Consider the following 72,089-nt stretch of genomic DNA (forward strand, 5'->3'; position numbering starts at 1 on the left):
CAGGGGAGGTTAGCAGTGTGGTGTGCAGGGGAGGTTAGCAGTGTGGTGTGCAGGGAAGTTAGCAGTGTGGTGTGCAGGGGAGGTTAGCAGTGTGGTGTGCAGGGGAGGTTAGCAGTGTGGTGTGCAGGGGAGTTAGTGGTGTGGTGTGCAGGGGAGGTTAGCAGTGTGGTGTGCAGGAGAGGTTAGCAGTGTGGTGTGCAGGAGAGGTTAGTGGTGTGGTGTGCAGGAGAGGTTAGTGGTGTGGTGTGCAGGGGAGTTAGTGGTGTGGTGTGCAGGGGAGGTTAGTGGTGTGGTGTGCAGGGAAGGTTAGCAGTGTGGTGTGCAGGGGAGGTTAGCAGTGTGGTGTGCAGGAGAGGTTAGTGGTGTGGTGTGTAGGGGAGGTTAGTGGTGTGGTGTGCAGGGGAGTTAGTGGTGTGGTGTAAAGGGGAGGTTAGCAGTATGGTGTGCAGGGGAGGTTAGTGGTGTGGTGTGCATGGGAGTTAGTGATGTGGTGTGCAGGGGAGGTTAGTGGTATGGTGTGAAGGGGAGGTTAGTGGTGTGGTGTGAAGGGGAGTTAATGGTGTGGTGTGAAGGGGAGTTAGTGGTGTGGTGTGCAGGGGAGTTAGTGGTGTGGTGTGAAGGGGAGGTTGGCAGATTGGTGTGCAGGGGAGGTTAGTGGTGTGGTGTGCAGGGGGGGTTAATGGTGTGGTGTGCAGGGGGGGTTAATGGTGTGGTGTGCAGGGGGGGTTAATGGTGTGGTGTGCAGGGGAGGTTAGCAGTGTGGTGTGCAGGGGAGGTTAGTGGTATGGTGTGCAGGGGAGGTTAGTGGTGTGGTGTGATAGGGAGGTTAGTGGTGTGGTGTGATAGGGAGGTTAGTGGTGTGGTGTGATAGGGAGGTTAGTGGTGTGGTGTGATGGGGAGGTTAGTGGTGTGGTGTGGTGGGAAGGTCAGTGGTGTTGTTTGGTGGGAAGGTTAGTAGTGTGTTGTGCTGGGGAGGTTAGTGGTGTAGTGTGGAGGGGAGGTTAGTGATGTGATGTGGTGGGGAGGTTAGTGGCGTGATGTGGTGGGAAGGTTAGTGGTGTGTTGTGGTGGGCAGGTTAGTGGTGTGTTATGGTGGGCAGGTTAGTGGTGTGGTGTGGTGGGAAGATTAGTGGTGTGGTATGGTGGGGAGGTTAGTGGAGTGGTGCGGTGGGGAGGTTAGTGGAGTGGTATGGTGGGGAGGTTAGTGGAGTGGTGCGGTGGGGAGGTTAGTGCTGTGGTGTGGTGGGGAGGTTAGTACTACTGTGTGACAGGGAGTTTAGCGTTGTATCACGTACATTAAGTGTGGGAGCTGAGATAGGGAGAAGAAATTAAATGGATAGGAGGGAAAAAGAGGAGGTTGGAGATTAAAGGGATGTGCTGCTTATCTCTCCCATATGCCGTTCCCTTCCCCATGTATTAAGGACCCATAAACGGTTAATCATGACTGCCCAGGCATAACCGTCGTGTGTCTGGGACTGAAAGCTGGCGTAAATGACTCGAGAGTATCCAACATGGTTCGATATTTTCTCATCAGTCACGACGTTCGTACAATCATGCCTGATGGTGTGTGAGAATGATTGCGCAAACATGGTGCTGTAAAAGGGTCTCATGTGTGAAATTCGACCATTTCTTATGCCAGTCCTTCATCAGCACTCTTCTTTTTCTTTTCTTCTTGGGCTCTATGGTCCCTGGAAGACGGACTTACCAAGGCAAATAGGATGGCCAAGGGGTAACCAAGACTTTTTATGGGGTGGCCCAAGAAAAACTTTTAAAGAAGCTGGGGATACTCTCTCGTGGAATTCTAGAGTGGCCAGGCATATTTCAGGGGCGGCCAGTGCCACCCAAAGAACCCTTCTAGCTACGCCATTGCACTGGGGCAAGAATTACTGCTATACGTACATGCAGCCTCAGTATTCATCTTTGCGAGGTGCGCCACACAAAAGACCTGAAGGCTGTACAATCTTGTCACTATGAACAAAGCCTGTTATTGCAGTCACCATAATTGCGCATTCATGATTGACCGTATGTGGGGCCCTTTACAGTTCATCTGTTCGTTAAAAAATCACTAACAAATCTGTCATCCATAACTGTACTTAATTATAACGAACAGATGTACTGTAAAAGGCCCCATTACAAGTTTTCGGTGAATAATTACCTTCTTAATCACTGTTAATCGCATACGGAACAGTAACAGTGCCTAAAACAATGACAGATTGCGTCATTTTTGTTTGGCGGCCTGTTTCTTCTCGTGTCCTGGTACCTCCATTTTAGTTTATTAATGATCTCCGCACAGAGGTGATCCCATACCAGCTCAGCTAGTCTCCTTAAGGAGGTTATTGACATCTCTCTGATTAGGTTATCGGTTAATATTTAAGTTTTTTGTAGTAAGTAATGATTGAAAGGGAAAGCAGGCCAGAGCGCTGGCGGGCGTACGATACAGAATCTATGTATTACACGGATAATCGAGTCAAAGAGCACTATTCATTTGAGAAACAGGCTCACATAATTGTAAATGAATGGTGCATAGCCATAACGGACTGATAAATGAGAAAATAAAGACAAATAAGCATAATTATTTTACCGTACGACCAACTGCCACTGCCGAGTTGAAGTTCTTAGGGGTGGGCGGACGTGTGTTTAAGTTTTCAGCCTCCTATTTTATTTCACGTTATATATAACCCTGACTACAGTATGTAAAATCAGCCGCAGAGGATTCTTCAGCAAGCTACACTGCCGAAGTGAGTAAAATTACAAAACTTGGGGGCCGAGATATGGTAACTACTACAGTGACATTCCATCTGGCACTGTTACGAGATTGGGTCACACATTGGGAGAGCGAGAGAGTGTATGTGTGAGAGGGAGAAAGGCACTACCAACCCCCCTCTAAGCTAGCATCAAACTGGACATATAAGGCATGTGAATTAATTTGTGTACAGTGAAATTTTAAGCGTCTCCAGCCCAGATAAGGAGAACTAATGAACCCCGTTATTGCGTAATTCTTAACCAGTCACCATATGTGGGTTAATCGAGTTGCCAGTTCGCCGTATTGCAAGTCAGCGATTAATCTCCTTTATTCCATATTGTCACAACTAGTCACGATCTCAGCTAACAAATACAACAGTAGCCAATACTATCTACCATTGCTATAACCCACAGCTGTTGTATTTAAGAATTAATCAAGGTTGTCGAAGCATCTGTAGCCAGTGTTGCCATCCCAGACGACCTCCGTATTCTGTTGCCAGCAGAAGTGTCACCGCCTTTTGTTATCTCCTCATCTACAGCTACAGCCTCCTAACTGGAAAATTTGCATGGCTGCTCCTGTAAACTCTGCGGAGCTAAAATGTCCAACTGAAAACGAATTATATATATATATATATATATATATATATATATATATATATATATATATATATATATATATATATATATATATATATATATATATACAGGTACCTATATCTACCCGGGTATCTATCTGTCTGTCTATATTCGTTGTCATGCAGTGTAATTTAATAATAATAATAATAATAATAATAATAATAATAATAAAAATAACGACAACACGTTTTTAGGCTACTTTTTTAGGCGGTAGCACAAAGCGTAAGCACCGCGAAAGAATTAATGAATCAGTGAAATGAAAGGGAGAGAGGTGTAATGAATGAACGCTGGCGGGATGAAGAATGAGCTGGTCTAATCCCAGTTAATTCTCAGCAAGGGTTCACAGGGGACGGGCGTGGCCAAGAGTGGGATGAGTGAGATCAATGAAAATAAACGATGCAATAAGTTAAACATGTGCACGGATTCACTGTCTGTTGCAATTAATTTTTACTTGAGTAAATAAGACGGTAAACTGTGAAATGAGCGTAATGAAATGTATAGAAATGTATCAATATTAATGTAAAATATATTAGCAATATTATTTTGCACAATTTACTGTGACTAATATATATATATATATATATATATATATATATATATATATATATATATATATATATAGTGTGTGTTGTGTGTGTGTGTGTGTGTGTGTGTGTAAGCGTGTGAACGCGCGCGCGCATTAGAAGTACCTTGAGATGGTTTGGCCATGTGGAAATAATTGAGAGTGAGAGACTGACTAGGAGAACGAATATAAGTGACGAGGAGGGGGAAGGGGAAGAGGATCATGGGGTGGAGGGGTATATGAATGAGGGGGGCGTGTGTGAGTTGAAAAGACAGCAGCCTGATGGCGAGGACACAATGACATGCACGTGATCCGATTGTGGCCACCTTTTACGGGATTAAGGAGTCTGGCTATCTATCTGTATATCTACCTATGTATACTGAGAGAGAGAGAGAGAGAGAGAGAGAGAGAGAGAGAGAGAGAGAGAGAGAGAGAGAGAGAGAGAGAGAAAAGAGATAAAATAGTTGCAGAGACAAGAATAAACACATCATGGGACTGAAGAGTAAAATACATACTGTACAGTTGGATTAATGGAGCTATTTTGATTTCATTGATTTGATCTCAACTGGTTTGATTCGATTAGATGCGTTGTGAGATGTCAGGTGTATGTGCTTGACGTGTGATTACTGTGGTTCTTATGCTTGGAGGAAATTTAAACCTTCATCACGCTAGTCAAGAGTGAGAGCTGTGCAAATGAGTCATGTGGGAGGAGCGTGTGTAGTTAAATGGAAACAAAGACAGACAAATGAAGAAGTAAAGCAGCGTTGTGGTACTGATGTGGATGTGAATGAAAGCGTTAAGAGAACTACTCGAGATGGTTTTGCCAGGTGGAGACGATGGAAAATGAGAGACTGACTAGAAGAATGTATGTGAGGAAGGTGGAGAGGGAGACTATGGATAAGATGGAGAGAAGGTGGGTGTTGGAGGGAGGGTAGCCAAATGGTAAAGGCCAGGGCAACATTGAGATGATTTGTTGGTGGCCACCCCTTGCGAGATAAGGCGTCTGGCTATGCACAGATAGGTAAACTGATAGATGGATAGACAGACAGATAGACAGACCAGGCCCATGTCATACTATCTCTAATACTCATCTTCACTGATGTTTTACCGTCTCCCTTACCCACCATCCACCAGGCCCGTCTCACTCTCCTCTCTATCCATCCCATTCTATTTCAGTCACTCCACCGTCCTGTTTTACCCCACCCCATCCTGTTTCTGCCCCAACTTATTTCTACCCCATACTATTTCAACCGCCATGCTATATCTACCCCATGCAATTTTAACCCCCATACTAGTTTTACCGCCATGCTATCTGTACCCCATGCTGTTTGTGCCCCCGATCCTATTTATACCCTCACCCCATTTATGCCGCCATCCTGTTTCTGCTCCACCTGCCCCCTGACGCACACGTAGTTTTAAGGTAAACTTCGTTGTCATCACCCGCGCCGCTCATCACACAACGCCCATCTTTATTAGGTGTTACCCCACCACCCGTCATCTCAACCCATCCCGCCCATTCCCCTACTCTCAGCCATCCCACCTCAACCCATCCCGTCCATTCCCCTACTCCCACCCATCCCACCTACACTGTGCTCTCCCTCTAGATATTCACAACTAAGGCTTTTTCACTGGGTCTCAGGGTACCCTATACATAAACTGCTACGCTTGACCTGTGTATAAGACAGTGTATATACGACTGTCTCCCCTCACGCACCTTCCAAACATTTCACAAATACTCAGTAGGTAATATTAATGGGCATAATACAACAAAACATTATTCTTCATAATATTTTCTGCTATACGTGGACTTGGTGGTGGCAGAAATTGATTTCAGTTCTCTATTAATACAACCCCAAAGCCTCGACTCGTGCATGATGACATGCCCATCCATTACGGACCATTACTTTGGCCGACATACTGGATATCACGATTTTTAGGTGCGGAAGGCTCTCTAGGATTGGCCTGGTCGGCCAGTCACACTTACGGATTTTCGGAGGCAAAAGTGCTTCACTCTTGCAAAGTCCAGCATGGACCTTCACTTAACTATACCATTTTTACTCTACCTTGGCCTAAATTATCACATCTCCATCTTGTATGAGAGGCTGAAACAACTGATTAACACTAGAATATGATGTTAGTCATAAAGAAGTGCTATGAGAAAGATGCAGAGTCGTGGCAGAGTTCTTTTCTGCCACTGAGCTACGAGAATATGCTGCCAAATGGAGTAAACTCTGGGCCATGTTAATGTGGAAGAACTGTAGTTAAAAATTCACATAGCGAAAACCGTTGTGCAGTCCGGGTAAAAGGCTGGCTTAGTATTCCACTGCATCTGCTTCACACTTATGTCTAAGGGAATGACCATCACTTCCATCCCCGACGCACCATATCTCAGTGAAACATAGCAAAGTAACAAACCAAACCAGCCAAGCAATATTAGCCAGCAGAGGGAAGGGGCAAGTAGAAGAGGTGAAATATCAGACAAGTTTTTATCCCTGATTGTACGGATGAATTATTTTTGAATTGATGTGATGGGCCTGAAGGCACCTTAGTTTGAAAGTGGAATGGCATTAATACCTTGAGTCCCGTGATGTTAGCTTTTGGCTAATACTTGGTACCTCCACGCGATTATATTCAACGCTGGGCAGACCTCCGGTAGTGGAGGGTAGATGGAGGCTGTGTCTAACCTTCCCAGTTTGAAAAGTCACTCCGCATCTGAATGGCGCTGCCTGATAATAGCAAGAATAAGAGGGGAGTGTAAGGGTAAAACGGAATTGCTAACTATATTAAGGTGATTGGTGTGGTCTCCCTAAGTCAAATACCTGCGGCGAGGCTCGAAAATAAACACGTAAGTCCTGCACAGCGCTAGATAGTTTGTCCTTCACCACCACATACCGTCTTATAACTTCTCAGCATTGTTCAACACTCGTGGCACCATAACACGCACCAGTGCAGAGCCACAAGTGCGCTTCTTCAGTTCGATGACGTATTTTTACCCTATAATTCTTGGTATCCACGCGATTTTATTCCCTTAAAGTTAGACCTTTTTCTGTTTCATTCAACCTAGGATAGACTTATGACTGGAGGCGTTTGATGTCTTCATTAATCTCCTCACTGCTGTGCTGCTCTTCTAACCAACATAGTCTGGCTGTAGCAAGAATTTACTATTAAAAAAAAAAAAAAAAAAAAAAAAAACGAAGTCACTTTACTGCAGGGGTCAACAAACCACCATCCACCTATTAGTTCTTCATTCAGTTTAATATACTTTTTAATTTCTTTTTATTGTATAACCATTTTTTTCCTTTTTGTGTTTCCAGGTGTTCTCAATTTTCTTTTTATAATTTCTGCTTCAGATTACAGCTTTGTTATCAGCAAGGTGAATTAGGTATCAGATCAAATAACTGTCATCCTTATTTACTCACTGATATCTGGACTACCCTTAGGAGCTCTGTGTCACATGTATTTACTGTCCTCGCCGTAGACTTCGAAGCGCCTTTTCTCAGTGCATTTCACGCATTTCTTTATCGTCTCTTGTATGTCATCTGTATCTAAGTACGCTAACATCGACATAATTTCCAAGAGGATGTTAAGGTGTAGCAGACAAACTAAATCGCCGTGGAAAAGTTGTAACAAAATTTCCCAAGTCCGTGACAGTACGACGTATGCGGTCTGGTACAATACGAGATTTCGCAGCACCATTGCCTTAGCGATTTATTTTGCACACTACAACCCTTAAAGGTCATTTTTGTCTATAACATCTACAGTCCAGTGATGAGGTTTTCTGTTTTTATTTTTGCTGTCCCCAAACGATTTTATTAGGGCCTCGAGGTAGGCTTCTCTTGGAACTGAGGGGGTTAGATACAGCCTTCACTAACCCGTTATACCTGCTAAAAATCCTTCTTATGTTGATTAAAATCGTCTGGTGGTGGATTAATAATAAAAAAAAAATAATATGAGTAAAGAGGTTAACACTGTCTGAAACAATAGCATGCATAAGAATATTAAGGAGGCAAATGCAAACTAAATGACTGAGGTAGAGGTGTTAGGAAATGTTAATACGTCACTAACAGCCCGGACAGCGTGGCTGGTACTGGAGCCGTGGCTGCCCTTTTTTCCCACGACTTATTCTGTATATTACACCTCAATACCTTCCTGTATGTTATTTGTATCGGTTTGCGTGCCATTAGCAATATATAAGATTAGCTTATATATATATATATATATATATATATATATATATATATATATATATATATATATATATATATATATATATATATATATATATATATACTTTATATATAATCCACTAAGCTTAATTCATATAAAATCAGTAAAATCAAACTTTAAGTTGATTTGCTCACACTCAGGCACACGGGTCGAACTTTGACCTTGTCTCGTGACCTTGATATTTGAATGTTCTCAAAACAGAATCCCTTCAGTTTTGCCTGACCCTTAACCCACCCACCCAGTATGGTTCAAATCAGATGAAAACTGTATAAGTTGATCTCGTCCTGTGACCGTGGCCCATGATTGTTCTCAAATTTGGATCCTTTTATTCTCGCCCTACCTTCAGTCCTTCCGTACAGTTTGGTCTAAATTGGATGTAAACTGGTTAAGTTGACCTTACCCTGGGATCCTGAACTTAAAAAAACAATAGGTTAATTCTAGGCAGACCTTTAACTCTTTCATATCAAATCTGGATGAGCTGTTGTGTAAACGAACACACACGTGACTCGAAATTTGACCTTGCCCTTTCATTCTCAAAATTGAATGAGTTTATTTTTGCTGTCTCCTCATCCTGTAACCCACGTTGAGTCTAAACCGGATTAAAATGGTTTAGGTTTAATTTGCCAAGTCGGTATTTGGTTTTGTTCTTTGACCTACTGCTCTCAAAAGCAAGTTCTCCTCATGGGCTGTTCCTTCACCCTTGCACCAGGTCTGGTTATAATGAGATGAAAACTGTTTATTTTGTTGATAAACACACACACACACACACACACACACACACACACACACACACCGCTCGCTGGTGCAGTGGTAACGTTCTCGCTTGCCAACTGGTGGACGGGAGTTCGCGCCTCGCTCAGGTTGCGAAAAGTTTCACTGACGAAGTGGGTGGTTACTGTCCCCCTGGAGCAAGGGGACGGGTGTGTGCGTGTGAGAAGGTCACAGCCTTGCCCTTAGATCGGACTATATGAGCTCTCAGCTCCCTTCCGGGAGGGTAAAAGCTGACGATCACGACCATCTAGTGATCCTGACCGATCCGGTGAATTACACACACCGCACAAAACGTAACACCCGGTCTTGCTTATGGCGTAGGTGATTAAAAAAGAAAAAGAAAATGGGGATACATGCCCAAGGAACAATTGTGCCAAGTTTGAAGCGAAGTGATGAAGAAATAAAGGAACGACACCAAACTGAAATGTATCTGGAAGGAAGAAAGGTAGAACTAGGGAAATACAGTACGGTAGGTCGCCATTGTATGATATGCAGACCTAAATGTACTCATTCGGGTTTTGTAGGAAGTAGACCGAGGACGAGGCGAAGGTGTTAGGGAAGTGGATGAGGAATATTTGTGTTTGTTGTTACTGAATAAGTATAAATGTAGAGTTATTTTTCCCTGTTGAAAAGTAGTAGTAGTAGTAGTAGTAGTAGTAGTAGTAGCAGTAGTAGTAGTAGTAGTAGTAGTAGCAGTAGTAGTAGTAGTAGTAGCAGTAGTAGTAGCAGTAGTAGTAGTAGTAGTAGTTGTAGTAGCAGTATGATGAGTAAGAGAGGGTAATAGTTTTGTTTAGTTGTAAAAGAAATAAAAATAAACAAATGCTCGTATCCATCTCAAGCACGACATACGCGGCACAACGTAACACGATGACGAGCTGAGAAGTACCGCAAGTGCTCCCATGACCAAACCTCCTTTTCAACGCCCATTTCCCCCTCTCCCGTTCTCGCAGTTTTTGCTTGTCTCTTCTACCGCTGCTCCGCCATGATTTATTGCGATATCGCGTTCACCGGAATACCAGTCGGAGTTACTTTTCCCGGATACTTTTACCAATTTTACCATTTTCACTTTCGCCGAGTCTTCTGTAAAAGTTTTCTCTCTTCCCAATACCTGCATGAAAGAAAACGCTAACAATGATGTGTCAGAAAACCGGCTTTTTGGATGGGCAACTAATATACGAAAACATTTTCCTCCTCGATCATTAGCAAATGTCAGTCAGCAACTTATGCCATGGAGGAATCAAGGTTGGTATTACTGTAGTTTTTCACTAATTCTTTACCAAACACGCGAGGCCTTTTCATATTTTCAACTGAAATGAGTCTTTCACAAGTTACTTAATATTTTTCCTGGATAACCGTAGCTACTGGACATTTTTATAACTTACCTCTGAAAGCTGCATATGAAAATTTAGAATGCATAAATATTCTGTTATTAAACGCTGATAGGTGGTGGCGACCATCATCCATTCACTTGATGCAGTGCTGCCTACCTCTTCCTTCACATTTATATTTGTGTAATTCACCGGGTTGGTCAGGATCACCTGATGGTCGTGATCGTCAGGTTTTACCCTCCCGGAAGGGAGCTGAGAGCTCATATAGTCCAATCTAAGGGCAAGGCTGTGACCTTCACACACGCACACACCCGTCCCCTTGCTCCAGGGGGACAGTAACCACCCACTTCGTCAGTGAAACTTTTCGCAACCTGAGCGAGGGGCGAACTCCCGTCTACCAGATGGCAAGCGAGAACGTTACCACTGCACCAATGTGTGTGTGTGTGTGTGTGTGTGTGTGTGCCCTCCTCTCTTCCTATTTCTCCCATCTTTCCCATCACTTTTTATTACTCTTCATTCCTTTTCAGGTGGCTTTACACTGAGTGAGAAGCCTAATGGTTTCCTGTAAGCCAGGAAAACTTACAACGCTTGGCAGTAATCATATTACCTACACATACGTATACGTGTTCCCTACGTGTCAGCAAGTGGGTTGGCAGAGGGTTAATGCCCCTCACCGTAAAACCACTAACCCAAAGACAAACGGGCACCCCTTACGAGATTATGGCGTCTGGTTATAGACAAACAGACCTGTTATTTTGCTAAAATTAACGGGAAAAATTGTCAACATGTTTATGTCCTTTTTTAGAGTATGTATTGAAAAATTGAAATGGGAAAGTAACTTATTATTGTTCCTCATTACGTGCAGAGGCAGAAGCATAAAAATATCACTACAGCTGTAACAAGTATAATAAAGCTGTACATTTTCCTACATTTTCTTCACCAACCATGCCTCCTTGAGAAGGTCGTTATGCAGCCTGTAAAACAATGGAGATGACAGCCTTGGTATGTGTGAATGACTCAACGATATTCTTTCAACTACAGCTGTCACATATTTTAGTAGTATACTACCAGCATAATCTACTACATTCCTTTCTTTCTCAGCTAACTTCTCTCAAACTACGATACAAACCTCGGTAATTATATCAGGGTTAGAACTAACTAAGAATGCTTACATTATTTGCTTGAATAACCACACAAATGTGTTACCCTTGCGAAATCAGCTTATCATATATAAGACTACTAACAGTCTTCCTTTGCAAATTAGCCTCTCGTTCCCTTTGCAAGCAGGTCATTAACACAGGCCCTTTAATCCTTTTGCAAAGATGCCACTAATCACTCACTATTTCCTTTTCAAGGAAACCATCAGTCACTCAGCGTAATTCCCTTTTTAAACGAACCATTAAGTGATCAGTCAACCATTAAGTGATCAGTCAAATCATTGATTTTCTTTCCAGACCAAATTCAGGTGGTAGGTGGTGGCGACTATCATCCACTCAATTGTGTTATCATCAGCCATTGCAAGTCCACTAGTGCTGCTTATTTCTTTCATCCTCTTTCTAATTCTATCTCTTTGTCTGACTTCCTCTCTTCCTGCTGCTCTTTCCCTCCTGCCATTTTGTATTACTCTTCTTTCCACTTCTGGTGGTTCTGCACTGAGTGACAATATTAATGGTTTCCTGCAGCCCATGAAACCATTTACAACGCTGGGTGGTAACCATGTAACCAAATTACTGGGTGAAGTGGAGCCAGCTATGGTTCCCCTGTTAAATTGGTGGAGACGCAAATGTGGCGTCCATCCAGGAACCAAGCTTCCACACTATTCTCCGCGCCTCGCCACAGCAAGGTGCCGTCAGTCGCTAGGGAATATCAGTTCTTTGTACGGAACGGCCATGCAGGGGCGGTTGCTTGTCTTCATTTGATGGGTCTGCTTGGCCACAGAGTGGGTTGATCAACAACAACAACGACAAACCAACTTCATTCCATTTCTCCCTTTGCAAACAAGCTAAGACTGAGGCAAACCATTCAGTACCTGTTCGAAGATGCCACTGTCATGCTGACCAATGTGGTTTTTCGTAGGTGCACTTCCTGCTGAAAGTGAATGAGGAAATTACCAATGTTCAGAGGAGGAGGAGGAGGAGGAGGAGGAGGAGAAGGAGGAAATTAAATGGAAAGAGAAGAAGATGACGAAGAGGAGAAAGGAGACGAAGAAAAAGGGGAGAATGATGTAGACCAGGGGTTCCCAACCCTTATTTACCCATTACCCCATTTTCCACACCTCTCTTCACTCATTACCCCTCATTGCTTATGTTTCCACAATTGCATTTTAGCTGCTTAACATTTTGATGTCTAGATTTTAGTTTGAATGTAGGACTTAATTAAAGGTTAGGCTAAAGCCAAGAGAGTTATTGCAAGGAGTAATTTATTTTTATTATTAACACTGATACCAAATAAACATGACTTTAAACATTCATCTCTGAATTTTAGTATAGGTCTGAAAGTCTATCATAACTGGTATGATTTTTAGATTTTTTTTTTTGTTACCTCCCCCATTACCCTTCACAAAAGACCAAATTACCCCACTTGGGGTAATTTACCTCAGGTTGGGAACCCCTGATGTAGACGAAGAAGAGCGCTACCTTTCACATCAGTACGTTCTAGATCGTCGCAAAGAAACGCACCGATGGCTATTCACTGCGTTTAATGGAGCAGCGTTACACTAAGGGGCAAAAAATAAGTTTAGCCTGAATGGAAGGCTACTTGTTGCGTATAATGGAACAACTACTGTTACTGATTAAAAAGAAAAAAAAAATATCGAACGCTTGTACGACTTTAATGATACTAGTTTTTTTTTTTTTTTTTTTTTACGTCTTGAAAATATATTTATAAATTAAAATAAAGTCAAACTGGTGACAGATTAATGGTAGACTACGTAGTGGCGTAAATTTCAACAATTTACGCTGACCGAGACTTTTATTTACTTATTTATTCAGTTATTATTATGCTGAACATCAGCTGAGGTACAAGGAGTGGACGAAAGACAAAGTGATGAAAAGAATCCATGTGGTAAATGGTTTCCCTGTCTTTTGCACCATAGGCGGAATAGTTTTTAATATTTAATTGAACCATCCATCTATCTACCTGTACATCTAAATCTATCTGACTACCTGTCTGCTTATATATTTATCCATCCATTTATCTACATCTATATACTTATCTGTGACAGACTAATAGATAATTAGACAGAGACTGGATGACAGCAGGAAACAGAAATATGAGAATAGTAGACGGCAGTGGGGTAGCTAACGAGGGGGTCATGGGGGGTACTGTTTGGAAACTTTCCCCGGGCCCCCAGTGGAGGGGGGCCTTATATAGACCCTTCAGTTTTTGAGTAACAAAAATATATCACAAATTAAATAAACAATATTTATTTACACAAAACAAAGGAAAAAATTTCGAATGTAAATAATATTTTGATTTTTTCAGAGAAGCCCTTTTTGTTCTGGCACAATATAAATGAGGGTTCTGTAAATTTGCATCAACTCTTACTAGATTTTGGAGGGCCTCTCAAGGAACAAAGCCCCCAGGCCCTCAAATGTCTAGCTACGTCCCTGTTGGACAGACATACAGACAGACAGGTAGTTAAACAGACGCAAGAGACAAGCAGTTGTAACTGATTGTTAAAAGCATGATAGTACAAAGTACGGCCAACGTGTTAATTTTTAAGAGATACTTTATGGCGTGACTGATAGATAGATAGATAGATGGAGAGAGAGAGATAGATAGATAGATAGATAGAGAGAGAGAGAGAGAGAGAGAGAGAGAGAGAGAGAGAGAGAGAGAGAGAGAGAGAGAGAGAGAGAGAGAGAAGGAGAGTAAAACAAACAGGTAGGTTATTGTGGATAGATAGCTAAATTAATATACAAAAACGGTCTGACAGAGATCGATCGATCGACAGATAAAGATGGACAGATACAGACTTATAAACAGATTTATAGGCAGACAGACAGAGATACCCAGATCAACGGACATATAGATACACAGATGTAGGTAGACAGAACGATAAACAAATTTAAACAAATGGATAGACAGACAGACAGAAACAGACATATAAAGTGACAGATATAAATTTGTAGGTAAACCTAGGTATACAGTGGAATGGTATTGTTAGACAGAGCCAAACACTGTATAACACACCCGCAATGCTCCTTCCACTCTGTATGACATCCAGTTCATTACCTTCACTTTACATGCATTTATTCATTCTCTGCATGACAGTATCAAACACAGAGGCCTTGTTATGCAGTTGTATTTAGTCTTCATGGCATTCCTTTTCGATTATAAAGGCTCCCACATGCTTCCACGCGTTGGTCTTGGTCAACTAATGAAGGGTCTCCGCGCTCCCCGATGTCTAGCAGCCTCCTTATTCAGTTATCCTTGAGGTCACACTCTATGACCTCATCCCAGGCCTCTTTCCGTCTGCCTCTCGCAACCCTACAATAAACGTTCACATCACTGACTGTCTGCACCCAGCCATCGTCTTTCATTCTCTCCACATGCTAAAGCTATCTCAATCTATCCTATCTCATCACAACACTCATACATTCAAGGCCCATTCTGCCTCTTAACGTTTCATTGCAATCCTAAATCCCCAGGCCATGCATTCAAGGACGAATTACACACCCATCTAATCATCTTCTCTGTACGTTTAGCAGTTACACATCCATCTAATCATTATCTTCTCTGTACGTTTGCCAACGAATATCCTTTTCCTTTACCGTCCAGGTCTCACCACCGTACAACATTTCATTCCTAACACATGCCGCATACTTGGACCCCTTAGCACGAAAGGAAAGCCCTATCATTGTCAGTAAAGGTAATAGGTCCTTGAAATTCCTACAGCCAGTCCTTATCCCGGCCACAAAGTTAGGTCCAGCCCCACCTCCAGCACATAATATGTCCCCGAAATAGCAAACCTCCTTCACATACTCGAGACACTTCAGCAAGGTCAGTCCTCTCTCGCCTCAGCCTCTACATGATTCCTACACACGCACACACGAAATCTGCATAATTTCGCAGCCTACCTCGAATACCACTCCATCTCTTATGCACCCCTTTATCAGAAACACTGCACAAGATGGAGTTACTCCCCACACCCCTGTGGCAAATGCTCATGGCTACAGTCCCTCTACTTTGACAGTACCGCCACCAGCCCCAGAATTCATCACTTTTCTTATATTCGTGTTTACTTAAATCATTGTAACCCATTCGGTCTTTCCTTTTTCTGTCTAAATCTTTCCTCTGCCACCCTCTCATTTTCCACGATCAGCATCATCAGCATACAACATCTTCCCTGGGAGTCCAGTTCTGAAGTCACGTGAGAGCTTCAAGCACTATGAGCAACAATAAATGCCTTAAAACTGACCCTTGATGCACGCCAGTAATCACAGAACACTCATTACTCAAATTACCATTCACTCTTAACTGGATGCGAGCACCCTCCTACCACCATACCACTCTGATCAGCCACTCTCGGTAGAGAGGTGGCCTGCGGTCCTACCGGACCCGGGTTCAAATCCCCGCTGGGGCAGGGAACAGTTTAAGGATTTGAACTACATGTAAAGCAGACTTTACCGATCTACCAGAAGACCCGCCGACATGTCGTAAAAGTACCCCCGCTAATACCAATACGCCAGTCCTGTATGAGACAGCCCTAGCATGTATTCAATATGGACGGTGGGTGTTAGCGCCGAAGTGGTGACATGTAGTGGTGTATGATATGTAGGAGGACTACTGGGCCTTGAGAGCAGGCTGTGATGCCTATGCCCAGAGTCGAGCACATAAAAAAAAAAGAAAAAAAAAAAAGAAGAAGAAAAAAAAAAAACTCTGCATGACACTAATGCACAGCATCTGTGGTTGCTAATGCACCCATTCACATTCTACATGACACTGGCGAACAGCATATTTCCTCTAGTCCTGTCATGCACTCTGCAGGATTCATTCATTCATTCTGATTAATGCCAACAAACAGATATCCACTGTGACCCATACATGCACTCACATTCACTGCATGTCACTAACAGTCTTCCATGTGGCATCGTCATACACACATTCATTCTTGCTGTGCGTGACATAACAGAATTTTCACCCAGGCCTTGTCATGTACTCTCACTTCACATTCATCACAGCATCTTCACCCTCGCCCCGTCATGCAGTCTCATTCCCTCGGCACATCCCTCATGACGCCCTGCACTGTGACGTCCGTTTGATATTCTAAGCCCGTAATAATTCTCTTCAGGTTTTCAGGTTTTCTTCTCGTGGTAACTAGGTATTATGCCTCAAGATTTCTTTTTGGGTTCTGATCAGCTAAGCTCTCTCTCTCTCTCTCTCTCTCTCTCTCTCTCTCTCTCCCCGATGACGTGCTTTAAATCTTATCCAAGTCCTTTCCACACGACTGAATTCAGCTCAGGCGAGACGTGTCCACTTTGAGGCCCTGATATAGCAGCCATTAACCCCTTCACTGCCGGGTGGCTCTCCGAAACGAAATAAAGTGGTCTGATAATACCAAGAAATTAAAAACTCAATAAATAAAGGTAAAAATAAAAATGTCACCGTATTCAAGAGATTAAGTTCATATTTATTTTCTTAGTAACTTTTGTTGGTTTGTTTACACCTGACGGACGTGGGCCATTCCTACCACATTAATACTGAAGTTGTGGCTGTATGATTTTCGAAAAGCCTTAGTTTGGGCAGAACGAGGCTCCTTGGTTACTAGTCAAATCAGTCCTATTACTAGACTACGCCTGGCTAACAATAAAACTGATTGGAGCTAGGAAGGCTCGTCATGTACCAAAATAAAAGTTCTAGGCAATGGGTTCCTATAGTTTTACCCTTTTTATCAGCTAAGCACTTTCTTCTTTTATTCCTTTCACTCCAGTAACACCTGTAGTTCATTATGGCTATTTGTAGACGGCCTGATTTAGTTTAGGGGAGGATTTCTGAACTGGTGGGGTTACAAATATCTTTAATTAACCTCATCACAACCAGCGATCCTTTCTAAATCGGGTAAGTATCGTCTGGTGGTGGCAAGAATTTACATAAAAACAAATGCTAATTATTTCATGTGTCCGGCTCTTGTCTAGATGATATCAGTATACCACCTTGTTACTCGAAGCTGTTATGAATTACATTTCCTATTCTGAGCTTCTGTTTTGCATTCCCATTAAGATTATAGGCCTTATTTTGTTACTGTACTTAATCAAGGCAATCTGATCCTTTAAACATTCGCTCAGTTATTCTAGCTCATCTATTTATTATTTTAAACCCTCTGGAATTTTGTTTCTTACAACCCACCGTATATTTTCTAAGATGACTGATCATTTACTTCTTATTCTAAGCCACCAGGCAATTCTCAGTAATAATAATAATTTTGTCATTTCATACTCCTCGGCAGTTTGATTCCTATACAGCGTCTAAATAATCTTTCCAAAATCCCACGTTATTTACTTGTATTCGAAACTCCTACACGATTCTGCTATCTTAGATCATCCGTTCACTTATATAAATTCCTGAACAAGTAGGCTACAATTTTCTGTGTTCCCAGCTCATCTGTTTAATGCTAAATTTCCTGACATTAGCAATAAAACCCTTTGTACTATATGGGATCAGATATTATTACTCATGTGACTTCATGCTAAGTGAACATTTGTTTCCCCTAGCCATCCACAATAAATAAAAATAAATATACTACTCAGTAACTCACTGAATGACCTAGATCACCTGTATGACGCCAGATGAACCAATTTCAAAGATTGAGATTCCTTGTCCACAGGTAACATTAACCTTTGCTATAACATAGTGTAGCATTTTGCATCGTTGATCACTCCTCTCACTTTTGACTTACATGCCTTTCGTTACAGCTATCCAGAAAAAAAATAATGCGACATCATGTGAGCTATTACTTTTTGTATATTTAGGCGTCAGACACTACTTTTTGTTCGACTTTCACATTTACCACCACCAGCATCAGTTTCTTATGCTAAGCTGCTAAACAACTTCCAATAAGAGCCACAACCACCTGTTTGATATTCAGATGATGTATTATATGCAATACCCATCACCATCAGCTCCGTGTCCTAAACTCCAAGGCAGTGTCAAGTAATAGCGACGACCATCTGATCGTTATTCCACTGTCCGAGGCGACCCCAGAGTGGAATATACCGTATATATATGAAGTTATTTGTGGTAAACTGGAAAGCTGCCATTCCAGTTCACCCCACTCTCCAGCTGGCCACTAGAGGGCAGGCGTGGCGGCGTTGAATGGTAAATAAGAGGCCAATTTCTATTTTCTTATTTTTCCATTGATTTCCTAAGACGTACACTATTATTTCGTGTAATTTAAAGCATGAACCTACTGTAAATAGAACTGAAGTGAAAAGTCTACGCTTAAAAAGAGCGTGAAGTAAAAAAAAAAAAAAATGACAGCAGACCTCGTAAACGTGCGCATCTTGAAGCCCAAATGGCGGAAGTGAGCCGGGATTCTCCATGCGTGGCCCCTCCTGTACTTTCACTCTCATGACGGCATGCAGAGGCGGTGTGCGTGCGAGGAGTGCCAGCCATGCACGCCTACACAGGGTAATAAGTCATGCACGAGTGATTGTGCCCGAAACGATCGCTTACATGCTAGAGAGAGAGAGAGAGAGAGAGAGAGAGAGAGAGAGAGAGAGAGAGAGAGAGAGAGAGAGAGAGAGAGAGAGAGAGAGAGAGAGAGAGGTCTTAGCAGATAATTCCACCAAGAAGACGTAATTTCAGCTTTATACCTGCTGCCATCCGACGGTTTTTTCTTGCTTCCACGACAGGATTTTATTCTTGTTGCCACCAGACGATTTTATTCAACTGAAGGCAGACCTCAGGTGGTGGAGAGGTTAACAAAGGCTGTATTTAAGTTTTCCTGTTGGGAAAAAATCTCTCCAAAGGTGAATAAAACTATGATACCAGCCAGACAATGCTGGACACAACAGACGGCACTCAGGCAATGCAACACCCACGCCCAGCAAATGATATAATGGTCCAATATTTGACTTTGCTCTGTGGCCTTTACCTTCGACCGATTACTCTCAAAATCGAATTGCTTTATCCTTGCTTGATCCGTAACATTGCCATCAAGTTTGCTCCAACTCAGATCAATCGAATGCGTTGACCTCGTCTTGAGGCCTTAACCTCTCATCTTTCCCTGTGACCTTGATCTTTGAATGATATCCCACAAAATATGATCTCGTTATCTTTGCCTTGCCTTGAAGCCTCCACAAAGTTTGGTTTACCTTGATTTGTGACAAAAAAAAAAAAAAAAAAATAAATAAATAAAGTTTACCCATAGTGTGGTCCTCAACCTTTCCACCAGGTTTGGTTCAAATTGGATAAAAACTACCTTGGTTATATAGTTCAGACCGACACATGGGTCGAACTTTGACCCTGCCCTGTGGCCTTGACCTCTGACTGACTGACTTCTCAAACTCGAGCCACTCGTCCTTGCTTTACTCTCAGCCTTTCTTCTATGTCTGGTCTAATTTAGATACAATTATAAGTTAACCATGCTAGGTCAAACGAGACCAGCGACCGTGACCTTTAACCTGTTGTTCTGGGAAAAAAAAGTCAATCCTTGGCCGACTGTCTATTCCTCATTCCAGTTTTGGTCAAAGCTGGATAAAAACTGTTTTGGGTAATTTTATTCACACACACACACACACACACACACACACACACACACACACACACACACACACACACACACACACACACACACACACACACAGGTTTCGCTTTGTAAGCATGGGTGTAAATATGTCCTGGGAGTGAAGGGACAGAAATGCTTGGTACTGATGGGGTGGGATATAGGCATGAGTAACCTCTTCAGGACAAGTGATCTTCCTCAAGCAGAATCAACCTGTCTGAGGTATCAAGGGCAAGTCGGAGTAATAACGTCATCGTAGTGAAGGGATTAACACCTACCACCTTTAACGCTATGGTCAACAATACAGGAGATCGTATTTTGTGGCAGCTTATGGCGATTTATTTTATTCACCTCACTTAAACACTGTAGACAGAGGGTTAATTATATATACAGGTATATATATATATATATATATATATATATATATATATATATATATATATATATATATATATATATTAAATTTGTCAGTAGACGATTACATCCTCATCATCCTATGACAGACTTTTTGTTGTGACTGGGTTAGGGGAGGCCCCGTTAATTTATTTACACATTGGCATGGCCAGGTTTTTACAGATGGGGTGGGGGGGAGGAGGGCAAGGTCACGCCGAGCCCCAGTGTTTTGGGTCCATAATTACACCATGTACACACGCTAAACTGAGCGAAAATGTATGTAAATGGAAGGGCCAGTCTGGGGGAGAAAGCAAAGGTCTGAGTGGAGGGCTCGAGTTCCCCAGGACCCTCATGGCCGGGTTACTGCATTTCACCTCTCCAGTTGGAAGTGTCACCTAAGCTGGGCACAATGGCGTGGTGGCAGCAACAACAAAGACATCAGTGCAGTGAAGGGGCAAACAGCAGGATTACGTTTATTCCGACTCTGACAAGCGGGAGTTCAGGGACTGCGAAAGCCATGTTAGGTCTAAGCTGACTCAGTTAGGTTCAGTCAGGTTCAGTTAGGTTCAGTCAGGTTGTTAGGTTCTGTCGGGTTCAGTTAGTTTCAATCGGGTTGTTAGGTTCATTCGGGTTCTGTTTGATTCTGTCATGGTCTTTACATTCACACAGGTCCAGTCAGAGCAGTTCAGGTTCATTCAAGTCAGCTCTGGTTCTTTCAAGTCAATCTAGGTCCATTCCGGCTCATTTAGATCTATTCAGGCAACTTCGAGTCTATTCAGATAACATCGAGTCCATTCAGACAACTTCGGGTCCTTTCAGACAACCTCGAGTCCTTTCAGACAACCTCGAGTCCTTTCAGACAACCTCGAGTCCTTTCAGACAACCTTGAGTCCTTTCAGACAACTTCGATTCCACATATGTTCATTCAAGTCAGGTTAGATCCATTCAAATCATTCTGCATCACTTTGGCGAAGTTCAGACCCAAGTATATCAGTTCCGGCCTGTTTCACTTAACTTTGGTCCTGTCAGTTCACGTCAGTACATCGGATCAGTTGAGGTCACCAGTGGAGATTTTGCTTCAGCAAGGAAAAACTGAATAATATCGGTTTTAGTACAGGAAATTTATTTGATAATTAAAACTGTGCTAGAGTTGGCTTTTTATGATTTATGTTTACAAAATACCGGTAAGATTTTTAACGCTTTTTCCATAATTTTAAAACTAGATTTTACATATTATGCTCTTTTCGCGACCTTACATGGCAGACGCAATAAGTGTGCACAAACACACTTAATATCATGTTTACCATGAACGATGGCAGTAAATGCTTTCCACACTCTACTTCACTTACCTGAAACGATAGTTGTGTTCGATTAATGACCTGAAGTTGGTGGTGTAAAGGCTTTGCTACAGGATAGTGAGCACTTGTGTTGTTGACGTAAGACTATGGTGGTTGGAAATGCATGGAAAATGATTGCGTAGACGTGATCCGAACCACCGTCTCTGCTGCTGACCCAGTGTTTATATCGCGTTTCGAAACTGATGAGCAGCATGTTGGGATACCACAAGTTCCCACTGACTTTGTGGAAGGCCTTCTGAAATTGTGAGCAAATTTCAGGTGTATTTTATTCATACAGCCAGTACCTTCATACTTCTTTATTAATCGTCAATGATTTTCAGTATAATGTACCGTATCATAAAGGTAGGCCACGCAAAACTCATGAGATGTAGAAGATGCTAGAGAAAGGGCGGATTTTGTTACGCTAATGTGCGAAATCATTAGGCGTTACCTGATTCTGTCTTTTGGCAACACATGGAAAACTATTGGCTGGAACTGCACCATATTTGGCATTAAAATTAAAGACCATCAGAGGAAAAGGTTCTTAACAGTTGGCTAGAAAAGATCATAGGTTAAAGGGCATGGCGAGCTCAAACAGTGTCTATCCTCTTTGACTGAGCTTGGCGGAAGGGCTGAGGGACAGGAAAGGGTGAAGCAAATTAAAGTTTGAGAATCTGTCTGAGGTAAAGGTTGCAGTGCACATCAAAGATTCGACCCTTCAATTAAAACAGGTTTGATTCGGGTTAGATGAAACTTGGTGAATGAGTTTAAGGTCAGCCGAGGATGGATTACTCCATTTTCAGAAGAGTAGGTCAGTGTCACAGGACAAGTTCATCTTAAAGATTTTTCATCCGATCTGAACTAAACTGGGTGGATTAGTTCAGAGTTTGGTAAAGATGAAATAATTCGATTTAGAGAGAAATTAGTCAAAGGCCAAGGGCACAGGGCAGAGTCAAAGGTGCTGTCTTGAGGCTCTTTCATGAGATCAGCGTCCACCTGTCGTGTTTGATAACGCTTCTCGTCAGTTTCGATGTATGGTGACAAATCGCTCTACGGCCTTTAGACCAACTGTATGGTGTGGGGTGTTGCACACTCTGGGTGGTTCTTCTGCTTTGCATATGAATTTGTTTTACTGTTGTGACTGTCATGGTTACTGAGAAAAGAAAATACATTTACAGGTATTCCCAAGAATATAAAGAGACAGAACTTGAGGCTGAATAGCGGTATGTAACAAAAGAAGGCAGATACCTGGGTTTGGCATGGACGAGATCTAAACCCCCATGATTATCCTTATACCATTGATTATCCACTTAATATTTTTATGTATAATTCTCACATACAGGACTTCACATTTCATATCAGCTGATCTAGCAATACCTAGTCTCGACCATCTTTGGTTAAAGGTTAAATATCCAGAAACTAAAATAACCGTTATTTATATGAAAATTGAAGTCGAAGAACTAAAAATATTCTCAGTATGAAAAAAAAAAAAGAAGCAAAAAATAATTCAAAGATGGAGCTTCTCGAAGATGACCAATGCTTACTGTGTTTGGGTCGGAATGTTCGTTTTCTTACAAGGCTGTCCAGTCGTCACATTTTAAAATGGTACAACTGTGTCATCTTATTTGTATGAGCACAATGGCGGCGGGTCCTTGATGATCTGACGCACCTTACACAACGAATACCTTGCCTGCCAGGGGATGGTGTGGGGTACTTCACGATCCAGCACGAGGTCTGAGAGTTTATGATTGCCACAACAAATACGTCAGCTTTTGTGGAATCATAAATCGTGACACTTCTTTGTTATAGGCTATACACGAATGCACGTAGTAATTCATGTTATGGGAGGACTGAAACTGATGCATCATTAATACATCTTTCTCTTTTTAAATGCAGTGCTTCCACTGGACTACCTGTGATGAGTTTTCATCGAATGACAAAAATTTGAAAACCCATACGGAAGTAGACATCCTCCTCATCATCATCCTCAGCCTGTCAGCCCACTACAGACAGGCCTCTCCTATCTTTGTCCACTCTGACGTACCGGCTATTAGCCTGTTTCATCCAGTCCCAGCAAATTTCGGATCCTCATCTCACCGTCTGTAGTAAGCCTACTTACCTCGAAAGGTATGGAAATACCTCTCCTTGAAATAACTTCATTAAGACTACAGTCTATCTATCTATCTAAGGCCCGACGCCCTTATCTCGCAAAGGGTGGCCGCGGACAAAACGCCTCCAAGTCGCTCTCACCCACTATTTGACTGCCGTTCTCCCTATCTCACTCCCTCCTCCCTCATATACCTCTCAACTCCATCCCTCCACCTCATCCTCGGTCTCCCTCCTCTCCCTCCCTGCACTTCACCTACATACTGTACACCCTGTTAGTCAGTCTTTCATTCTACATTCTCTCCACATGTCCAAACCATCTCAGTGTATTTCTCCTAATTTTCCCAGTCACATCCACATCCACCCCACAACGTTCTTTCTTCTTCATTCGTCAACAGGTAAGACTACAGACAACACATAATTTCTATATTCCGTATGTAGAGTATACTTCACCACATTACCAGTATTTTTTAGTGAAATCCTCGGGCATCTAATGGAGTACTTAAGCATAGATATATTTACTAGATCTGGTAAACAGCAGCCGATACAAGTAACAACAGACAATTTTTCTCACAGACTGATGCATAATTCCCACAATCCAGTCCGGCCTGTAAGAACAGTACTTGAGTGTCGTCTGCTGCAGCGGGAACGTGGTTATTACACTCCGTCATTTAGCGGGTAATGACGGGTAGGCGACAAGGATGTTCATTTACTTCGCAAGGGTGACAAGTATAATCAGTATTTGTACACACTGGCAAGTTTGACAGTGATCATAATCTTGAATTATAAAATGCATATTACCATTGTTTTCCGTATGCGATCAGCCGACTGAGAGAACAAATATCGGTCGGTAGGGATTTGGCACCGACAAAAATGCCCAAATCAGCAGTATATTAGGTCACTGAAACGGTTCGATCGCAGAATTACAGATAACAGACCGATTCCAAGGCACTGCCCTCGATGGCGTGTGCTGAATATCATGCCTGTGGGATCAATGCCTCTCGGGGGTTTAGTTTCAGCTCTCTCGCGGCTGTGTAGGATGGCAGCATGGAGTGTGATGGTGGCTGGTGGTGGGATAGGACTGGCCAAATTTTACATATACTGTGAAGATTGACACTGCAGTATGGATGGTATGGACATGGTAAAATTTTTCAAGCTATATTCAGGAACAAAAAGAATTTACGCTCCTCGTCTGTATGCCTGGCGACTGGGGGTCTTCGACGTGGGGAAAATAAAAAATAATGTGATCATGTGTGGGGTGGCGCCATGGTTGTGAATGTTGGGTGTAGACTAACTGACGATTTCTTTTTGCAGGATAATGTTGGAGTGGCAATATGGCGGACACTGGCACCCCGCCCTCTCCATCCTCCACCTCAGATGATGCCGCCCACCCCGCCCACTCCACCCACCCCGACGAGGCAGTGGGTGGGGGTGGAGGAGGGGGAAGGTACCGGGTGGAGGTGGAGTGTGTGGTGAGCAGCTCCACCCTCAGCCATTCCATCATACTCCACCCTGACTCCACTCAGTCGCCAGCACCCCACCCCGCCCAGGCCTGGCTGCCCGACACTTCAGAGTGGGCGGGGGAGGCTCCACACGTCACATCCACATCAACCTTCGATGCACAGATCAACTCCACATCATGTCTGGAGGTGGAGGACGGAGTGGGTGTGGGTGTACTTGAGGCTGAGGGTGTGGGTGTGGGTGTGGGTGAAGGTGAGGGTGTTAGCGTGGGTGTGGGTGAGGGTGTTAGCGGGGGTGTGGGTGTTGGTGACGGTGTGGGTGTAAGTGTCAGTAATGGCATGGGTCTGGATGCGGATGAGGGTGTTAGTATGAGTGTGGGTGAGGGTGTGGGTGAGGGTGTAAGCAATAGCATGGGTGAGGGTGTGGGTGTTGGTGCTTCTTCGTGGGCGGCCTCTTCCCCTCCCCAGCCCTGGCCTCCACCCCCATCCACCTCCATCTCTTCCACTTCTGCCCCCCTCCCCTCCTCTTCCTCCAATTCCTCCCCCGCCCCCTCCCCCCCGCCCACTTGGAGGTCCCGTGGGTGGAGTGGGATCAACCTCACCCGCGTCAGACCCACAACCCCACCACCCCGCCCGCCCACTCCTCCCCGCCCACCCACACCCCCGTCCTCCACCCGCACCCGCGCCCACACCCAGCCCCCGCCCGCCCTTAGACGCTCCCTCTCCCCTCCCGCACCGAGCCCCGCCCTCAGGAGGTCGGTCTCTCCACCCACACGCTACGTCCACTCTACTTCACCCACCCACTGTCAAGCCCACGCTTCCCCGCCCACTCACCGCCACGCCCATGCCTCTCCGCCCACCCATCGCCAAGTCCACGCTTCCCCGCCCTCACCCGGAGCTAGACCACGCCCACGACCAAGGTAATAATGCTTTTTGCATATCTGTGTGTGTGTCTACTTTAAAACTCCTGTAATACACACACACACACACACACACACACACACACACACACACACACACACACACACACACACACACACACACACACACACACACAATTGGTCGGGAAACATTATGACATAACACAGGGTAGGAATCCACCCAAGTATCATAAATTTACTATCGGTATAAGTTCACTTTTTACAAACTCACTATACTCGATTTTTACTTTTTGTGATCCAGTCAGTTTCTAAGGATGTATTTATATATACTGTATCGGTGTATATAGTGCCTGCCATAACAAGGTATCTCATCAATTCGTGTGGGTCTGGAAAGAAGTGATCCGACTCTGGTACAGATGAATTGGAAGTCAGTGGGCCTGGGTCGGGGTCACAGCAGGGGCGTTATCTTATGAACGTCTTATTTAATGTGAAACATAACTGGTGTACACACAACAAAAAAACTATAGTTACACCTTCTGCGCGATATAAAATGACACTATGAATGAAGGTTTTTGATAACAGCCTCCTCCATTGGTATCCCTGCGTGTGTTTGTTGCATATTTATTATAAGCTATATCCATTGCTTCTCCCATGGATATTTCTACCTCGTCCTATTTGGCAACTCACCCACTGTCAGGCTTACCAACCCTAGCGAGACAGCCAGGTTGTTCAGTATGAAACACATCGGACCCCCCTGTAACGATAGTTTTTTTTGCTGTGTGTACATGCACTGTGCGTGATACGGCCTGTGGACCCTCCAAAGAAACGTCGTCTGTGGCACTTTGGAGCTGCGAATTGGGAGGCCCTCAGGCAGAACTTCTTTGATTACTCTGGAATGATTATTGCTTCCGTGGCCGGGAGCTATCTGGGTTTGCCTTGCCCATTACAGAGGTTATTCTCTCGAGCATGGAAACTTACATTCCTTTCTCATATCCTCCGACTAATGCAAGAAAGCCTTGGTTTAATCACGCTTGTTCTAATGCTGTCTGCAACAAGGAGAGGGCCTATAAAAGGTGCCGGAGCCAACCCACCCCTGAATCACATTTTTTATACGTTTCTGCCTGGAATCGTGCTAAATCTGTTCTTCGCTCTGCTAAAAATAATTTCAGCCGCACTAAATGCTCTCAACTCTCCAACTCGAATTCTTCCCGCTCCTTCTGGCACCTTGCCAAAAACCTTTCTAACAACTTTACCTCATCATCCTTCCCTCCTCTTTTCTACTCTGATGGTTCTACTGATAAAGCAGATCTCTTTGCTCGGACTTTCTTCTCCAGTTCCACCTTAGACAATTCCCGTGCTGTTCCTCCATCACTTCCCCCCTCTGACTTCCTCATAGCTGACATTAAAATTTCTTCAGCTGATGTATTTTCTGCCATCACAGGCCTCAGTACTAATAAGGTATGTGGGCCTGATAGGGGCCCTCCTGTTGTCCTCAAGAACTGTGTTTCTGTGCTTACACCCTGCCTAGGCAAACTCTTTCGCCTTTGTCAATCAACTTGAACCTTTCCTTCTTGCTGGAAGTTTGCTCTCATTCAGCCAATCCCAAAGAAGGGTGACCATTCCCAACCCTCTAACTATCGTCCAATTGCTTTAACATCCTGTATCTCAAAAGTTTTCGAGTCAATTCTTAATAGAAAAATTTTAAAGCATCTTTCCTATCACAACCTAATTTCTGATCGTCAGTATGGGTTCCGTCAGGGACGCTCCACTGGAGATCTTCTTACCTACCTTTCAGACTCCAGGGCCCAGATTCTACAAACCGTCATAGCTAAGTCCGTCGTACATATCTAAACAAAATGGCGCATTTTAGACATAACTCCGTCAGAAACTCGTATGGTCGACCATAAACTCCTATGGACGACCATAATAAGACGCGCGATGGTATGTTCGGGTTCACCCTGTCTTAACGCCGCCTATGACCGTCAGAAGTGTGTCAACATGGCCGCACCACAGCAAGCAGATCCCCAGCCGAGGAATGTTTTCCGAAGAAGGGACGTGCTTAACAAGCTCAGTGATGCTGAGCTTATCAAGAGATACCGGCTAGACAGGGACGGTATTTTGTATGTCACCAATCTTGTGAGAGACGCCTTATCGAATGACACCAAGAGGAGAAACCCACTCACCCCGGAGCTTAAGGTCATCATAACACTACGTTATCTTGCTACCGGAAAAATGCAAATGTGCAGAGTTTGGGCTTTACAGTACTTGTAGGGCTAGCCCCAGCAGGTTAGGTTAATTATGGACGTCTAAAAAATATTAAATAATAAATAATTAAATATAATAAAATAATAATAATGGGATAGGTAAAGTTTAGACTGGTCGAAAAAATAATACTTTAGGTTAAGGTTAGTGTAAAAAAATATGAAAATATTAAATAAACCAGAAACAAATTATAGAAATATATAACTCAGCCTAACCCAGATGAACTGGTTATTGTCCCATTGCTGTCCATAGCAATGAACATTTTCTTTAACTTTCTTTGGACTTAAGAAAATATTTGTAATGTAGGTTAAGTATATTATAATAAATAATGATATGAATAAAAAATAAAATATATATATATATATATATATATATATATATATAATAAAATTTAACCTAACCAAGTTTAGCCTAGCCAACAAAAAAATACTGATATGAAATTAGATGAAATTAATAAGGTAGGTTAAGTTTACACTAGTCAGACAGTGTTTTTGGTTACACTTCAACGGGAATACGTTTCAGCGCATTTTCTCACAAACGAATTCCTATTTTACTATGTCTAACTTCCCCAAAAGTCGTAATATGAAGTTAAAACAATTTAAATCCAAGAAAATAATGCCAAGAACCTATTTTATTCCATAAATTTAAAGTTGACAAATTGTGAGCGGTGCGTTCTAGCAGCTGACGGTGTTGTTGGATTAGTGAGGTATGGCCGACGACTTCCGACGGCCATAAGACTGACTGTCATAAATTTGCTTAGCTATGACGGTTAGCTAGGGTCGACCATAAGCACTATGCAGAATACAGGCCCAGGTCATCCTCCTTCCGGGACTTTGGCGAAAGCTTTGCCATTGCACTTGACATCTCAAAGGCTTTCGATCGAGTCTGGCATAAATCTTTAATTTCCAAACAGCCCTCTTACGGTTTCTATCCTTCTATCTGTGCCTACATCTTAGCTTCCTTTCTGGTCGTTCTATAGCCGCTGTTGTAGACGGTCATCGTTCTTCTCCTACATCTATCAACAGTGGTGCTCCCCAGGGCTCTGTCCTATCAACAACTCTTCCTTTTATTCATCAGTGACTTTCTAAGCTGCACATCTAACCCTATCCACTTATACGCTGATGACTCCACCCTTCACCTTTCCATTCGGTTCCCACAACGTCCATCTCAGCAGTTACTTCAACAAACGAGGGATGAGGCTATGGCACACCGAATGTCTGACTTGGCTCGTATTTCTGACTGAGGTAAAAATAATCTTGTTGTTTTTAATGCATCAAAGACTCAGTTTTTACACCTATCAACCCGACAAAATCTTCCACAGGTATATCCACTAATGTTTAATAATATTCAGCTTAATCCTGCATCATCCTTGAACATGCTTGGGGTTTCATTTACTCGGGACTTATCTTGGAAAGATCATAATACATCTCTTGTAAAATCTGCTTCCAAGAGATTAGGTGTGCTAAGCCGACTCCATTCCTTCTTTACCCCTGCACAATTGTTGACTCTATACAGGGGTTTTATCCGCCTCTGTTTAGAGTACAACTCTCATGTGTGGGGAGGCTCCCCACATACAGCTCTTCTCAATAGGGTGGAGTCAAAGGCTTTTCGTCATATTATCTCTCCCCTTCTTACTGACTCCCTTCAACCTCTGTCTCTTCGCCGCAGTGTTGCATCTTTATCTCTTTTCTATCGGTACTTCAGTGGTCACTGCTCCTCTGAACTGTCTGCATGCATTCCTCCACCTCTACGACGGGCGCGTGGCACCCGTCTAGCAACAAACTCTCATCCCTTTTCTGTCCAGCTCTCTAATGCAAGAGTTAACCATTACTCCCAGTCTTTAATTTATGCAACAGGTCAACTCTGGAACTGTCTCCCTCTGTCTGTATATCCTTCTTCCTATGATCTCCAGTCTTTCAAACGCAGTGTGTCCAGGCATCTCGAAATGATCGGATCTTGATTTGGCTCTCTCTTGCATTTTGTTTTTCTCTTGGAAGGAACAATAATTGCGGGCTCGCGGCCTTTGGTTCTTTCTTCCTCGCATAAAAAAAAAAAAAAAAAGGTTTGCCACAAGCCTGCTGGTTCAGTCTTCGTGCCCTGCTAAAATCCGTATAATTTTCTGTCGTGTTTTCTTGAAAACTGTTTATTATATATATATATATATATATATATATATATATATATATATATATATATATATATATATATATATATATATATATATATATACTGTATATATATATATATATATATATATATATATATATATATATATATATATATATATATATATATATATATATATATATATATATATATATATATATATAGTACGATTGAGGCTAAAAGGGAGGAGATTGGGAGAATGTTTGTGAGAAGAAAGTTGGATGTGTTAGCTTTGAGTGAAACGAAGATGAAAGGGAAGGGGAATCTATGTTTGGAAGTGTGAATGGAAGATTGTCAGGTGTTGATAGAGGAAGGGCAAGAGAAGGTGTGGCCTTGTTAGTGAGTCCGGAAGTACAGCAATGTGTGATTGAATGGAAGGAGGTGTCATCGAGACTGATGTGGGTGAAAGCGAAATTTGAACGTGAGTTGTGGGTGTTTGTGAGTGCATATGGGCCTGGTAGTGAAAGAGATGAACAAGAGAGGGAGTCTTTCTGGAATGATGTTGATGAGTGTCTGCAGAGTTTTGGAGCGAATGTGAATGTGGTAATGATGGGAGATCTGAATGCTAGAGTGGGAAATGGAGCAGTTGAAGGCGTAGTTGGTATGCATGGTGTGCCTGGAAGAAATGAAAATGGGGAACGAATGATAGCGATGTGTGTTGAGCGAGAGATGGTGATTGGGAATACGCTGTTTGAAAAGAAAGATATTTATAAGCATACATGGGTGAGACAGGAGGGTGGAAGGGTTGTTGATAGAGCCTTGATGGACTATGTGGTTGTGTCTAGGAATGTAATAGGAAGATTGTTGGATGTGAGAGTTCTGAGAGGGGAGGGTGGAGGTATGTCTGACCACTACCTGGTGGAGGGAAAGTTAAGAGTAGGTAAGAGATGGGTGAGAGCTAGGAGGGTTAGGTGTGGCAGGGAGGTTTTGAAAGTGAGTGAGTTGGATAAAAGAGAGAAAAAGATAGAGTATCAGGAGAAATTGAAAGATGAGTGGAACGCAGTGAAAGATCGGGAAAATGGCAGCGTGGAGGAGGAATGGCAGTTGTTTAAGAGTGCTGTGGTGGGGCATGAAGAAGAGGTGTGTGGTGTGAGACGTGTGGGTGGTGGTGTAAGAAAAGGAAGTGAATGGTGGTGCGAGGAAGTAAGTATGGCTGTGGCTGAAAAGAGACGTGCATATGAAGTGTGGCTGCAGAGGAAGGATGAGATGTCATATGAAAGGTATAAGGAAAAGGGAATAGAGCGAGAAGGGCTGTGCGTGATGCTAAAGTGGCAGCAGATGAGAGGTGGGGTATGCGGCTGACAGAGAATTTTCAACAGAATAATAAAATGTTTTGGAAGGAGGTGAAAAGGGTGCGAAAGGGAGATTCTGGGAAGGAAGAACGAGTAAAAGCAGAGGATGGAAGGATGTTAATTGAGATGGATGCAGTAAGGAAGAGATGGGTAGAGTATTTTGAAAGATTGTTAAATGTAGAGGAGGAAAGGGTGGCTGAGATTGTGGCGAATGGAAGGGTGCAAGGAATAAATGTGTTGGGAGAGTTGAATGATTCTTTGATCACGAAGGAGGAAGTGGAGAAGGCAGTAAAGGAGTTGAAAACAGGGAAAGCTGCAGGTATGGATGGGTGTGCTGTGGAATGCCTGAAGGGTGGTGGAGTGACTATTGTTGACTGGTTAGTAAGATTGTTGAATGTGTGCTTTGAGAAAGGTATGGTGCCAATTGACTGGGCAAGTGCTTGTGTGGTCCCGTTGTATAAAGGCAAGGGTGATAAGTATGAATGTACTAGCTTCAGGGGTATAAGTCTGTTGAGTGTTGTAGGTAAGGTGTATGGTAGAGTGTTAATTATGAGAGTTAGAGAGGGTACAGAGGGAGTGATTAGTGATGAGCAGTGTGGCTTTAGGAGAGGGAGGGGATGCGTTGATCAGGTGTTTGCTGTGAGACAAGTGTGTGAAAAGTATTTAGCGAAAGGCAAGGATGTATTTTGGGCATTTATGGATTTAGAGAAAGCGTATGATAGAATTGATAGGGAGGCTCTGTGGACTGTTTTAAGATTGTATGGACTTGATGGTAGGTTACTAAAAGGGGTGAAAAGTTTTTATGTAAATAGTAGAGCGTGTGTAAGAGTGGGAAAAGCTGTGAGTGATTGGTTTCCCGTGAGAGTGGGGCTGCGACAGGGATGTGTGATGTCGCCTTGTTTGTTTAATATTTACATGGATGGTGTTGTAAGGGAGGTGAATGCAAGAGTTTTAGGTGGAGGTCTGAGTCTGGTAAATGTTGATGGAGGAGAGTGGAATCTGAAGCAGCTGCTGTTTGCAGATGATACTGCACTGGTGACTGATTCAGAGGAGAGATTGAGACAGTTGGTAGAGGAGTTTGGAAGGGTGTGTGAAAGGAGGAAATTGAAAGTAAATGAGAATAAGAGTAAAGTGATGAAGTGTACGAGGTTGATAGATGGTAGGGGGATGAATATAGTTTTGAATGGTGAGTTGCTTGAGGAGGTAGATTGTTTTAAATATCTAGGGTCACATGTTGCTGTGGATGGAAGAATAGATGCAGATGTGAAGTTTAGAATAAATGAAGTAGGAAAGGTGCTGGGAGGAATGAAAAAAGTGTTTAAATGTCATTCGCTTAGAATGGATGTAAAGAGAAGGCTGTATGAGGGTGTTGTGGTACCGACTGCATTGTATGGGGCTGAAACATGGAATATGGGTGTAGCAGAGAGGAAAAGTTTGAATGTAATGGAGATAAGATGTCTGAGGAGTATGTGTGGAGTGACGCGTATGGATCGAGTGCGAAATGATGAAGTGCGAAGGAGAACTGGAGTTGTTCGGGAGATGGCTGGTAGAGCTGAGCAGAGGGTGTTGCAATGGTTTGGGCATATGGAGAGAATGGATAATGAGCGATTGGTGAAAAAGATAACTAGATCTGATGTTAGAGGTGTAAGGCTGAGAGGAAGACCACGAATAGGATGGATGGACAGTGTGAAGAGAGTGCTGGATGCGAGAGGGATGTCTGTTGAGCAAGGATGAGTGGCTGTGCGTGACAGAAATAAATGGAGAGAAATTGTGAATGAATAAGTGATGACGCAGCCCTGAGGGGATATTCTCCCGCATTTGGTCTGATCAGCTAGTCAGGTCAGGTGCGGGTAAGGGGATGGGTCTATTATGATATGGCAGGGGTAAACCAGTTCTGCTGTCGGGCCCTGCTGCGGATGTCACTGATTGCATTGCGCAGTTGACCCTTGTGCGGTGTGGTGCAGTGAGGATCTGTCCGTTCTCCCCTTTGGGGCTAAGATGCGAATGAATGTGTTTGAATGGATGAGTAAATGGAGAGTGAGTCGTCCTGTCTCGGCTACCTCCCTTTCCTTGGGGGAAGCAGCCTAGGTATATATATATATATATATATATATATATATATATATATATATATATAAATAATGAAATTCTGCATCTGGAGAAGTTCCTAAACACCACTGGCTGTGAGCATATTTCGAACCACAAATCTGGGAATATATTTACATGATCATTTCACACTGCACAAAGGTGGTCATAGGCTCATCTTCTGAATTTGTTTTTTGAGTCAGTAAAAGGAGACAGACATAGTGTATGCCAGTGATGGCCGGTGTATACTAGGAAGATTTTTTTTTTTTTTTTTGAGGGGGAAGGGAGATTCGTCAAGATTGAATATATTCACTAGGCGGTATAAACACATGTTTTCCATCTCAAAATACGAGTAATTACGGCGGTTCACGCAAAAGGGATAAGTACGGTAACGCCTAGTGTCATATCGTACTTGTTACATTTTATGTTGCTGTTAGATATGTTGTAATTATAAAGAATACAGCTAAACATACGACGTAAAGCTTAGATAGTGGACTTGGGAGAAGATCAGTTTATTACCTAAACAATTTTCATTGTAATAGTATCCATACTAATGGACAACAGTATACCATCTCTTATTTGCACAATAATGAAAGTCTTACATAATAATCTGAGAACATTGTTTGGCTCCGCCGATCGCATCACTTGGTTTCGAAAGCCATTGTTCACCATCTAGTTATTTATCGTTGTGAGATGGATCGGTATTTATGTCCATGACTGTACAGTGAGTGAATTTAATATCCAGTATTACGGCAGTTTATGTATACTTATCTACAAGGTAACAAGTATTGCTAAGGGTCATTACAAACTTTTCACTCGGATAATAGCCAAATTTATAGCCTTTGCTGAATCACAGTTACTTATCTCTTCATTGTGACAAAATATATTACAAAAGAAACGTATCATCAAGTGTTAATTAATCTGTATGTGTAGCTGACAACTGGTTCAAGTTATTCATTTTGCAATGAGATAAAGGTGTCCGACCCTCGGGTCAGGCATAGCATTTAGTAGCTTTTCCTCACTTTTTGTTTGTTTGTTTAGTGAGGGGAGGGGAGTGCTGGAACATCCTGTTCTTCTCCCCACCTCAGTGGACATAATGTATATATTTTGACAGATGTCCCTCATGCTGAAAAATTCGGAAGACTCTCAGCAATCACACAAATGGTTCTTTATTCACGCACCTCCCCCCACCTCCCTCTCCACATTCCGGACAGATAATGTTTACATCATGGAACGCCCCCCCCCCTTTCCTGGATACGCCCTTGCTACCAGCGAGGTCCCACACGTCTCACCTTTACTAGCAGACAGCCTTACTAGGTAAAGTTGTCCGTGGATACTAAGAAGAAAGTAAAAAAAAAAAAAAAAATCGCATTCATCGGCTGGGTGACGTGCGTCACTCCAAGGTGCCGTCAAAAGATGTTGAAGACTTAGGTGTGGTGAGCAAAGGAATGGATGGAATGGGATGGGACAGAAGCATGATGGATGATGGAGCTGGGATACAATACCCAGAAATGAATGTTGTAGGATTAGTAGTGTGCGGGAAAGTTTCTTTCAAAATATCCCTGAAGAATGACAGTGTCTGAGGGTAAAGAAATGGGCGTAGGGGACAAAGACATGGGTGAGATGAACTGGAATTGGAGATGGGGGAGGGGCATGAAAACTATATGCCCCGGGAAAATGGGTGCTGTGGAATACTGGTTTGAAAGCAATGAAGGTTAACTTCAATGTCTTCTCTAATTAGAATAAGATATATTCGTGGTGTTCTTCAATACTCGACGTCTTGCGTTGCAGGTATAAAAGACTTCATATTACTTAATCCACTGCATAAATGTATTCCACGGTGGATTTGGCATACCGCCCTCCAACTAGGGGGCTCATAGTCGCGAAGGTCATAGGTCAGGTGCCCTTCAGCGCAAGGACGTCAGTTTAATTGTTTTTGTTGCATGCTTCTGACGAATTTATGAAGCTTAGCATAGACTTTTCGAAATGGTGTGGTTAAATACAGCTTTTACTAACTTCTGCGCAACGAGAACCCCTTTTTACATGCATAAAATAGCCTTTTCACAGAAAAAAAAAAGTAAGACGTCCGCGGACTGTAGGGGTATGATAATTTCTCTTATCCTCTGTCTTAAGGAAACACAGTATATCACTACTTACCTCTGAACCATTCTCACTCACAAAACAACATATAAAGTTTTATATAACCGTTTATCAATCTCTTCCGGCCCTGTCGTCCCGAAGTACAGAGTAGACAACTTATCTGCAATGGGATGCGAATATGCGTGACGGATAATCCCCACTGGTGTGATGGGTATACAGCTGTATCCTCAGCTGCCGTCAACACCACCACCACCATCACAGCTGCCACCACCACGGCTACCACCACCACCACCATCTTCATAGCTACCACCGCCAGCACCACCACCACCACGGTTACCACCATTTCCTGTTGAATAAAATCGTTTTTTCGTAGCATCAATGAAGTAATAGACATCGGAGTCAGAGGTACACCCTCACAACCCCCCCCCCCTCTCTCTGCAAAGACGCACGAAACACGACGGAAACGCCTCACCGCCTCGTTCACGAGTGCGTATTGTAATACTAATGGGGACAATTATTAGGGGACAAAACGCCTCTTCTGAAATGCTAATCGACATGAAATAGAAACTGGCCCATCTGGGACCCAGTTTCAACCATCCTGCCGTTTCATCAACCTTTTCCCAGTTTTGGCTGCGCTATACACACACACACACACACACACACACACACACACACACACACACACACACACACACACACACACACACACACATGATTATAGTATTTCAATTTATTTACAAGGCTTACTGTGCAGCACATTTTGTAGGGTCTCCAGCGCTGCAGTCTTTTTGGCACTGTGGTGAGCTGGAACAAGTGCAATAGTATTAGACAGATGCGGAAGCTTTAGGTGTTCTGTAAATGGATTTCGCTGATGTCGCTAGTCTATGAACGTGAAGTGAGAACTTCAGCACACTAGGATTGGATTTTGTTAACCCACTGGTGCCCGTGGTCCTTTAAAAATGACGGAATTAGGCATGTAAAGAATTTAATAAATGGGGGAACCACATGGTTCGGGTCCATGAGCTTTGCGACAATGAGCCAATAGGCGGAGGGCAGCATGCTAAGTACCCTTCCTGCAAACCCCCCACACAGAAACCCTGGGCTCTAATGGTTCAAGTCGCTAATGTCTACGGGAGATGCGCTTTGTGTCCGAAAACGTGAGTGACAGGTGGTCAGGGCTGCTCCTAGGGATGCTGCCGCAAAAAAGAAAAAAAAAAAAAATCAAGGGTTTAAGACGGCCTCCTAATCCCACAGTGTACTCGACCCGTACTGAACATTGCTCTGCTGACTGTCACCCTGTCTCATGTGGCTGCTCCCGTCTTGCAATAAACGTAACATGGCCGAGTGAACCATGACAGTGAGTGGCGAGATAACGTACGGCTGTGACGCAACGCTGATCGGTGCGGGGGGTTACACTGAAAATGGCTCATATCTTTGTTGGAATGAAGAATATTAGGAACAGCAGCACGTTGAGTTTTTGATGTTTCATGTATGCCCTGTTGTGTTCCTTCAGCCAGGCAGTGCGATGCCTCTCTTAACGACACAGCACACACCTATATTTAGCTTGGCAGAAAAATGTCGTCAGGAAGGGAGTTAGAAAGTTAGAAGCAGTGTCCAGTAGCGACTCCCTAACCAATGCCTTTCCTGACTCATCATCACGCACTATGGACTGTAAGACGTGTGTGTAGCATTCCCTAACCCGCCAACACTCTCTCTCCCCTTACAGGTGTCTTGGAAGGTTAGATTTGTGTAGCCTACGTAACTCTCTCTCTCTCTCTCTCTCTCTCTCTCTCTCTCTCTTTCCACAGGTATGGTCTGGTGTGTGGGTCGTCGTAAGGTGTGTTTGGTCTGTTCATGTAACTCGCCCAAGCAAAATATGAACCTTATGATCTGTGTGCTCTATGTAACTCGGTCTCTCCCCACAGGTCCGCCCGCACGCCCAGTCCTCGTCCACCCCGCCCACCCACCTCCTCCCCGGACCCTGCTCCCGCTCCCGCCCACCAGCATAGCCCACGCCCACACTACACCAAGATGAGGGGGCGGTGAAGGAGAGAGAGAGAGAGAGAAAGAAAGAGAGAGAGAGAGAGAGAGAGAGAGAGAGAGAGAGAGAGAGAGAGAGAGAGAGAGAGAGAGAGAGAGAGAGAGAGAGAGATTCACGCTTAAATATTAAGTGGTGAAAAGTATGTATGTATGTATGTATGTATGTATGTACTGTATGTATGTATGTAACTACAGATGACTCTCCCTGCATACACAGCCCTGAGTCAATGAAAAAACTCTGACTCACTGTTCTTCACGGATGAGTCAGGATGAATACCCGTGACTCGTGAAGAAGAGCAGCTAACTCAAGATGAGTCACCGTGAGTCAGTGAAAGTGAATCGACGTAAGTGAAATCAAAGTTAGATATTAGAGATGATAATTCAGAGGTAGGATTCGGTGAAAAAAAAAAAAAAAAAACTCAATCACTATTACCACAACGCCGCACAAACTAAAAGAAAAGTGAATCAAGAAATTATCGAAAAATCAGGGAAAAGTTACAACAATACGAAATACGAAAAAATACAAACACTCGAAAATAAGAAAGTGACTTCATAAAGCAAGAATACCAGTAACTTAGAATTAACATGTAAAATGACGATTGAATACAAAATAAAGTGGAAACATTGGAAAACCAGCTAAAAAACTAAAAATAAGAAATTAGACTTCAAAATAACAACACAGTTTTGATCAAGTTGTCTCTGCCATAGTCTTTTGTTATTGTCACGTGACCATCATGGCCGCCAGCCTGGGAGAAGTGGCGCCAAGTGTTGTACCTTTTTATATTTTTTCTTACCTTTTCCTGTCTCTGTGTGTCATGGTCAGTGTATCGTATATTTGTTTTAGTCCTCTTAACCAGATGACTATTTTTTTTTTTCTTCCTACCACCAAGCGATTTTGTTCAGCTTAGGAGAGGCTTTCTAACTGGAGAGGTGACGTATAACACAAACCCATCTAGTACATGAACTCTATCCTAAACTGAAGAAAATCGTCTGGAATAAAGTGAACGCAGACGTCATCGCTGTGAGGGGGTTGACGTGCTTGCGCCTTGGCAGATCACTGATTTTGACTGTACTTCTTGTTTCTATTCCATTTCCTGTAGGCTTTATATTCAGCGTTTCTTGTTTACCGTCTGATTTCGCATCCTCAAAATTGTTGTCTTTGGCATCCTGATCCTCTTTCTTGCATTATTCATTATCTTTGTGGTCTGTGCATTGTCATTCTGTTTTTTCTCTTAGTCTATTTCCCTCCATCCTCTTCCTTCTTCCTCTTCTTCACCCTTGCATGCACCAACACAACCGTTAACTCCCTTTTCTCTCCTCCCTGTCTTCTCTCCTTCAACACTCCCTCCCCCGTTATTTCCCCTCCTCCCCCTTTTTCCTTCCTCATTCTTACATCCATTCCACTCCTATCCTTCACCCCCTCTTCTTTCCTTTTTCACGTATCCTTCCTTTCTCTTCCCTCTCGTTCATCTCTCTTTCCTTACTCTCTCTCTCTGCCTTCCTCTTCTCACTTCCCCCTCTCTCCCCTTCCTGTTCCGCTCTCTCCCTCCAACCTCTCTCTCTCTCTCTCTCTCTCTCCACGCGCCTCGTCCTCCCTCCCGCTCTTACGACACCCCACATTCATTTCTCTCTCCCCCTGCCCTTTTGCAATCCTTTCCACTCTCCTCCGTTCCTTCCTTCCTTGCCACACCACGCACAGCTTTTTTACACCTACTGCCTTCTCGCTTTCTCTTCCTATTTATACTTCCTTCCTTCCGTCCTTCTCCCTGCTCTTCTTCCTCTTCCTCCCTCCTTTTCTTATTATTTTTTGTTTACCTAAGATTCCCTTTTCCATCATTCCTTCTATCTCTCTCTCTCTCTCTCTCTCTCTCTCTCTCTCTCTCTCTCTCTCTCTCTCTCTCTCTCTCTCTCTCTCAAATAGCACAATTATAATTCATAAAAAATATAGCAATATTCCTGTTATAAACAGATAAATAGATATCATCAACTATAAATTTCCCTGTACTGTATATGTATACCAGTATATATATATATATCCAAATTATTTTTATACGTGAAAATTATAGTATTATATGCATGAATAAAATATACTGTTACATTAATGGAGCACTGAGTATACTGCTTATGCTTTAGGATATACATTAGCCTGGGTATATGACTGAAGGTAGGAGGTATAAGGTGGGTTTATATACATGTGTTGGGTTTACTTAAATGTGGGAAGGCAACTTGGAGTATAATATTGGTATGTATGTGTAGTACACTGCGCATGCTATAGTATTTATCTGCCAGGTTATATGAATATGTATAGTACGGTATATGGAGGGTTTATATAGGTATGTGGATTTATATACATTATCGGGAAAGCAGCTTGGAGTATAATAAATATATATATATACTTGGCTGTATTTCAGTATTATAGTACCTATGCATACCTCACACGCTTCTAACCCCTTCAGCCCACTGACGCCATTATTATCGTATTCTTGCAGCCACCAAGTGACTGTGTTCAGCTAAGGAAGGATGTTTAGGACTGAGGGGGGGGGGGGCTGACGAAGCCTACAGCCAACCCCTTCACCTTGAAAGCCCATCTTAAGCTTAAAAACATCGCCTGGTGATAGCAAGAATACAGTATAAAGACTACTTCGTGCTGACTGGGGTTCACTACCTCTCTAAGATATGTTTTTTACTTTGTTCTTGTCTTCTTCATACAACCAATAAAGTGCGCTCTGTGAGCACGTGACAAGCGAACGTGCGCCTTGTTATTACAATTTCCCACTGCTATACGCAGAAATCGATCAAGAAGTTTGGTTATGTCGTGTTCATAGTAACATCGATGAGGTCTGAGTATTCAATGGCGCATGTACTTGCAACCAAGGAGACTCACATGTGTTGTTTTTAACTCTGCTCCTTCATAACAGAAGCGTCGCCTCGTACGAACCATAAGGAATATTCTCAGTGGCAAAGTAGTTTCAACGAACTACAGCAAAATGTCTGCCATCAATCATAGAGTGAAAGTAAGAAGCAGGGCGTTTCCCCTGGATGATTTCTCCCTGCATGATTTTCGGTTATTGCTTAAATTAAAATGTACTCACCGAGTATTGTGAAGCACAGACTGTTAAGCGATGACAACCGATGTTCTTAATATAGCTCTGGGTTTGTTTAAGCAACATAGGTTCCCTCGGTACGCGAGTGCTGGTGTAAAGTGAGGCGCCATGGCATTCATCATATGCGCAATGCTTAATTCTACAATATTCGCTGCCAACCTGCCGTGTCGACGAAACTGAAACAAAAAAGACTTGGTTATTGATGAGGTGATTAAAGCCAGAAATGGGGTGTTTTCCCTTGGTGATTTCACCATCAGTGCATGGCGAAAACGTTAATGTAAAATTACAGGCGGAATCTCCAACATCTAATTGATAGAGTCTATGCAAAAAAAAAAAAAAAAAAAAGTTTTACGACGCAAAATCTTTTAAAATTTGATTTCGTAACTGAGGCATTCATCGACTACAGTCAAACACTCCCTTGGAAAACTCAAGACTCCAAAGGGTTCCCACGTCTTCATGGATGAGTTTTTAGTTGATAGCAAAATTTTTTGAATGCATCACATTCAGAAAGAATTTCAACTCTACTTCACATAGGAGTAGAGTTATTAGCTTCCGCTTAGCATGATGGTCGGGTCGGGCCGCTCATTTCCAAAGTTAACTGAAAGTAAACTTTGCCGCTCGCTCGTAATTACGTTCATCCGAGGAGATGCTTTACCAACTGGAGGCATTTGATAGTTCTCATTAATCTCTTCAGTACGAGTGGTCCTTACTAATCTGAACAAAACTGTATCGTCTGATGATGATGATGATGATGGTGGTGATGGTGAATACATGCCTTATACAGTACCTGTCTTGTAAAATCTGCTTCCAAGACATTAGGTGTGCTAAGCCGACTCCGTGTCTTCTTTATCCCTGCACAATTGTTGATTTTATACACGAGTTTATTCTCCCCTGTGTACAGTGCAACTTTCATGCGTGGGGAGGCTCCCCACACACAGCTCTTCCCAACAACGTGGAGTCAAAGGCTTTTTGCATTAACTCTCCTCTTACTGGCCCCCTTCAGACTCCGTCTCTTCGCAGCACTGTTGCATCTTTATCTTTTTTCTATCGCTACTTCGATGATCACTGCTATTCTGAACTTCTGCTTGCATCCCTCCACCACTACGGAGGGCGCGTAGCACTCGTATAGCAACAAACTCTCATTCCTTTTCTGTCCAGCTCTCCAATGCAAGAGTTACCCGTTACGCCTAGTCATTCATGTACGCAACAGGTCAACTCTGGAACTGTCTCCCTCTGTCTAAATTTCCTACTGCCTATGATCTCAAGTCTTTCAAACGTAGTGTGTCCAGGCATCTCGAAATGAACAAATCTTGTATTTGGCTGTTATATTGTTTTTGTTTTTTTCTAGGGAGGAATAATTTGCAGGCTCCTGACCTTTGGTTCCTTTATCCTTGTGTAAAAAAAAAAGTATGGTCATATACGCAAGTATACATATATTAATATGCATGAATGTTTTCATTACATACATATGAATACTACAGTATAAATATGTGCACATGGAAAAGTTTATGTGTGTAGCTGTGATGTACTGTATGTACAGTATATGTACACATGTCAGTATCATATGTGTAAATATGCATTATATGTGTACATGATACACAAAAATTTTCATACATGATGTTATATACTCGTATACCTGTATATGTGACGTGTGTACATGTGTTATCTATGTACACAAAGAGTACAGTATGTGTACATGTAATCTAAACATTCACATGTACGGTTATTATAAATACCTATTACATGTGCATTTCGTATGCTTGTGTGTGTATTGTGTTTGAGAACACATGTCTTACCTATATGTGAGTGTGTATGTGATATTACGTACATGTATGACTGACGTGTGTCCTTTATGGATCTGTGTACACGTGACATTCCTCTGTGTGTGTGTGTGTGTGTGTGTGTGTGTGTGTGTGTGTGTGTGTGTAACTACCTATCTATCCATCTATCTACCTATCTATCTATCTATCTATCATCCCCCGTTCGACAAGCCTCTTCTAAGGTGAATATAATAATCTGAGGGTAGCAAGAATGAAACAAATACACGCCATTGTACTGAAAGGGTCAATACAGGTAACATTAACCCCTTCGCTACGATGGCGTCTTCTGCTACAACTACTAACCTCTCGCTGCCACCAGACCCTGCACCTTGACCTCCTCAGTCGCAGGGGTATGTGTTGTGTTCTTGCCACCACCATGCCATTTGTTTACCTTTGACGAACCTTGCATAGAGGGGGGCGTTTAATGAAGATCCAGTCCAACCTCTTCCCTGCCACTGGTGTTTAAAAACCGGGATGGAATGATTGGAAGGAGGCAATAACAGGCTAAAACACACGCCATGATAGTGCAGGAGTTAAGAGACAGCCATAGTAGTACAGGAGTTAAGGGACAGTCATAGTAGTGAAGGAGTTAAGGGACAGTCATAGTAGTACAGGAGTTAAGGGACAGTCATAGTAGTGAAGGAGTTAAGGGACAGTCATAGTAGTACAGGAGTTAAGGGACAGTCATAGTAGTGAAGGAGTTAAGAGACAGTCATAGTAGTGAAGGAGTTAAGAGACAGTCATAGTAGTGAAGGAGTTAAGAGACAGTCATAGTAGTGAAGGAGTTAAGAGACAGTCATAGTAGTGAAGGAGTTAAGAGACAGTCATAGTAGTGAAGGAGTTAAGAGACAGTCATAGTAGTGAAGGAGTTAAGAGACAGTCATAGTAGTGAAGGAGTTAAGAGACAGTCATAGTAGTGAAGGAGGTATGAGAGACACTGTGGTGAAGGGACTGCACGTTATGGCCAGTAATTCCTTCACTACCACCACTTCCCGGAGCTGAGGGAAATCGTCTGGTGGTGGCATGAAGGGATTAAGCTGCCCGTACTGAAGGGATTAAGCTGCCCGTACTGAAGGGATTAAGCTGCCCGTACTGAAGGTATTAAGCTGCCCGTGCTGAAGGGATTACGCTGCCCGATGCATGAATAAACCGGTAAGGAGGAAGTGCTACACAGCCTTTAACAGAACGTCCACGAGAATACGGACCAAGGAGACGGACAGTGACATGATTCCTGAGAGATGATGATGATGATGAATATAACAACGATGAATGATGATGATAATGACAATAAATAAAAAAGCAGCGATAATGATGATGATGAAAAGGAGGATGGCAATAAAAGACGCCACCAAAAATAAAGAAGATGATAAAAGTTGATGATAATAAAGCACCCCTTCACGCACGCCCAGCCAAGCAGACAAGCACGTATTTTATGATGGCCGGAGCCTTAGTGTTTCCCCCATCTAAGAAAAACGCTTTAGCATTTAACTGTGTGGTAATCGTGACGGTAAAAAGGTAACTGCATGTAATTGGGTCAAGAACAGGCGCTCCAGCACGACATCACATTCTTTATGACCTAATAGGAAGTGGAGGGAGAAATTGGGGGTGGGGAGGAGAAGGAGGAAGGTAGTGGAAAATGGGAGACGCAGAGGGGATGGAGACAGGAGAGGAAAGGGGAGGGGGAAAATGGGGAAGATGAAGTGGGAGGAAGCGGGTGAGAGGAAGGAGGAGAGGGGAAATAGGGGACGGGAGGGGGAGGAGGGAGAGGGAAGAGGAAATGGAAGGGGGAATAGGGGGACGGGACGGGGCGGGAGAGGGGATAGGAAAGAGTAAGGGGGAAATGGAAAGGTGGGGGGAGAAGCAAGGGGGTGCTGTACTGAAGATTATTGCTTACAGATAACACGAAGGGCACTGAGGCAGACAAGGCATTTCTACTAAGTTCCAATCTCCCCCTAGAATACGACCCCCAACCGTCCATGTTATATCACGGTCCCTAACTGTACTACCGGGCCATGGGGGGAAAGAAGGAGAGGAGGGGATGAATGGGGGACAGAGGCAAGGGGGAAGGAAGGAAGGTGGAAGAAGAGAGGAGGGAAAGAAAGGGAGAGACAGGGAAAGGTGAAGGAAAGGAAGGAGGAAGTGGATGGGAAGCGAGGGGAGTGGGGGGGAAGGGAAGGAGGGGAAAGAGAGTGAGGAGGAGGGAGAGAAAGAGGAAAAAATAAGAAGACAGGGGAAAAGGGAAAGGAAGAGAGGAGAAAGGGGGAAAAAGGAGAGGAAAAAAGAGAAAAAGAGAGAGGGGAAAAATGAAGAGAGAAACAAATGAAGAAAAAAAAAAAAGGAGAGAAGGGAAAGAATGGGGATGGGGTAAAAGCGTGAGGAGAAGGGTGAGGAGGATGGGAGAAGTGAAAAGAAGAGGGAGGAGGGAGGGAGAGGGGGGAGGGAGAGGGGGGAGGGGGAGAGAGTGGGGGGGATGTGAGGCGTGTCCGGGGATGAAAGCAGTAAGGACGTATGTGCCTGTCTTTCTCAACACCTCACCCACCTTGCCCAACACTGGAGACTGCACCACATCACTGCATCTCGACACACACACACACACACACACACACACACACACACACACACACACACACACACACACACACACACACACACAAAGCCGTCAAATTTATATACAGTATGCTTAACATCTGATAAATATTGTCAAAAATGTTAGACATTATATAAAAGTGAATATTACAATAAAATATAAGACACAGGGAACACGATAAAGTAAAAATAAATAAGACTTCATTAACTTGCGAGTAACTTTACATAGAAATAATAATAATAATAAAATAGTAGCAGTAATAATAATGATGATGATGATGATGATGATGATGATGATGATGATGATGATGATGATGATGATGATGATCATCATCATCATCATCATCATCATCATAATAATAATAATAATAACTAGAATTCTGAAATTGTTGGAGCAATATTCAAAGGACCCCACATCCCAGATAAACATACTGTTATCACTGTAGACCTAATATTAAGGGACCTGGTATGGCTCAGCATTTTTGTACAGACTTTGACCTTTTACCTTGAGATCAAGGTCAAGGTCATTCATACTATGCAAATCATGTTCACTCATGACCCACTACATTTCCACAGAGTTTGATCAAAATCGGCCAAATACTTTCAGATTTAGCACATTCAGGAATGTGACAGCCATTTTGATTTTCCTCAATATCTCAGAAAGTGTTTGTTGGATCTCAGTACCAAACCAGGTGCACTAGTACATGTTGACGACTACATACTGGAACATCTGGAAAGCAATCGATTCAGCATTTTTTAATGTGCAGGATAGCAACAACTGAAAAAAAAAAAAAAAAATAGAGGGCGTTAGTGCGGCCCTAGTACTAGAAGTATATATTTTTTAGCCCAAAAAATCCTGCAACCAAGATACACCACTCCTGAAAATTTCAAGTTTCTATCTCGAAAGATTTTGGAATGTGTGCCATCTAGATCTTCCCCCCACCCCTTCCCCCCCAAAAAAAAAAAATATCTACAATATCAATAAGAACTCGACACAACGTGACGTACTTAATAAATGGGTTAAAGTTACGCATATGTTTAGTATGTACGGTGTTGTGAGATAACGGTGAGCATGGCATGACCCAGTGATGAGCTGACCTGGCATGACACAAGGGAAGGAGAGGGGTACTGAGGGGAGGGGGAGGGGGTATGGGGAAGAGGGGAAGGAAAATGAGTGGGAGGGAGGGCAATGGTATGGGAGGTAAGGGACGAGAAAATATGTGTGAGGAAAGATAAGAGCTAAAAGAAATGGATGAACATTGGTAAGGAGAGGGAGGAGCATGAGAGGAGAGGGAAAAGAGGGGAAATAAGTGACATGAAAGGAAGAGGAAGAGCGAGGGAAGTATGTCAGAGAGGGATGGAAGGTATGAGGGAAGAGAGGGGAGAATGAGTGGGAGGGAGGAGAGGGAGCAGAACTGACAGTAGGGGAAGGGGAGGCGAAGAAAGTGTGAGGAGGAGATAAAAGGTTCCAGGAAAGAACGAAAGGGCTGTGATGGTGTCTGGGAGGGGAAGGGTAGGGGGCAGGGTACAGGAAGGAGGTTTAAGGGAAAGGGAAGGGGAAGGGAATGTATGGGGTAGGACAGCAAAAGGTGGGTGGAGTAATATTAATGTGTGTGTGTGTGTGTGTGTGTGTGTGTGTGTGTGTGTGTGTGTGTGTGTGTGTGTGTGTGTGTGTGTGTGTGTGTGTGATTCAACTCGAGAACACCTCTTTATTCTTGCCACCACCAGACGATTTTACTCAGAGAAAGGTAGGCTCTTTAAAAACTGAAACACAGACACACCTTTCCTGAATTTCATCTAGTTAACAGGTAATACAGGCTGAAGAAAAGCACCTGAGGCAGAAAGACTAAACAAGAATGAGGTCACGGTACCGGGCGGGTCGACTCTCATGCCGTGCGGTGCTTCCCTCAGTTAAATAAAAACTCCGCTGTCTTTAGAACAAAGTGTCTAAGTGGACCGAATGTGGTGAAAGATGGTGATGGTGATGATGATGATGACGATGATGATGATGATGATGATAACCTTAGTCCATAAAAATCGACAACCAAAATATTCTAATGATATTTCCACTATTCTTGCAGCATACTGTAGTCCAGGAGCATCAGCGAAAGACGCAAGTACTTCATAATATGCTGAAAGTTTCAATAACGGTCAACACAAGTGCGCAATCTAACATATCAAAAGTCCCCGCAAATCCCATTTGAGGAAACTTCAAAATCCAAGATTCATTCACCAATATCCAATCACCACAGGAATGACCTGCACCAGCGAAGGGGGTACTGAATGTTGCAACTTACCCGTCCACTTCGAAGTCTCTCCTAACCTGAATAAAACTGTCCCGAAGTAGCAAGAATATCGCAACAATGACGCCACCGTAGTAAAGGGGTAAATTAAAGGCAGATTGAGTAAAGTGCATACCTTCGCTACACCAAGTAGTTTGTACAAAATCTTTCAGGTGGACGTAATGTACTTCGTTTTATTGAACGAAAGACGTGTCTTCCACCTGCCTTAATGAGAATTTTATCACCGTATCCTTAAGTCAACAACAATTACAACAAGAAGCGGTGCCAAGGCACTGCAAACCCGTCCCCTGCAGTCATTTTAATGCTGACGTATAAACACAACGGGATATCTTGTTAAAGATGTCACATATCAATTTTGGAGTAAATCGGGTGAAAATTGACGATTTTATGTCCATCTGAAATTTTCGGCCCTACCCACCTGACACTGACCCCCCTACCGCTAACTGGGGGGTGACCCCCCCTGATGTAATGAGGCATGTTACTGGATGCAGATTTGAAAGATGCACCTTTAGATTTTGGTTTCATGTCGATATGGCGATTCTGAAAGGATTTATGTCGAATAAACGATCTTTTCTTTTTTACATTTTTTGGGTCTACAGCCTGGGCCGTGGCCCAACTTGGCCCAAAATTTAATCAGGTGATCAGAAGGTCATAGCCCATCATCCCTGTAATTTTTGTCCAAATCGCACAGACAGTTCTCGCATAAAGTTGTTAACAGACAGACAGACATACATACATACATACATACAGACAGACAGAAAGACAGACAGACAAACCGAATGAAAACAATAACCTTCCCGAAGCCCATCCGGGGCAGGGACGAGTAACCAGTACAGTGATCTTCATTTTAAGTCAGTTATTCATTTTCCGTAATCAGACAGAGAAATTGACAGACACACAGACAGACAGGCAAACACATGCATACAAACAAACATACATGAGGATATACAGACAGACAGACAGATGGGCAGACACATACACACAGACACATAAACAGACGTGCAGTACAAACACACAGACACTCAGCCAGGGATAAAGCACCTCTCATCTACCTTCAGTTGTGGCCGCTGCAACCACCTGTATATCTGTTTGCCTAGTCTGCCCCTCACCTGTCTTGACACTAATGACAGTTTATTGCTTCTGCTTTTTACGCACATCAGTTATTCATTTATATAGTGTATAGTGTTTTGTTTTCTTTTCACGTAGGCTAAATCAAAGAATTGTTCTGCATACCTTTCCCTCCCCTTACCAAACCCCCTTCCCATGCCCCCTTTATTCCCTATCCCCAATCCCCTCTCCTCTCCCCATACCCTCAACCTCCTCTCCTCTTCTCTGCTCTTTCAGTCATCCCCCATCTCTTTCCTTTTTTTTTTTCCCCTCACCCTGTTTCTGTTATCCTCTCTCTCCGTATTCCCAACCTCATTTCCTCTCCCTCTCTCTCTCTTCACTCCCCACTCCTTTCTACTCCCCTCTCCTCGTACCACCAACCTCTTCCCGTCTCTTCTCCTCTCCCAGTCTCCTCCCCTCTCCCTTCTATCCTTATGCTCCTCTCTTCTACCTCAACTCTACCTCCAACACCTCTCCCCCACCCTCTCCCCTCCTTTCACCCTCACACGCCGCTCCCACTCCTTCTCTCTTAATTAGTCCCACACACCCACCGTTCCACCCCGCCCCTCACATGATAAACGCTCCACTTTTTCCACTTCACTCTTTCTCCTCCACGCGACGGGCAAAAGTGAACTCGTGTGAACTGACCGGAAAGAGTGAAATACGATGGTGTGGGTGGTGCAGTGAGTGCGGCGAGAGGAGGAGGGGGGGAAGGTACAATTAGCATCGTTTTCATTACATCATCATTGTGGCCACTGTTGTCATCATCATCATCATCAATGTCATGAAAATCACCACTGTTGTAATTAATTTTTCCATTGTAATCATCATCTTCATCCTCGTCATCATCATCATTATCATCATCATCATTATTACGGTTGCATTAGGTCTCCATTCACATCATCGTAACTACTGCCTTTGTCACTATCAATCTTATCATCATCACAATAATAATCACCTTCATTATCATCAGGTCTACATTCACGACTGGGGAAAGGAGTGAACCTATCTTAATCGACCCACAGGAGTCCCACGATTGGTCAACTATTTATTTATTTATTTTTTGCGTGTGGAATTCATGAATGCCTGAATGCTGAGCGTTGTTTGGCGGATGTATCAGGTAAGCATCCGGTCCCAGCAACAGGTACCCGTCCTCTCCGTCACAACCACAGTTAATTCCTGTTCGACAATCTGTTGTACAAATTTCCAGTAGGATAAACGTTGTTTGGTCGTTTCCCTGTCAAAATATTTGACTGATTAGGTTAGGTTAGTTAAGGTCATGTTCCGATCTCCATGGTTTATGCTCTCCAGAGGTTTCATTGCTGCTTTATAAATACAATTTAATTTAATAAATGAATGATGATGACTGATTTCTGTGGGGCACAGCTACAGCAGATATCTTAATAAATTAATCGTAAATCGCTGCATTACCTTGGATGGTCGTTTCTCTTTCAAAGCGTGATTAGGTTAAGTTATGGACCTTTCTCTGTACTAGTATGGTATTTTTTAGACATTTACCTATTATTTCATACAATTGTTTTTATTTACTAAATGAATATGACAAAGAATTATTTCTGAGGGGGACAGCTACAGCTGAATTTTATGACAATATTCTTCGATCATTGACTGCATCACCTAACCTCGACGTGTCCTGTTTCAGCGTCAAAACATGAACGATCCTCGGTATTGTACACCGTCAACATGACCCATTATTTTATACAAGTACTCTACTTTACTCAATGAATATGATACAGAATTTTTACCATGAAGCACAGTTAGTTCTGAATAGTAGCCTACTACAAAAAATTATCATGAATCTCTTTCATGACCTAACCATGACGAGTCCCTTGGTAGGTTGTGTCCTCGCCAAAACATTAGGATGGGTTGAGTTATGGTCGGTTCAACATTCTGTATGCTTTCAAGACGCTGACTTGTTAAGCTGTCCATGTATTTTACTTTACTGAATGAACATAAAATAATTACTGCCGTTGGGTACAGCTATTGCTGAGTTTTGACAAAATCCTACTGTCGTTAATCGCTTGCATCACGTCACAGAAGAATATTGTTTAACCTGCCATTCTTTAACTGCCATTTTTTTTGTTCATGTGCAAAACAGCCAACATTCGCAATCATAGACCAAAAGTCCTGTCTAATTTGTCAAATATGCTGATAAATAGACTTACGTGAGTGGCGGGAAAACGTTGTACGGTGATAAGTCTCTGATGGAGAAATTTTTGCTTTAAAGGTGAATCGTGTACATCAAGACGTGAGATGAGCGAACAAATGAAGAAAATCAAGGATCATCACCATTAAACAACTGCATCTTCCAGGGACTAAGTATCCTTGTATTGCGGTGAGTTTCATTTCAGCATCAACGGCCTTGCATGTTTGTCCGAGGTATAATATTATTCCAACAAGGTACATATTAATTGGTCCGAAATCGTCATATATAATCAGAATGTCTTTCATTCTTCTTTCCCTATAATTCATCGGTCTCCATACTTTCCCCTGTTTTTGTTGTATGGACATCTCGAATGAGTACAATGAGAAGCACTTAAGTAACTTCACTGAGGTCACTTAAGTTAGTCGTCAATAAAGTGTACTTATGAAGTCAGTAGTTTGGTAGGTATCACTTAAGTACTCTGTCCAGACTTAAATGCAACTCGTGAAAAATCTCGTCTGCTAAGTGTACTCAGCACTAGTAAACGTAGTATTTTCGTAGGTACTGGTTCTAGAATCCTGGTGGGGACTTCCTATTAGGCGAGATTCGTTACCCATCCCTCCATGAACTGGTTGTACACTTGTAAACTTTTATTGGCTTACATTTCCTCTCCTGTGTCTGCTTGTGTATGAGGTAATTATACAGGTCAGGTATGGCCAGTTCCGGTATATCTTCCAACTTCATGTCCACCGAGACATATTTTACTTCCTTGAACAATTTGGAAGGCACAACGTACTTCTGCACACCCATACTACAATACTTTTCTGTGTAATAACGCCTCGCTTCTTCTTCCCACGATCTTAAAAAGCTGAGTAGTTGACGCTGGCATGTCCATTAAGCGTAATTTGCAGTTATACCAGGATTCAAAGGTACCTCTCACGTGTTCTGCCGCCCAACAAGTTGTAAACAAACCCGGATATGATGACTGCACGCTCTCTACTGATAAACAGACAGACAGGGAGACAGATAAACAGAAAGATAGATACACATAAGTAAACAGACAGACAGGCAGGCAGACAGATAACAGACAGACAGACAGACAGACAGATAGATAGATAGATAGATAGATAGATTGATAGGTAGACAGACAGATAGACAGAGGCAGACAGAGATGGATATAGATAGACAGATAGGTAGACACGCAGACAGATACATAGACAGACCGAGAGGCATACAGGCAGGCAGATAGACAGACAGATAGGTAGACAGGCAGGTAGGTAGACAGATAGACAGATAAACAGATGGACAGATAGACAGACAGAATGACTGACTGACTGATAGACAGAAAGATAGATAAACAGACAGACAGAGATATAGGCAGATGAATGAATGGCTTGTTAGACAGACTAACAGATGAGTGGATGAATGAGCGGGCAGAAAGACTTCAAGAATGCAACAGGAGATGCAATAAACATACTAACCATAAACACAAGAAGTTAAATCTCCAACAACCTCCATTTACGACCACGATAAAGATCAGGCGACACGGTGCATGACTTACTCTTATTACATCATCCATCATTTCATTCATTCTGTCGGTCCATTATACATTCTTTAGGTATTCTTTCCTCATCCTCAGCACGTGTCACATCAGATGGGCTTTTGTTTACTTACATGAATCATGAGGGCAGATTAACTCGTGTCACATCAGTTGATCTTTATTACCTGCACCATATACCACGTGACACATCTGCCGATCTTTGTTACCTGCACCATATACCACGCGACACATCAGACGATCTTCGTTCCCTGCACCGTACACCACGTTATATTAGTCAAATTTTGTTACCTGCATCATGTACCACGTGTAATATCAGCTTAATTACCTGCACCATATATCATGTGACACATCGGGTGCCTTTTATTAACTCGCACCGCACAGACCAAGACCAGTAAGCATACGAGACACTCTCACTCCTTTCCTGTCCAGCTGTCATGCAAGAGCTAACTGGTATTTTCAGTCCTTCACATACGAAACAAGTTCATTCTGAAACATTCTTCTCTCCTGTCAGTGACTTCCACAGCTCTGGTTTTGCTTTCATTTATTTGACTACTCATGGAAACCGGCAACCACTGTGAGACTAGAGTAAAACTGATCTCTGTTTACTAGCACCATACACGACATGTCATATCACAGCTGATATTCGAACACCCACACATCTGCGTCACAGAAGATCAGCCTGAACCACATACCTCATGTTGTGCATCATCTGGGTCAGAGAGTTATATGACTCATTACATGGCCTTTATAGACATGACTCGCATACCACGTGTCGCATCACCTAATCTTCGTTTACCAGGTACCTCGCGTCGCGTCATCTGACCTTTATCATATTCCACCTGTTGCATCAGCTGAACCTGTACATATTTCACGTACCGTATAAGCAGACCTTTACTTATCTACACTGGTAAAAACTATGACACGCCAATTAATCCCTGTGACCCATATACCACGTGTCGTATTACCTTATCTGTTACCACATCACGTATTGTATCAATTGATCCATATGTACTTAAACCAAACAAGCCAGAAACCATACAACATGTAAAGTTTGTTAACCATACACCATGTGTCATGTCACCTGATTCCTGTTCACCACATATCATGTAGCGTAATCCCTAACATACTCACACGGCTCATCATCTGACTTTTGTTTACTCCAACATAATTATTCACGTGGGGCATCGGGTAGTCCACAGAACGTACTTTTGTCGAATCATATCCACGTGGCTCATCAGCTGATCCGCGTGAGCCATACGATGCAGGCAAAGCGCGCATGATCATCACCTCCAGTTACCTCTGCCCGGCTACGCACATATGAAAGTGAGATGAGTATGTAAACAGAGCAGGAAAGGCAACCAGTCCTCCCTCTCTCTCCTGCACCAGACGAACCGGTGGGGTGAAGAAGAAAAAAAAAAAAAGCGAGGCGAAAGGGAATCATCATACAACCATCCCCAGTTCCTCCAATTAAGACCTGTCTTGATAACAGCCACAGAAGAGCAAGTCACGTTATATATATATATTCCATTCAAATATCTATTTCTTCTTCTATTTTACTTTATTTTCTTCTTCTACTTTTTCAACTCTTGAACCCGGTAGACGACTCACCAACTTTATAGTGGCTAACTCTCCCTACTCTACAAACAATACATTATATTAATATATTCTGTACTTCCCCGGCATGGGCCCCATCCTCTAACACCCACTATAACACCTTGTTCACCATACAGAACAACGCTCTACGCATTACCATCGGCTGCATCAACACCACTCCCACAGATCATTACACTTTGAGACAACATTTTGACATAAGAGGCACACAATTCTATGCGGCCTCCGTTCTAAGACACAAAATCCCTGATATTACATGGCATAACCACACAAAAAAATAATCACAAACATTACCTGACCCTCTTCGACAACATCCCACCTCCAGACAGTGCAACACTTTCAATACCCATTTCACGTGCAGGGCAATGCAACACCTCGATCAGAACATAGTATTACAACCCCCCTCCTCCTCCTCCCGACATCCAGCCATCAGAGGTATCCTGAAAGAGAGCAGATCGAGTTCACCTAGCTAGGTTTAGATCGGGACATCGCCCAGCCTTCCCGTTACAAGCTTAGATTTGGGCTGGGTGGAATCTCAGATGCCACGCGACCTGCTTGTAGAATAGGTGCACACAACGTTATTAGGGAGTGCTGCACAACACATGCCACACTAAGATGCAAACACATAAAAGGTGTAGGGAACCTACGGGACGACACCACATGGGCACCTGCTTACCTGTGGAGGATGGGTTTGCTGGGCCAGGAATCGTCGGCATTCAGCAGCAGCAGCAGCAGCAACAACAACAACAACTGTGGCTGACGCGATAAAAATTTACAAGCCACTGGGAACCTTCCCGAGACCCAAGGGACAGGAAACTATCTCGATCGATCCTTAAACTCTAACCCAGTCGATCTGGCTGATGCCGGAAGGCTTACTCACCGCTGGGAAAGCTGCCGGGGTTTAAGAATGAACACTGTAGTACAGTAGTTTGCAGCTCCTTCACACTGTCTTGAAACTATTAATACTTAACGAAACCTTGTGCAGCTAATTACAACAATCAATGGCTTGACGTCTCGCTTCATCCGCTCAGAAACCCAGATGTTTGAAAGTTACTGACCAGGATCGTAAATGAAGGTAAGGCTGTGTTATTATGTGTTCAAAATATAGCCTCAAAATCATACAAAAACCTGAACAAAAACACACGCCACCAGAGCATCACTTATCACTGACAGGGCAGAGGCCGCCATCTGATGAACGTATCGGGTAAAAGTGCACAGGAAATTATTATTGCTACTTTCTCAAAACGATGCACTTTTGACGCTTGAGGTTAGAGCAGGAAGCGAATGTTTTGAAAGCTAACCTGGTAATAGCTTAGTGTGGGCTTCTATACCGAGCAATGGTACTGAATAAATGACTGACTCGCGATGAAGATGTGTTACTTCCTGTGTCCGTCTGTCTGTCTGTCACACACACACACACACACACACACACACACACACACACACACACACACACACACACACACACACACACGACCCTTCATTTACCAACTAGTACTATTCATTTATACACAGTTCTTACAACTCTGCTTTTCAGGCTTTCATTCCTTCATTTACTCTTTCATCTAATATTTAATAATTCTATGTGTGTGTGTGTGTGTGTGTGTGTGTGTGTGTGTGTGTGTGTGTGTGTGTGTGTGTGTGTGTGTGTGTGTGTGTGTGTGTGTGTGTGTGTGTGTGTGTGTGTGTGTGTGTGTGTGTGTGTGTGTGTGTGTGTGTGTGTGTGTGTGTGTGTGTGTGTGTGTGTGTGTGTGTGTGTGTGTGTGTGTGTGTGTGTGTGTGTGTGTGTGTGTGTGTGTGTGTGTGTGTGTGTGTGTGTGTGTGTGTGTGTGTGTGTGTAGCGCAGCCGAAACTGGAAAAGGTTTTCGATGAAGCTTGGCTGGATGGGCTATTTTCAGTTTCATGTATACTGAAATTTTCTAAATGGGTGTTTTGACCCCTAATTGTTCCCGCCAGTTTTACTTTACGCGGAATGCACCGGGGATTTTCCGTGGAGTGTCCTGTGTCGACGCATAAATCGTTGGTTGTGAGGAACGCAAGGCGCCGTCCAGGAGTTACCCTAATTTAACCATGTGTTGAGCAGACCGACAGGGACGTGAAGTGTTTGTCTTACCTCTATATTCACGTACCCCAGTAACTCTCAAAGATTCATTCATACACCTATATATTCACTCATCACAAGACCCTTCAAACATTCATTTACTCACGCACAGATTTATTTACCTGTCTCTTTATCCTTCAGGTATTCAGATATTCACCCCTTCATTCATTTACAAATATACTAACCCGTATTTCTACTCTGCAAACATTCATTCGTTCACTCACCAGCCTACATCTTCACCTATACACTTCTCACATCTCCACTTTTCATTCATTCATTCATTCGTCATTTACTACCCTACTTATTCACTTATCGTTTTACCCTTTAAGTAGTTATTCACTCAGCAATCACTCATCCGCCAGCATCCACCTATAATTCCCTCTACCACCCTTCACCTACTCATTCACTCACCTCCACCGTTTTGTTCACTCCACATTAATTCCACTGCAAACAGGAGAGGAAGTGACAGCACGAATTAACCCTTCCCAATGCTGGCGAATTACGGGTGGGGAAGGGTGTCTGTAGGGAGAGCAGTGCATGTCAAAGGCTGTGTTGTGGGGGTTGTATTTGTGTGTGTGGTATGTATGTCACTGGTATGAACCGGCAGGGTGCAACCAATCCCACTTTATACGGCCATAACACCCATCCCTAAATTTCCTCTCATCTTTGTCTTTTAGTCCTTCATTCACACATTTCACACTCCTTGATTTTTAAACTATTCAATCATTTCTCTCACTTTCTACCCCCCGACCAGTCATTCACTGGCTTACTAAATTCCTCTTTCCCCTTCTCCCCCCCCCCAGGCCTTTGTCTCATGTGACCTTGCTTTGTCGTGCCCGAGGTGACCATCTGCGTGACCTGGCCCGACCTGACCTCGCCCAACCCACCGTCCTGACTGGCGGGTGGTGGTGGTAAGACAGGTGAATGAGGGCGAGTGAAGCGCAGGCAATGATGGGCCAGTCATCGGAGGTCACATCGGCTGATTTCTATTTGCTTACATCATATGGGCCAGCCAGCACGTGTGGCAGCAGCTGGCCTTCGTGTGCTGGAGTCATGTACCCGTGATGGCACTTACCACATTATCAGCACAACACCCACAGTGGCAGACAATTCCAAACGGTTGAGGCGACTGGTGTCATTCTGCTTAGTAAGTATCAACTAAGAAGGACGGCGAATGGCTATGCTTTGTTTTACGTTTAGTTGTCCATTAAAGAGGGTGATGTTGTCGCCAAAGCTGTCTGGAATAAACCTTCAGTCTCCCATTAAAGGTGTTATGCTCCTACATCGGAGATTACGTCACTGTGATTTTCCACCCATTGTGTCATAGTGGCAGATAAGTTTTTGGCAGGACCTGTGCTATTTGGAGGGTTCAGTAAGTGCTACACAAGTTGATCTTCCCTTATCTCAGTCACAGCGTGAAGCCACCATTGTCCCATGTCCAGCTGAATCGTACGTGAGAGCCAACACGCGTCACATAAACTGATGTTTCTTCAAGACTTACTACGTGTCATATCAGGTAATCTTCGTTAATTACGTGAATTACAAGTATACGATTGCAACAGCACATGTTACACCGACTCATCTTTGTATACGTGACGAAAGTAATTAGCCAGAGTTATAGGAATGAAATAATGAAAATGTGTAAAACAAAAGAAATACAGCCACACAGTTACGTACATTCACCAATCCTGCACGAATGGTTCTGGCGGGACGGGCGTGTAATAAAAGTGAAGAGCGGGAGGGGGTGAAAGAAGACAATGAACTGGCCTTAATATTTCTCAAACATGCAACGATTCCTTCTCTATCGCCCTCCCTCATTTTACTTCAATATTCTCTCTCTCTCTCTCTCTCTCTCTCTCTCACACACACACACACACACACACACACACACACACACACACACACGCGCGCATATTATTCGAATATTTTTTTGCTCCTCTTCCTTCTCCTTCTTCTTGCTATCATCACCATCATCATCATTTGCTCTTTCCAATTCCCTCTCTTTCACTACCAATAGTTTTGCTGCTGCTGCTGTTGTTGTTGTTGTTGTTGTTGTTGTTGTTGTTGCTGTTGCTATCCTCATCCCCATCAACAATCATATTTCGTCTCACATACACATGCGCGTAGGGGGCCGGGGCTAGACTACTCAGTGTCGACATTTAAGCCAACGGTGACCAGCCTCGCCTTTCCCTGAGTGGCATTATGTGAGCAGCAAATCCAAACACCACCCCTCAGATGGAACTCACACACCCTCCACCCTCTTCGAGCAACTTCACCCACTTAACCATCAAGCGTCAACTGATTATATGGCTACCACCCAACGTAGGAACTGTTTCATGGGACACGGAAATTATTATTATTATTAATTATTATTATTATTATTATTATTGTACTTAGTTATCATTATTATCATTATTTGCTGTCTCATCATGATAATCATATTTGTTACTCCCTTTCTCAACTCTTCCCTTCTCTCCCTCTCATACCATCGACCTATCAATCTATCTATATAAAACTAAGAGTGAATATACCTTATCAAAACAGCATAATGAGTCTCTGAATATAACAAATAGTGTGTTAGAATAAATGAACATACTCGTCATATACAGAAGTCAAGGTATAACCCCCATCATATGCTAGCCTTGTACGACCGCAGCTGGAGTATGTTGTTCAGTTCTGGCGCCTGTTTAGATGCAAGTAAGCTCCTGTCATTATATCCAAGTACTAAAACCGTATGAGGAAATACTGATGTTTAAAATGCCCCTCTCTCTCTCTCTCTCTCTCTCTCTCTCCCCCCAAAAAAAGATACCTATCATCACGATTTTTTATATCCTTTGGAAATGTAAACCTATAGTAGAAAGAAGATTTTTTTTTCCAGGACCAACAAAAACCATAATAATAATAATAATAATAATAATAATAATAGTAATAATAATAATAATTTGTGGTAGGTGGGAGCCCTCATGATCCACTCACTCGATGTACTGTAGTGCTGCTGTCGGGTGTCTGTCCTTTCCTCTCCTCCATCCTTCTTTCCTTCCATCCTCTTCTGTCTTTCTTTCCTTCATTCTTTCCTTGTCCTTCTGCCTACTGGTAACTTTACACTCACTCTTCTGTCTTTCTTTCCTTCATTCTTTCCTCTTCCTTTTGCCTGTGGGTGACTCTACACTGAGTGACAAGCCAAATGGTTTCCTGTGCACCAGGAAACCATTTACTACGTTGGGTGGTAACCATATAACCAAATTTTGGCGACTGGTGGTTTAGTGGGTAATTATTGCGCTTCAATCGGATTGAGCCGGTGAAGGTTTATATCCAAGGGATGGTTGGGGTTGATTGCTCATGTAATGCCACTCAGGGATGAGTGAGGCTGGTCACTCTTATCTTAAATGTCGGGACCAACTGCCTAGCCCCGGGCTCCTACGATCCTCATGAGGCAATGTAGGATTGGATGATGGATGGTTGGAAAATAATAATAATAATAATAATAATAATAATGATAATAATAATAAAAGAGATACATAAAACTCTACAAATAATACAGTCAATGGATGGCACGGGGTCCCAGACAATGCCATAAGGAAAATATACCTGAGGTTCACTTAAGAAAAGGCAGGTAAAATCGCCATCTGTCAGCACCTGCCATATTCTTGCATTTATTAGGCTGCTGTCATTATTTTAGTCGTGTTACTGTGTAGGTCTGTACTTGGCTTTGAAGAGCGTCCTAGTCGTGAAGGGGTTAAAAAGGGTTGTCTTCCTCCGCCTGTTTAATCTCTCCTTAACTAAATGAGAGAGAGGGGGAGAGAGAGAGAATCATAAATATACTAGAAAGCGTGAAGAGAGCGCAGACCTCCGCCAATGCCATTAAAATGGATCTGGATCCGGATCCGTGGATATAAGATCCGGATCCGGATCCAGATTCTCCCCCAAATTTAATCAATTTTTTCTTGGTCCATGGCGCACCTTCCCACAAAGTTTCGTTGAAATTCACTGAGAACTTTTGGAGATATTGTGCGGGATACTCCGGATCCGGATCTGGATCCGGACCAAAATTTAATCATTTCTTCCTTGGCCCATGGCCCACCCGTCGACAAAACTTCATCATAATCCACTCATAACTTTTTGAGTAATCCTACTAACACACAGACAAACAAACAAACAGACAAACCAACCAACGCGACGGAAAACGTAACTTCCTTGGCGGAGGTAATAAGAAGCCATCGCACTGAAGTGGTTACAGTTACTTTTACGACATATTTCCCGTCAGTAAAGGCAATAACAAACGTAGAGTAACGCAGTAAGGCAGTAACGTTACTTACTCTCCCTGGCCCCAATGATTCACTTACAACTCAATAAAATTGTCTGGCACAAGCTGGAAGAGAGGAATAGAGTTGCCCCGCCAATAGGAGGGCTAAAATCAGGCAATAATGACAGTCTGAGAATTATTACGACTCCTCTCCTCCAGTGATTTGACAAGTGATGTATTTATAAATGGTAACCCAGTCGCATATTACTGCCTTTGCCCTCGAGGTGTAGGGGCCCGAGGCTAGGCTATCGTATTCCAGTACATTTAAGGGTACATGACCAACCTACTTCCCCTGATGGCACTACAACACATGATCGACACACGTCCATCACCTCATGGGGGATGGACCCCCTGCGAGGCCTCTCTGCCACTGGGGCGTCCTGACCACTGTAGTCGGTTGATTTTTATTTGACGACGATTTCTCACTCCTGTCAGCTCAGTCGATGGCCAAGTGTAGTCAGACTGGAGGACTGACTTGGCTAGTAACCAAGGACGCTCATTACCTCCTTCTACCTATAGCTTACTGAATTTCCTGCAACCACGACGACTTAGCAGTGAGGATGTGAGTGACCCAGTTCCATCACATGAAAATAAACATCTCAAGTATAAGTGGCGTGGGCATGTTCGAGCTCCACTTTAGGGCTCTGAATGTGTGATGAAATTGCCTGCCCACTCTTACAATACTTACGGCTTAGCTGCTCCACACTATGAAAATGCAATACCTTGTGCCAAAAATAAATGATTAAAAAAAGAAATGTACATTTACTACAGGCTGTTATATTATCTTCAGTGATATGTACATTTTTCCACTGCTATACAACTGCATCAGACACACAAATCCTGGAAACTTTTTTCTGCTAACGTTCATGAACAACATTTTACCGGAGAGTGTGGAGGGTGGGGGAGAGCCTTCTAATTACATGCTCTATTTTCGTCTCAGACTTACCCATCTGTATTTCACTGGCCTAACGCGAGACAGCTTGACACACCACACGAAAACCTCCCTTCCTGAAAGTAAAAATTCTGCCGCCTGATTAAAAAAAAAAAAAAAAAATCTTTATATCGGCAGCCTACTACGAGCAGATCACTTACTGAGGGAACAAGGGCTGTGTCTATGTCTGTATGTGCTGGTCTGTTTCTGTATGTCTACCTGTCCGTTGTGTCTGTCTGTCTATCTGTCTGTCTGTCTCTCTCTCTCTCTCTCTCTCCCAGCAGGCCTGAGAGAAAGTGAAGTGCAGCTCCCTATCATCAATGCCATAAGAAGAATTTCAGAGAGTAGGAGGCCTTTTCCTCTTCCCTCTCTTTCCTGATCCAACACCATCATCATCACTCTCTCTCTCTCTCTCTGTTACTTTACTACGCAATCTTTCAATGAAGACTTCAAAAGCTATAATATTGCTATTTACATTCTCTCTCTCTCTCTCTCTCTCTCTCTCTCTCTCTCTCTCTCTCTCTCTGAATACCGTAATATGTATATATATATATATATATATATATATATATATATATATATATATATATATATATATATATATATATATATATATATATATACAGTATATATAAGTCTGCGGCAGAGAGGCAGGCAGCTGTGGTGGCCTGCTGGGTGTGGTGGGTGGGGGTGGGGGGAGTGGTGTGGTGGGTGGGGGCAAAAAGTAGTTCAGCTGCGTCAGGGTGGGGGTGGCGGCCAGGAAACGGACATGGGGTGGGCTGGGAGGGAGGGAGGGAAGATGAGAGTGAGAGTGGGAGTGAGAAAGGCGGTGGGAGGGAAGGATGGGGAAAGAGAGGGAGTGGCGAGTGCCCTCCAAAAAGGGTGATGAATTAATGATGAGAGTGAGAGGGTGTGATGGAGCGTTGCAGGGCCGCACAGGTCACGCAGATATCACGGGCCTTGTTAGGTGGCGTGGTGTGTTATTAACCCATGGCTCCCTACGGTGCTCCCTACAACACTGTACTGGCCACGTCCAAAAGTTACACCTTTACTACCACGGTGTTACTCAATGCACTGCCCTTCGCTTAACGGCTGAATACTGCAAACTGATATAGCCACAGCTAAGGGTTTCCTCCCTAATCAGATACTGAAAATGGTCCCGAACAACACATATCCTCGCTGCTTGACAGCACAGGGTAAGCTGAAGCCCTCATGTGTAAACCTATGAACTTCTCGACTAAGAGCAGGTAAGCGAAAGGTGGTACGCTACGTACAGCAAGAGTTAATAGCGGGGTAATACCATACCCAATCTGGGATTTGAAGACTAAATCAGCCAAAAGAAGGCTCTCTCTCCCACCCCCCACACCCTCCGGTAACCGGCCTGCAGGATGACAGGTTGGCACAACACCTGGCAGGATGTAACCATAAAAAATGTCATACAGGAAGTAGTAGTATTAAAAATGGAGTTATTAATACTAAGATTTAAACAATACAGGTAATGATGCATTTATTATAATGAATAGCCAACATTTTTCTGTCGTTCAGTTCTGGTGTTAATGAGTTATTAAAAGGTACAGTGGTTAGTTACGTATGATTTAAACGCGTGGATGTAGGTTAACTCCTTCAGCACGAGTACGACTAACAGATTGTAATCATGCTGCCACCAGACGATTTCATCCATATTAGGACACTCCCCTCATAATGGCAGGGTGGGTGAAGGCTACATCTAGTCCCCACATTTCAGTCAGTTTCCCCCTACATACGTCAAATCCCTGGGAGGCAGCAAAAATAAACACCGCTAAAAATGAACAGCCATAATCTTGGCCAAGGAGTTTCATACCAATGTTACACAAACCCTTTAACTACGCTGACGTGTTTTATAATTTATTCGTGTTATTCCCGCAAGACTTGATTCAGTTGAAGAGAGACTTTTGTACTTAGAGGGGTTGTAGGCTATATTACTAGTAGACTGTTCGCTTATGGTGAATACAATCTCTGGTGGAGGCAAGAATATAAATGATACTTTCAAGATGAAGTGGTAAAAAAAAAAAATAATAATAAAATCAAATAAAAATTCATTCCTTTCCCTCACACGAAACACCCAAACCGAAAAGATGAAGAGATCAGAACCAGCCGACCTGAATAGGAAACCGAACTGACCATAACGAAATACCCCGATGAGGTAACAACGACCGTAACAGTTTCATAAGATTGTATTATCTGGGGCATCGGTGAATATTAACAAACCGTAAAGACACGAAAACGAAAAAAAAAAAAAAAAGAATAACAGAGAGAGTGCAAAGACGATAAAGAACCGAACTGAGCAAAATGACGGGTGCGGATTGTGGTAACAATCATAAAATTCGTACGAGTTTCGCCTTTTCGCATTACTAACTATCTGGGACATCTTAGAAAGTTAGAATAAATCGTTAAGCTTACGTGACGTCGACTGCACAAGGAAAAAGAAGTGAAAATAGCGAAGCGGATGAACTGTGGCGGGAAGAGAGGGTGGATCCGGCAAGGTTAGGGAGAATAACGACGCCATTCCATCACGGAACTGTCATCTCTCGCATCACAAAAGCTTATTACGTGTTTACTGCTCCTCTAACCTTGCCACCGAATTTAAATATGCAACTATTATTCTTCTCTTTTACTTAATTTTGTCTCTATTTCAATTCTTGACTACGATACCATCTTTATTATCGTACCTCTGCTGCCACCACCATCATCACAAAAGATTTTAACTGTTATTGCTCTTGTAACCTTGCCTCAGAATCTGGAAAAGAAACTATCAACTTATTTTTTCTTTTGCTTTTTCTCCTTCCTAAGTGTCATTCCAATCATTGCGATGACGTCATTGTGTGTGTGTGTGTGTGTGTGTGTGTGTGTGTGTGTGTGTGTGTGTGTGTGTGTGTGTGTGACCAGTCTTAACAGTCATCTCAAATCAGAAATTACTGTGGCTGACTCGTGGACTTAGGCGGCTCCCTGGCACCTCCTCTTTACCGGTGTGTTCATGCATTGTAAAGCATGTTCAGAGAGATTGGTCGACAGATACGTATATAGAGAGATAGACGGACAGAAAGATAAATAGACAGACAGGTAGAGAGGCAGATGTTATTACCGCAGCCTATGTAGTTTTATTCATATATCTGCCATACGCATTGACTCATCTAAGGGAAGCCTACAACAAATACAAGACAAAGCTGAGATGATCCTGTACCTTGCTTACGAATACGTGCCAGGGAGACCCCTAAGCCCACCAGACTCCCACCTAGACACCCATACCTCCGTCAGCTTAGTAGGCTACCTAGCACCTTCTTAGCGATCAAATACTTGCGGTAAGACAGATAGTGGAGAAGGCTTGTGAGAAGGACCATAAGGTGTTTATGGCATTTATGGATCTGGAAAAATCATACGACAAAGTAGACTGAGAAGGATTGTGGAAGGTTTTGCGCATGTACGGTATACAGTAGGCTAGATGGTAAGCTGCTAGGTGCCGTCAAGAGCTTTTATAATGGTAGTGAAGCATGTGTAAGGGTAAATGGGCATCTGAGTGAATGCTTCACGATCAGTGTGCGAGTGCGACAAGGTTGTGTTATGTCCCCATGGTTGTTCAATATATATATATGGAAGGGGTGATGAGAGCAGTAAAAACACGAGTAATGGAGAAAGGGATGACGTTGGTAATGAATGGTGATGGATGGAATATCTCAAATTTGTTGTATGTTGACGATGCAATACTACTTGCAAGTACCGCACAAGAACTTGGTAGACTAGTGCAGAGTTTTGCTGATGTCTGTGAGCGTCGTGACTTGAAAGTAAATGTAGAAAAGAGTAAAGTGATGGTTATTGAGAGGTGAATCCCACTGTGATGTTACAGTGAATGGAGAGAGACTGGAATTGGTGAGAGTTGAAATACCTGGGTACAGTGATAGTTAAGAGATGAAATTGTGCAAAAGAAGTGGAAAGTAGAGTGACACAAGGAAGGAAAGTATCTGATGCTATGAAGGCATTGATAAGAAACAGAGGCTTGAGTGTTGCAGCTGCACAAGGCCTACATGAAGGAGTGTTAGTGCCAACTTTAACATATAGCTCCGAGACTACGGTGTGGCATGAAAATGAAAAGTCAGGAGTAAGAACAATGGAGATGGGACTGCTAAGGAATGTATGTGGAGTACAGAGAGTTGATAGGATACGGAATAAAGTGATTCGTGAAAGATATGGAGTGAGGAAGTCTGTGGACACCAGAATCGAAGAGAGTGTACTGAGATGGTATAGTCATGTGGAGAGAATGGATAACAATAGAGTGGTGAAACAGGTATATCTGAGAGAATTTGGAGGAGGGAGGAGGCGAGGTAGGCCAAAGAGAAGGTGGAAGGATATGGTGGATGTGTGTGTGAGGAAGAGAGTTATGGAAGTCAGTGAGCCTACGGGACTGAGAAGAGATCGAGCTGGGTGGATGAATGCTGTGAGAAGTGCATGATCAGGGATTTGACACCCCTTTTTAACGTGACAGCGTCCGGATTGACTCTATCGGATACGTTTATGTGAAGCTACAAAATGTGATGAATGTTTTTGGAGTATCAGACAAAGCCAGGATTCAGGAGGCTTGAATGATGAGTGTATGGAAGCGTGCCCCACTGGTTTGGGCAAACTTAGGCTGTCTGGACGTGCTACTCCTCACCCTACCCTTGGGTGGGAAAGGGGGTCCGGATGATGATGATGATGAATGATGATATTTTTTACAACTATACATTTTATTTAATGCCAAAATAGATAGCACTAATGCCACACAAGAGAATATTAACGTGCTATATGGGACGTACAGAAATGGGGAAATGGCACATGGGAGGCACCTTACTTGACGAAAATAGGAAACTAAAAAGCACCCTCTTTCCAAACATGACTCGCCGCTGGGTGTAGGGGAGGTTGCAGAGGTTCACAGCCAATATCTTTCCTCGACAATCACTAGGATAAAAAAAAAAAAAAAAAGTACATCTGCGTAATCCAGACCTGAACACCTAAAACACCCAAACGCCTAACCATTTCCTGATTCCCAGCGGAGGAGGAGGGGGGGGGGGACTTCGAGTGAATGTGGATATTTTGCGTCTGTCTGTCACTCTTCTATTGATGGCTGTCGTGCACATATTTTCCGAGACAGCCTTCACTATACCATCACTGACACATCCAGTTTCTTCTTCGCTATCGACAGTGAGAGGAAATTTCTGTGATTAAGAGTAACTCATAAGTAATCCATGTTCATTTCCCGCGCTTCTTCTTCCCAGCATGTGCTTATTTTTGATCGATCAACTGGCTCGGTGAGAGAGGGGAGTTACTGCCTAAAACCTGTACGCTGAAGAAGAAAAAAAAAAAAGACTCAAAACGCAGATGCAAGGAAGAAAATGAACTGTATTAGTCCCTAGCATCTAATGGTTTCTGCACAAATCCCTGGCATTATACAGAGAAGTGGGAATTAACTCTCAATGAAAGTGAATACTAGCGAGAAAGTGATCACCTATACCCGGCACGGAGCAGCCAAAGCGTCTGCCCACTCTCCGCCTCGCTGCTGATGTCGATTTTCAAGTTTAAACTGCTTTCTCTCCGACTGAAAGTAAGAATATTTTGCGATGATATGCATTAGGCGGGGAAGGAGTGGTGCGGTGGCTGGGATGTCTTTGTTGTGGGTTACGAGATTGCTGCTTGCCCTGAATTTGTTTTCATCCACTCCTAACAGTATTGCATGTAGATTGTTTGGTAAAAGATTAAATATGTATCGCATAATCTCTCTCTCTCTCTCTCTCTCTCTCTCTCTCTCCTGAGCTAGGAGGTGGCGTGAGAAAACTCCTTTCTCTCTTTCACTTTCCTCCCCGTCAGTAAAATGACTCATCATCACCGTCATCATCATCATCATCATTAGTAACACTGCATGTACTGTACACGCCATCACACGATTTCACAGTTTCACACACACACACACACACACACACACACACACACACACACACACACACACACACACAAGGTTTAACAAAGTCACTCCCGGTTACCATGATGATCGCAGGTATTTCAATCACACATGCAAAACACCTTTAATAGTCATGTACGAATCTATCATCATCATCATCACTATCATCGTTATCACTATCGTCATCATTGCCATCACCGTCATTGCCATCCTCCTCACCACCACCCTCGTCATCACCACCTCACCACCTTTCTTTATTAGCCTTATCACAGTCAAATATATCAGATACCAAAGTTGCCTTCATAACTAACAGCTTTGAAAAAAAAATAATAATGTCTGTTGCTGTTTGCTTTACTGTCTACCAGGGTTGGTGTTTTTTTTTAATCAAAAACATAAAAAAATCAATGTTTTTTTTTATTTATTCGATTTATTTGATTTTTGTATTTATCTGATTTTTCAGTTTATTATATAGTTAATGTTTCAAAAGCAGTATACTGGTTCATGTCCCGTCTATCCACTGCTGGTTCAGGCTGAAAGACACTGCCCAGTATCCAGGTACATACCTGTTCAAACTCTTTTTTTTTTTTTTTTTTTTATGCGCCCGACTCTGGGCAAAGGCTTCAGGGCCTATATCTTGGGAGCCGTAGCCTATCCCAAGGCAAAGTAGTCCTCCTACACCTCCAAATGTCACCACTTCGGCGCTAACACCCACCGTCCATGTTGAAAACATGCTAGGACTGTCTCATACAGGACTGGTGTATTGGTATTAGCGGGGGTATTTTTATGACATGTCGGCGGGTCATCTGGTAGATTAGGAAAGTCTGCTTTTTACGAAATTCAAATCCTTAAACTGTTCCCTGCCCCAGCCGGGATTCGAACCTGGGTCCATCAGGACTGTGGGCCGCCTCTCTACCGATTCAGCCACCGTCTCCCCTGTACACTGCTGGTTAAGGCTGAGTTGCCAGTGGTAAACAGGACAGCATATTTCAGAGCTGACTATATTACCACATACAAAAATCTTAAGCTGATATTATTATGACATGGCCTTAGGTGACCAAGCACAGCCCACCAAGCCTTATGGGTTTGTTTTTTTATTTATGGCTCATTATTTCAGATGTACAAATAATTTCAACACTTAGCTACACAAATTAAAAATATTTTTCCTGTCATACAATGTAGCAATTTCTAATGGCACCATTTTCCAAAATCTCCTACTTAATGCTTATGTATCTGAATAAATGAATGCCAACACAAAATTATACACAAGTTTTATAAACCTTCAGATTTTATTTTTGTTAACTTTCAGATAAAAAAATAATCAGTAAAACAAAAAATTCATTTTAGCAAAAAAAAAAAAAAAAAAAAAATCAATGATTTAATCACATGATTAAATCGATTTGATTTAATCAATGCCAACCCTGCTGCCTACTCCATTTTACTACATCCAGCGACAAAACATCATCATCATCATCGACAACAAAAGCAACTTATCTGCATCAATTTGCTATACCCAGCAACAACAACAGTAACAACTTGTTGCTCGATTTTGCTATACCTGACCCATTGCCCCACTACACTCTTCAGATGGTAACAATATAAATGACCCACGTTTGCCACAATGTCTACCTTAGGGGAAGTTAGTCAGAACGTCCCTGTACTGGAACTTGATTCTCCCGAAACTGCTCCATTAAAGATAGTGACTAGATACGTAAAATCCATCCTAGACAATTTACAAATCAACGAAGCTCCCGGTCCAGATGCAATTCCTCCAATCGTTTTGAAAAAGTGTTCCCCAGAACTTGCTCCTGTTCTAGCTAAATTATTCAGACTATGCATATGTACTTTTTCATTCCCTAATTCTTGGAAAGAAGCCAGTATCCACCCAATTCCGAAGACAGGAAGTTCTTCTGACCCCTCTGATTGCAGACCAATGGCTATCACATCTTCTCTTGGTAAAGTATTTGAGACTGTAATCAATAAGTACACTGTTGAGCATCTTGAATCCAACAACTTAATTAGTGACAGGCAGTACGGTTTTCGCCATGAAAGATCTACTGTTGACATAATTAATCTCCTAACTCATACCATCCATCAGTCAATAGACCAACATGGAGAATCCCATGTTGTAGCCCTTGATATTTCTAAAGCTTTTGACAGAGTGTGGCACCGTTCCCTGCCATCCAAACTCCCTTGCTATGACCGATCACTTTTTGTTTCACTAATTTCCTCATATCTCAGCGTCAGAAATATAAAAGTAAATTATGCATATTCCAGTTTCCACTCAATAAATTCCGGCGTGCCACAAGGATCAGTCCTGCTCCAACCCTATTCCTAATTCATACTGATGATCTCTTATATGTCACCCATAGTCCCATTCACTCATATGCAGATGACCCAACACTTTACAGTTCCTTCACACTTAAACACCCAATCACGAAGTTTAATGTCTTTAACTCACAACTCAGTAAAACAATCTCCATAATCAAGACTTATCTAAGATTACTGAATGGGTACAAAATAAAACTGTCTCATTTAATGCTAGTAAAACCAAATATACATACAATTTATTAACATACAGATATTGCCCGATTCCTATATTCCCTTCAGTGCTACTAATATTCCTATCTCTAAGTACTGAAATTCTCGGTGTTTCACTTAACAATGCCCTCAGCTGGACCTCTCATGATGGATCACTTGCTAAAACCCCTTCAAAGAAACTTGGATTATTGTATAGAATCCGCAACTACTTTGCTGACAAGCAATTGGCTATAATTTACAAATCATATGCGCTCTCAGCTGGAACATTGCTCATCCTTGTGGAGTGCTCGTGGGAAGGGTGCACTAAAACAACTGGAAAAATTTCAGAACAAAGCTGTAAGAAGGATAAATAATCCTGCGATTACAAATCAACTACCTCTCCTACAGGTAAGAAGAAATGTTGCCTCCCTTGCATTATTTACAAATACTTTTATAACAGATGCTCAAACGAAGTTGAATCCATTGTGCCACCTCTCCACGCCTTCCACCGAGCTACACTGGCATCTGGTATTGCTCATGACTGGACTGTCACGCCGCCATATTGCAGAACTTCTATCAAAATTCTTTTATTCCCCGAACTGCATCTCTCAGGAACTCGCTTCCTCAGAAGAGATGCCCCCCAAACTTCAACCTACAGCAGTTCAAGTCGAACTGTTACACCTTTTTTTATGAATGAAGGACACCTGTAATCTGGTGTATGGTTATTTTTTATTTAATCTGTTTTCCTTCTTCTGTTCATCGTCTGTAAAACAACAACAACAACAACAACAACTTGTCTCCTTCATTTTACCACATCCAATAACAACAAAAACAGCCGCAATGAGATTAACAATAACAACAACAGCTAGAGCAAAGTGACCCGAGGTCACAACAACCACCAACACCCCAAATTTTGGGTGCCCCAATCCCACCCTTACCCCTGGTGGACTCCCACTCCCACCCTTACCCCTGGTGGACTCTTACTGCCATCCTTACCCTTGGTGGACTCCTACTGCCATCCTTACCCCTGGTGGACTCCCACTCCCACCCTTACCCCTGGTGGACTCCCACTCCCACCCTTACCCCTGGTGGACTCCTACTGCCATCCTTACCCCTGGTAGACTCCCACTCCCACCCTTACCCCTGGTGGACTCCCACTCCTACCCTTACCCCTGGTGGACTTCTACTCCTACCCTTACCCCTGGTGGACTCCCACTGCCACCCTTACGCCTGGTGGACTCCCACTCCCACCCTTACCCCTGGTGGACTCCCACTCCCACCCTTACCCCTGGTGGATTTTCATCAAAATCGTTAAACTTCCTCAGTTCCACATACCCAACACCCGTGCAAATTTGAAGATGATCTGTTCATTGGTTCAAGAGTTGATCGGTCACAGGCTCACAAACAAATAAACGCTGACGATCCCATCCACCCCTTCGGCAATGAATTGCAGGCGGGCTGACTCAGGCCGCCAATAGCTACATTTATCATCCTGTCCTATGTTCACCCATCACACCACCGTACCTGGATCGCGTTGTTTACGGGGCTTCCAGGTCTTCCCTAACACCACCTTAACAATTTGTTCAGGATATTACATCGCATCAAACGCTTCTGTGGTACTGATGCAGACCATGTCAGTATTAAAAAGACATGAATATCAGAGGAATGTCATGGTGTAAAATGTAAAATAAATCGCTTAGGATGAGGCACAAGGAAGCCATCCATGTCATGTAAAACACGCCCCATCGTCCTGGTATTTTAGTGGTAGTTCGTGACGACCGTCATCCACTCAATGTACAGCTCCCTACATCTTCCTTCACCTCTATCATTCTTTTCCTGGGTCTGCCATCCTCTTTTTCAGTTTTATCCATCCTCTCTGTCACTTTTCCACATTCATTTCTTCC

General features: G+C 43.0%; 1 protein-coding gene across 1 annotated transcript; it reads left to right on the top strand.

Moving 5' to 3' along the window:
• The first annotated feature begins 2,609 nt into the window (after positions 1-2,609).
• LOC145406722 (uncharacterized) lies at positions 2,610-38,159 on the top strand. Its single transcript, XM_080277821.1, has 4 exons — positions 2,610-2,738; positions 25,144-25,866; positions 26,003-26,209; positions 38,001-38,159. Exons 2-4 carry the CDS (start codon positions 25,164-25,166, stop codon positions 38,108-38,110), a joined length of 1,020 nt encoding a protein of 339 aa, XP_080133947.1. The 5' UTR covers positions 2,610-2,738; positions 25,144-25,163; the 3' UTR covers positions 38,111-38,159.
• Positions 38,160-72,089: the final 33,930 nt, after the last annotated feature.

This window comes from Coenobita brevimanus, chromosome 71 (assembly GCF_032717465.1).
Source record: "Coenobita brevimanus isolate Jiangsu-jjx chromosome 71, ASM3271746v2, whole genome shotgun sequence".
NCBI lineage: Eukaryota > Metazoa > Arthropoda > Malacostraca > Decapoda > Coenobitidae > Coenobita > Coenobita brevimanus.

Excerpts from the sequence above, each read along its gene's own strand:
- LOC145406722 (XM_080277821.1), top strand. The coding sequence starts at position 25,164 with ATGGCGGACACTGGCACCCCGCCCTCTCCATCCTCCACCTCAGATGAT. Across the intron at positions 25,867-26,002 it reads CCCGCCCACTTGGAGGTCCC|ACGCTCCCTCTCCCCTCCCG; the intron begins GTGGGTGGAGTG and ends GCCCGCCCTTAG. Across the intron at positions 26,210-38,000 it reads AGACCACGCCCACGACCAAG|GTCCGCCCGCACGCCCAGTC; the intron begins GTAATAATGCTT and ends CTCTCCCCACAG.